Raw genomic sequence first — 72,089 nt, forward strand, 5'->3', positions numbered from 1 at the left:
AACCTATCATGCTTCTGTATAAAGTAAGATCAACAGTTGGTTTGCCTAAAGAAGGTGTTAGCCTTGTTCCACTAGCCATTGGTACTCGTAATTTCGTGCTATTTGTCAAGCCAAATTTTTCAAGAAGATTCTTTTCTATATTTTTATTGATTGATAAAGTTTCCTTCTCAGCTTTGACGAATATTCAATCCTAGAAAATTGTTTATTTTTTCCATCATGCTCATCTCGAATTGACTTTTCATCAGATTTTCGAAATCTCTAGACAAAGTCGGGTCAGTTGAGCAAAAAATAATATCATCAACATATATTTGAACAAGTATAAGATGATCCCCAACTTTCTTTCAAAATAGTGTGGGATCAACTGATCCTTGTTTAAATTTTGATTGTTTTAAAAATGAGGTAAGAGTTGCATACCATTCTCTTGGTGCTTGTTTTAACCGAGATACAACTTTATCTAAAATATAACAATGATTAGGAAAATTTTCATTTATGAAACCTGGAGGTTGTTCAACGTATACAGTTTCTTCAAGCTCTCCATTGAGAAAAGCACATTTGACATCCATCTGATAGACATCAAACTCCTTGTGTGCTACATAGGCCAAAAATATTCGAACAGCCTCGAGTCTTGCGACAGGGGCAAAGGTTTCCTCATAATCTATACCTTCTTGTTGTGAATAGCCATTAACTGCAAGCCTAGCCTTATTTTGAACAATATTACCATCTTTTTCTTTTTTATTTTTGAAAATCCATTTTAACCTAACTATCAAAACATCTTTTGCCGTAGGAACTAATCTCCAAACCTTGTTTCTTTCGAATTCAGACAATTCAGATTGCATTGCAACAACCCAATCTGAGTATTCCATTGTAGTATTAACTGATTTTGGTTCGATTTTCGAAATAAAGACATTAAGCATGAAAAACTCCTGATGAGCATTAAGAACCTCATTTTTTTCACGAAGTTGAGCTCTAGTTAACACACCATCTTGTCGATTTCCAAGCACTTGTTCTTTTGGGTGATTTCTTGTCCATTTCTCCAATGATGGATATGTTGGATCAAAATCCAATGGTGCATCTTTGAACATTTCTTCATTCTCTAAACATGCAATAGAATTATTGTCAATAAAATCATGAAAAGTTTCATATTGTTCATTATTCGACACATTTTGCTCCCCCTCAACAATATCATTTACAGTTTGCGCCCGCTCAACATCATCATCCATTCTCCTATTCTCCCCCTCAAAAGAATGCTCCCCCTCAACATGAGAAGTCGAATGCAAGTGCTCCCCCTCCACTTGATCATTTGGCATACTTTCTCTATTTCCAAGAGAAGGTGATGTCGAGTTTCATCAACTGTATCTTGAGTAAATTTCAAATATTCAGAATGCATTGAAGATTCCGAAAATTGATTATCTTGAGCATTGATTTCAGCATCCACAACTCTTTCTGGGACAACCAAAATTAAATCATAATAAAAATCAGATGAATTAAGACATTCGGATTCATCTTTTGATTCATTAAATATTGGTTTTTCTTCGAAACACTTTTCAATTGGTTTGATATAATAATCATCAAACGTAAGATTGAATGCTGCTTCAATTTTCCTTGTTTGTCTATTCAACACTCGATATGCAACCGAATTATGAGAATAACCCAAGAAAATTCCTTCGTCAGCTTTGGACTGGAATTTCGAAAGATTATCCTTTAGATTCATAATAAAACACCTGCAACCAAAAACATGAAAGAATTTGACATTAGGTATTCGGTTATTGATAATTTCATATGGAGTAATGTTGAATCTTTGATGAATGAACGATCTATTTTGTGTAAAACATGTAGTAGAAATTTCTTCAACCCAAAGATTTTGAGGTAGATTCGCATATGTGAGCATCTTTCTTGCAGCTTCTCAAAGAAACGATTTCGCCTTTCAACAACCCCATTTTGTTGAGGTATATAAGGTGAAGAAAAATTATGAGAAATTCCTTTGTCTATCAATAACGAATCAAGAACATTGTTCTTAAATTCGAAACCATTGTCACTCTTTATTTTTCAAACTTTCTTCTTCAAGCTTGTTTCCTTCTTTTTGATAAAATCAATCATTATTTGAGCTACTTCTGATTTTAACCTGAGAAAATAATTCCTATTAAATCGAGAAAAATCAACAACAATGACTAAAATGTACCATTTCTTATTAAGAGTTTCAACAGTTGATGGTCCACAATTATCAATATGAATAAGTTCCAATGGTTCATTGATTTTCAAATCGATGATAATGGGATGTCCTTGTCGATGTTGTTTACCCTGTTCACAAGCTGCACACAAAGTTTCATTGTCAAATTTTAAAATAGGTAAACCTTGAACAAGATCATTTACAACTAATCTATTAAGATTTCGAAAATTCAAATGAGAAAGGCGTCGATGCCAAAGCCAGCTAACATCTGATGAAACTTTCGAAAGTAAGCACACAGATCGAACACCACCAATTGGCTTTATGTCAAGGGTGAACATATCTCCCTTTCTTTTGGATTTGAGCAAAACTTCTTTCGTCTTGACATTCAAAATTATTCTTCCTTCTTCATTACACACCACTTGATTTCCAGTGCCAACAACAAGTTGCGAAACACTAATCATGTTATGTTGAAGACCTTCGACATATGCAACTCGATTTACAGTAAACTTCCCATTTGTGACTTTACCATATCCCTTGACTTGGCACTTTTGATTGTTACCAAACTTCACAACACCAACAGTTTCCAAACATCAATAATCACATAAATTGTCTTTCCTTTCAGTCATGTGACACGAGCAACCACTATTGATATACCATTTTTCATCATATTGATTGTCACATAAAACCTACAATCAATGGAAAAATTTAGGTACCCAAGGCTGTTTGGGTCCTTTGTGATTAGTTAGAAACACATTGTGAAATGAAGATCCTATAATCCTGAAGAGTTGAAAACTCTTTAGATCGATTAGATCTTTAACAGGTAAATCAATCGGAATAACACATACTGGAACACTTCAATGAATCAATCCGTATGTCGAATTATTAAAATATAGTCACACCTCAGAAGAGCTCGATTAAGAACTTCCACTGTAGAGGTGTGTTAGGGTTTACAGTACAATAAATACGATAATAATGAAAAGCGTTAATGACAAGGATGCATGCATGCACCTTATATACTAAACCCTAGAAAGGCAAACACAGTTGGATAGGCCCAAACCGAGATTACATAATAGACTTAATAAAATAGGCCTAATAACGGAGCACTAATATCTTCAACAATCTCTCCCTTTGCGTTAAGTGAAACCATGGTCATATTAATTCAAGATTCGCTTCTGCACTTCGTAGACTTTAGGAATGAAAATCAGCAGCAGCTTGCGAACATGAATGTACTAAGTGATCACATCAGTGAAACACTTCACATCATCTTTGTTGTTGCTCTTATACTTCGCAGCAATTTCCAAAATGAACTCCAGACAAAAAGTAGGAAACAAGTGCTTTTCTTCAAGATGAAAGTATAACTTGTGTCGATCTGCACCTGGACGATCTATAGCTGTGTACACCACAAACCATTCTTCCTTGTAAATCTTTCCTGGCTTGAGCTTCAGGATGTCTTTCGGAGCTCCTTTAGGAACAACACTTGGTTTTTGCCTTAGAACAACGGCAATTTCCACATCCATTGACCCAACTTCCTAAATGTAAGACTTGATCATGATCTGAAGATTAGCTAACACCGGTTCCTACTTCTCCATTTCTCACAACAGAATATTGAATATCACCATCCAGTCATGGGGGTTCAAGCATGGCAGATCTGCGAGAGTAAATTTGTAGGCTAGCTTGTTGTGCAGATCATCTCGCAACTTTAAAATTCGCATTAATGAAGCTTTTAGTCTCGATCGGCCTAGTAACCTTCATAGCTACAGTTTTGCTCGCACTCCATGTCTCGAACTAGGGCTTCATATTCTTCAAGTAGAAGGCAAACATCAGTTGATCACCAGTACTATCCGAGAAAGGAACATTGGCAACCTTTATAAAGGAACGAAACCTGAACGCCTTTGGTGTGATGGGAAGGTCAAACTGCAAATCCTGTGAATTTTGAACATCAAAGGAAGCGATAGGATCCAACAAATACTGACTTGGCATATCCACAGCTTGGTTCTGCATGTGCTTCAGGGTCCACTTCGGAAATAATAGCATTTTGCTTTTAAGGGTGGCCTGAGCTTCCTTTTCAGCTTTTTCTTTTTCTTTAGCCTCTCTGACGATGTGAGCATGTTCATCAATCTCTGTCTCTCGAGCCTTCCACCTTTTAAGCTCAACTTCATCAGGCTCTTCATCTTCACTATCATCAATGATGGGTTCATTGCTAAATAATGTTTCCTTGTCTTTTGGATCTTGCTTGATGACAGGAGGTTTAACTTAAACTTTGCGTTTGACATCATCCGAATGAACTTTAGAACTCCCTTCTCCCCTTTGTTTCGAAAACGACATTGGCGTTGAAACAGCCTCTAAACGGTGCAACATTGAGACCACTGATCTAAGCTTTTCAGGTAGATGCTTTCGTACTGTGATGTAAATCATGGGATCACGAGTCTCAATGATATTAGATAGCCGTCCATTAACATCAGAAATACAACTTTGTGTGATTGATTTCTCTGTTAGCAAATCATCGACCTGCTTTTCAGTGTAAATGAAGCTTGGTTTCCAACACCTTACACTTTTCCTCTTTGACTGCGAGAGCATCAATGACCTTATTCTCCATTGCCAAGTCAGTGTAAAGCTTTGTGAGTTTCGTATCAATGGAGGCCTGGAATGCTTCATGATCAAACTTAAACTCGGTGCGAAGTTCAGCAAAGCTCGCCTTTTCTGCTTTGAACATGGCACCAACATTTTGAATAACCTTGTTCGTTGTTGAGGAGTTTTTGTTGTAGGTAACCTAGTATTCGTCCATGAATTCCCCTGTATCAGTGATAACTTTATCGACTTTTTCGGTCATTTCCTTGCAAACAATAGCAGAGTCAGAAACTGCCTTGGAGAAAGTAGAAGTGTTGGCAGTATGTTCTTTTGTGACTCTCTCAAGGATTTCTTCAACCGCAACTTTCAAATAAGCTTCAGAAGTGGAAAAACTTGATGCATGAAGCAACTGATCAAGCTTCTCATGTATAGATTTGAACTCCGACTTTGAAGTAGAGACATCTTCTTCATTATCAACCCTTATTTGAAAAGAACTGAAAGAGAAAGCTTCCAAATCAACATCGTCATCATCTCCGAAAAGCATTTCCGGATCATCTATGCGAATGGGAAAGATGGATGGGGTAACATGGGTTGAAAAACCTGAAGTGTTAGCCTCCGTATCAGATACGTTGACTGAACATTCAGGTGTAGTAGAGATTATGGGTGGAAGTGTGGAATCTGTGAAAATAGGATTGGAAACTGGAATCGTTGTAGGTGATTGAGATGATACAGTTGTGAGAGGAGCAATGGTGATTGGTATGGAAGTAGTTGTTTTTGGTAAGGGAGGGGGATAAGGAACATAATCATTAATGGGTGGATTTACCTCACGATCAGTGCGAACTTGTTCTTCTTCCTCAGTGCGAACGTGTTCCTATTCTTCAGTGTGAATGGGTGAAGCTTCCTCATTGCGGACAGGGGATCCTCCTCAATGCAAATATCCAACTCGGTCTTAGAATCCGAACCTTCGTCTTCACTCTGAGAAGGAGTTGGTGTATGATACTTTTGCCTTCTTGCGGGTTTCTTCCTTCGCTTAGGTGTTGTAGTAGAAGTTGTAGGAGCCTTTTGCTTCTAAGATGGAAGTTTCGGAGCCACAGAAGTTCCTTCTTTCACAGAATCTTTCGTGATATGTCTATTGGACCCTTTTCCCCCTTTCTTGGGTTTATCAGCCTCCACCAAAATGGCTTGGAATTCATCAGTTAGAGGACAAGGTCCTGAAGGAGTAAGAGCACGATTATCCTTTCTAGAATTTTACTTGAGGGAGGAACATCCAGAAACATTGCTTTCGGAATCGAACCAATGAAATCAAACATGGACCTATCTACCATGATAATACCTGTAGTATGGAATGTTGCAATGGAATCCATCAGTTCATCAGTCATCACTGTAATCTAGAGCTCTTTAATAACCCTATTGACAACAATGGTCCAAAATCTCGCACAGGAGATCTCACTGTGAGGAGTAACAGAGTGAGTGCTCTGGATGAATTGAGATCAGAGGATAGAACGGTAGTCAATGTTTTCACTAGTGTATAGGCCATACATCAGCCCCATGGAGAGTTTGCTTGCACAGTCGTTGCATGTGACCCTTTCAAAAAAAGATTTGAACAAGATGGTGAAAAGGGCATTCCAAGTTAGTGGAAGACTAGGTTTGTAGAACTTGGATACAGCAGTGAGTGTCTCCTTGTATCCCATTTGATAGAACCTTTCCAAGATTGCTGCGTTGGAGATGGTTTATGGATTTATCAGATTCTCAGATTTTGGGAGCCCAAGCAGATTACATAAACGGGTCTTGGAAATCGATGTGGTGTGATTATGGATATCGAAATAAATCCTTCGCTCGTCCTTGACATAGTTGGCAGTGTTATATGCTTTGGAGAGAATCGGGAGTGGGACATTCTGAAGTTGAGTCATTGTAATCATAAGAGGAGATTATTTCAAGCACTCGATCAAGGGTAGAAGAAAAGCATCACAGTTTACCGGATTCAAATCGATGATGACCATCTAATGTTGCTTCACTAAAAGAAGTGTGGAATGAGTGGATTGATCTTGAACAGACTGATTCTCAGATGAAGCCGCCATTGATGAAGCCTTGAAGAAGATGAACAGTAGAGAGCCTTTGAATCGCCAAAAATATTTGAGAGAATTTTGAAAGTGGTAAGGAAATAATGAACCGTCAAAATTCTTTTATATGATTTGATTTGATGAAAGAAATCCAGAGAGAACTTCGAGAACTGAAGTGTCACCTAAAAAAGCGCGATTTGACAACTATGACAAGTCAGAGGCATGCGTCATGTGGCATAAGAATAGCTGTCAGTTCAACTTTTCACGCGCCCGTTTGAATTATGATCCTTTTAGAATTTTCTGTATTAGCCTATCTTCTTTCGCAGTAAGAAAATTACGTTGAATGCCTACGAATGCGAACCTAAAAGTTAAATGTAAGCATAAACAAGACTTTTGAAAATCACATGGATCTTCGTGCAAGAGTGTCAAAGAAAAAGAAATAAAAAAAAAAGTTTATATGTGTGATGATGTGATGTCATATGTGTGACATAAAACTGTTGATCCCATGCAAAGATCTCTTTGTTCATAGTCAAGAGAGAATGAAGTGTCTGTTTGGTTTCCTATTGAATACGACCAGTAGCTTGATGAGAAACATTGAAAGGCATCTTTTATTTTAGGCTGGTAAAGGGTAGTTTATCCGTTAACTAAACTACGAACTTGACATACGTAAGAAAGTTGGAAAAGGTACTTGTGTGACCAGTGTAGTAAGTTGAACGAGCACGTTGGGATATTATCACTGACTTGGAATAAGATAGAAATCTCAAAAAAAAATTAACTGGATCTTTTGGCTAGAAAAGTCTTGGTGATAGACAATTTCATAAAGATCACGCAAAAAAAAATCATGGTACCTCCCACGAAAGTGGTTTCATTAATTCTTGGGTGAAAACTAGAACATGTGATTGTTCATTGTGGGTATTGAATTTTGGGTTGCACTCAGTTTGTGGTAGAACAAAACTAAGATCATTAACACAGATGTTTGCATAACCATAAACCTCAGTGGTAATAGCTGAGAGTCTCAAGGGTTATATTGATGAATGTGAAAGTGATGGAGAAGAGAGTAGATGGTTACAAGAAAGCGAAAGTTCCTTTGAAATGAAAATGTGACCATGCAAATGACTCTTAACTCAATGCAAGAAGAGTAAGGTAGCTCATGACTAATGGAATTCGCAGCCTGGTTGGGAAGAATTTATTGGTGATATCAATTCATTAAGGATCCGCAGTCGAATCGTTCAGGCTTAGGTCAACATACAACAGCATGCTTCTAGGGACACTTACCTAATACATCAGTAACAAGAGTCATACCTGCCCCATCACACAAGTAAATAGACATTGTGAGCATCTTCGTTTATGATCTTGGTGTGCTAAGAAAGTGAGCAAAAGATAAAAATATTTTTGTGATTTTGATGTTTTTGAAAAGCAGTAAAATAAAGAAAATAAATTATTTTTAGTTTTTGAAGTTTTTCTAAAAACAAGAAAAAAAACACACTGGTAATGAACAGTGGACTGTGAAAGGCGGCGAACATTCGCACCGATTCGCAGTGATAACACGAGTAATGAACAGTTGACTGCGAAAGGCTGCGAACGTTCGCACTGATTCGCAGTGATAAATAATTCTGAAAACAAAGATAAGATAAGGAAATTGAACAAAGAGATAAGCAAAGATGCAGAAAATATACAAAAGGATATGTGAAATACCAAACCACAAATGAACAGTACTTTGCGAACTACTGCGAACGTTGGCATTCATAAAACATATTGTTAGTGAAAAGTGGACTGCGAAAGCCTATGAACGTTCCCACTAATTCGTAGTGAAGATTTTATGAATGCGATAGTGGATTTGGTACAGAATCAGCTTCCATCATTCCCATTAAATGTGGCTTCAGGTAGGGCCTTGGTGAATATGTCAGCCAATTGATCAGCGGATCTTACAAAATGAATCTCAACATTTCCATATTCCACATGATGCTTGATAAAGTGATACCTTAGTGCCATGTTTTTTGTTTTTGAGTGGTTCAATGGGTTGTGACATATGCGAATGGCACTTTCGGAGTCACAATAGAGTGCAATTCTAATCAAATTTAAGCCATAGTCGTGAAGTTGGCTTTGAATCCAAATGACTTGAGATGTGCATGAAGTTGCAGCAATATATTCAGTCTCAGTTGTTGACAACGAGACGCATGATTGTTTCTTTGATTGCCAACTAACCAGCTTGCCATCGAGAAATTGGCAACCACCAGTTTTGCTTTTTCTGTCTAAACTGCAACCTCCTAAATCAGCATCTAAAAATGCTTGTACGAAGAATCCTAATTTCGTCGGGTATCATAAACCGAGATACGAGGTTCGCTTCAGATATCAGAAAATATTCTTCACATTCAACATGTGAGGTTCGCGTGGATTAGTGTGAAACCAAGCACAATAATAGACAGAAAACATTATGTCTGGTCGACTAGCTGTTAGATACATTAAAGACCCTATCATTTGGCGATAGAGGGTCATGTTTTTGGATAAGGTGTCTAAGTCCATAACAATATTTGAGATGCACTTGACTCGACCCGACCCGGCATTGTCCATTTGGGTTGCACTTCACCTGAACAATTTGTATCGGTAATCTTTTGAGAATAATATGTTTATGATTTGTTAATATATTATAAGTTATAATATATTAATATGAAATCATATTATTTAATTAGTATTGATCATAAATTAATTTAGAATTAATTTGGTGATGAAAAAGGTGACTAATTAAATATGGGATCTTGTATTTTATGTAATGTGGGCTAATACTCATTTGGAATGGGCTTGGCTTACATGGGAGTCCATGGATAGTCCATGGAGCTTTTAACCCATGGATCCTTGGAAAGGAAGAGTCATGGGTATAAGAGTTTACATGGATGTAACCCTAATCCTCCACACTATATAAAGGAGTATTTGACACTTGATTTGGCACTAGTTGTGTGTGTACAAGAGTGGTGGCCAATTCATGAGTGTGCATTATTTTCTCAAGAGTTTTCCAATGTTTGTGGCGATTTGTGATTTGCATTTGAGGCATCAACACTATTGGTGCTAGGCTCTCAAACTCCAAGCAATCAACCACTACTAAAAGGTATGTCATTCTACTAGTAATTTTATGATTCAAGTTCCCCATGCCATGTTAGTTAGGATGTAAACCTTGGAAATTTTTATTTGCATGTATTTTAGAGAGAACATAGATCAAGGGTTTATAGGGTTGCATGTACACCATAGGAGTGTTAGAATGCTCAAAACCCAATAGTCGTATCAAAGCCTAGCCTTGTTTTCTTGAATAATTGATGCAAGTTGTCGAAAAAAATCAAAAAACTTGTTGTCTGCATAGTGAACTCGCAAATCCATGGGGGACTCGACGAGTCCATGTTCATCTTCATCCTACTCGTTGAGTATGTTCATGCACTCGACGAGTAGGAGGCCCAGAGTGCAGTTTTTCGAGTTTTTAAAGTGGAATTGGACTAGAATCATTAGACTAAACTGTTTTGGACTTATAAAATATGATTTTAATATTGTAATGATTATGCTAATCCAATTTCAATGGCTATTATCAAAATTTTACGTTTTGTATGTTTTCATATGATTCTTAAAATTGTTGATATGGATGTTCATGAACTTATGAGTTTTGTTAGATCAGTGGAATTATTTGCAAATTGTTTGTTAGTTAATTCTCAATCTTGAAGTGTTTTAACGGAATCCATAATTTGTCCTCAAGTTATGGATTACCAAAAGTCTTTTCGTTAAAGTCCATTTAAAAACCATAGGTTACATAAGTTGAAGAGTCTTTTTCATCATAAATAGTTTTATGGACTCCATAACTTGTCCTCAAGTTATGGATGTCCAAGAGTTTGTTCATTAAAAAGATTTTTTAAACCTTAATTAAACTCATAAGTTATGAAAATCCAAAAGTTCTTGAATTATTCAAAACTTGACCTCAAGTTTTGGAATTTGTAAAGTCTCACACACAATAGTTCCAACCCTTAGAGTTTTAAAAGTTAAAATTCAACCCTTATACTTTATAGTATTATAAGTTTATATATATATATATATATATATATATATATATATATATATATATATATGTATATATATATACATATATATATATATATATATATATATATATATATATATGAGCAAGTCAGTCTTACCGTTAGTAGGCCTCAGTCACGAAGCCGGTCTATAAGCGAGGTATAAGGTTGTTGCCTATAAAATGGCAGCTTAATGGGTGTCCACTCTCACAAACCGCTTCCTTGACTGGTGGAAGGTCGTTTGCCGAATGGGTAGGACAAGGACTATAATTCTCATTAAAAGTACAATGTTGAATATAAAGTAACGAAACCTCTTATAAATCCCAATCTTAGTTACTTTAGGAAAATGTGAATTTGGTGCTAACCCATGGAATTTACACTTTGTACCTTACCAAGTCATTGGTGGAGCGTGTGTGGTTAACCGACACACTAACTTGGACTAGTAAGAATGGAAAAGGGTGACTTAATGTTTATCATAGATCAGTGGAGCGTGTGTGGTTAACCCATACATCGATTAGCTGATAATATTAAGGGTACCAAGTGAATTTGCATGGTTATTTACACCTTGTTTTATGATCCTCGGCATCCTAGTCACAAAATCTGAAGGGAACAATCGAGATTGAAACATGCCATTGAAAAATTCAGTGAATCTTAAAAGATCTAGGAGTTTCAAACCATTTAAAACCTGATCTTATTTTGTTTTTCATGGTGGAAATTGGTGAATCATCATTCACTTACCTTCAAATATTCTATAGCTTGGATTACGACATCCCTCTTCCAAGTTATAAAATATTGTGTTGGGTCCTAGCCTTAATATTTTATATTGGGTGTTATATTAAGGATTTTAATCAACTAACTTGAATCTTTCCCATTGAAGATGTTTGGTTCAGACAAGTATGATCTTCCCAAATCTCTTGGAACAAGCTTTCCTCTTGAAGATGACGTCCCACAACATCATTCTTCACTTCCCTCCGCTTCCTCCAATTATTCTCCCTAACCCACATGTTCTTGAATAGTTCAAAGTCACTTAAGCCCTATTGGCAAGCAAGGTCTATTTGTTCTCACATATTGACAAGTTGGGAGAGTTGGGTGTCAAAGTCTTGAGAAAGTTGGTTGTTCAATCACTTTCTAAGTCACATAGTGAGTCCCTTTGGGACTACTATGTAACACACTACGACATGACCTTGATGATTTTATCTATCTTCTTGGTGCTACTGAATCAACAATGATTTGGAGCTCTAGTAAAGCAAATTTGATTAGTAGATCAACTTCCCAAACTACCATGGACAATGACAATTGGTGACATTGGATATCTAGCAAAGCTTATTCTTCTCAATGGAAAGGGATCTGCCATAGTCAAATCGGTTGACCAAATGGTAAAGAGAAATCCAAGTCTAAGATAGTCTAGTGTACCATTCCCACAAGGTTGATTTCATTCTATTGCCAAAAGAAGGGGTATTGGTTGCGAAGCTACCCTAACTACCTGAAAGATCTAAGTGAAGGTCAAGTCAAAAAGTTTGACTCTGCTTCATGTAAGTCCACTATCTAACTCTCTTAAGCTCCTATTTGAAGATTATTAAAAAAATTTGATGTATGGTAGGATCAAGCAAGGGAAGGAAGCTTAAAAGAATAGTACGATGAATCTGATCGCGAAGATGGATTTCAATCGCATGGTTTGAAGATCGGATTCTTGAGCTACTACTTAGAAGTTATGATAGATTGCAAGGAAATATGTAATAGCATAGTTTCCATTTAAAGTTGCATTGTAAGGGAAAAGCTTTTCCTCATTTATAAATAAATAAAAATTTTGATTTACTTTATTTTATATCTCCTTGCAATGGTATTTATGGAAAGTTAATGTTTATATGTTTCTAGCAATAATGAATTTGATTCTTTCATCGATGGTAGTGTCTAAATTTACCAAATAAGGAAAGATTCTCATTACCCAAGTTTCAATTGGACCAAAATTTGGAATCATGCAGGTTGTATTGCATGATGAATGAGAATGTTCATCTTTGCAAATTTAAGACTAATTCCTTGTTCACATGTATATGTGAGTCAAGTGAAGGACTAAGGGATCGAGTACTCATTCTTGTGCACTGGTCAAGTCCACCACAAAAGGATCGATAAGACTATTCGTCATGATTTACTAAAGTTTAGTAAATATGGTTATACTTACAAGTTTAAGTATAATTTTGAAGCATTGGAAAAGTTTCAATGTATGACAGAACAAATGGGAAGAATCAAATTTAGCAGAAAGAATAGTTTCTCAAATCTGAAAAGATGGGAGAGTACTTTAGTATCATGTTTGATGATCATCTTAATGATAGTGAGACCACATCACAATTCATCCTCTAGGGACATCTTAGTGCATTCTTATGGCTAAGAAGATGAGTCATTAATTATTGAAGTAGTTCAAATCGAGAAGATGAGTCATACTTCGTTCCAAAACAAGTCTTAGAGTCATACTCCAAGATTGTAACTTGAGTGACACATCTTAAAGAAGGTTTATAACCCTTTTAAAATGTAAGAGTAAAATGTTTTCTACTCTTGTACATTTGAAATTGGTAAGTTGTGATGTTTTGGATAAAACAAAGACCAACTAAGGTCAATTGTGTGAAGTGTTTATCTTGATAAGAATCCGCACTGACTCTTAATATTTGTTTGTTTGTCAAGGAATGGTTCTTGACAAAGAGAAACTTATATGTCAAGAGGACAGTGGGAGTCTTAAAGGTCTTGAATGTCTCAAGAACTAATCAAGGATAAAACCTATAGTTTATCACTAGCACACGACTTAAGGTTTGTAACTTTTCGTGTTGACATAATTCTTGTTTCTGTGCCTATTCCGGTAAAGTTAGCTATGTATGTGAGTTCTGTGAGTTCTCAATTGTATGCATAACAACTTGAAAGCAATGGTGGGCCTTGTGGTACCAAGAGGCAAGAAAGCAAGGTTGAACAAGTTTAATTCGTATGAGTTTGAGTTTATCATTAACCTTGTCTTGTGATTATGGTTTTGACAAATTCATATGGATAGGAACACATAGACCATAAAATCTAAGTGTCATAAGGTTTCTTTCCGATTCATGAAAATGATGGTGAGGAAACGCTTTCACTAAGTATATTTTAAGTAGATAGCAATTGTGATATTTTCATTCTCAAAGTCGTTAGTAGAGCGTGTGTGGTTAACCGACACAGTAACATGGACTTGCGAGAAATGGAAAGCAGGTCTAAGCATTACGATTATGGCATCCCCTTCATATTTGTTTAGACACACATGTGAGCTATCTAAGGAAAGATGTATGAGTTAGGGTAGCTTAGACAAAGTTTTGTAGAAGCATCTCGTATCCGAAGTCTGAACTTTGGTGATGAAAGTCAATAAAGTATTGATTTCTAGAGGTCGATTTCTGAGTATATGTCAAAGCTAGTGGGAGCATAATTGTTATGCTAAATAATTATTATGCTAGTGGGGGAATAATCAATTATGATAAGTATTGTTTATTATAGAAAACAAAGTTTCGCTTGGAAAAAGGTTGTTTTGCTATAATTAAAGGAGAGGAGATTATACTTCATTTCAATCCTAAAAGTTTAGATTGAGATTTCAATCATCTTTAGTCAAGGATATATATATATATATATATATATATATATATATATATATATATATATATATATATATATATATATATATATATATATATATATGAATTTTATGTTGAAATGGTTCAACATAAGGGAATTCTATATGTATTGTGTTCTCAACAATTTGATTATGATTACGGCATCCCATTTCATAGTCGATTTTTGAAAATATGGCAAATAAAAATATTGTAGCAAAAGAATGATCTAGTATCATGTCTTTATGTGAGACATTATGAATCGTGTCCCATATGCTTCGGGTATAGGATCGATAACATGTGCTATAATATCTATCCGTTCTAAAATTTCAAAATGCCTAGAGCATTAAGAGTGAAAAGGAATAGAACCGGATATGACTGAAATGATTAAGCAATTGTCGAGAACAATTTGAGGTTCACCTAAGATTGGTTTCTCATGGACAGTTGGAATGGGAATATGGAAATGTTTTCCATATTGGGAGTTGGATTTTAAGAACCTATGAGAAAGTTAGAAACTTTTATGCAAGAAGGATATTCAAAGGAATGTACTTTGAATGTGAGACTTCATTTCCATGGAATTGATCTCCACTGGAATGCTTTGCAATGTCTGTTGCCAGGTCTTTGTGACTTTTGTGCATAGTCATTGCAAGAGGCTCAATGCATGTGAGTTTAAAATCTAACAGATTACAGTAAATGACAAGAATTTGATATTCTCACATTTACGATAAGGATTTGGGATTGTGAAATAAACATCATTGGAACCATGTTCAATTGATCTCTTCACAAAGTAAAGATCATCGACAAACATAGTTTGCATACTTGGAGTATGGCATAACTGTTGTTTAGAAAAACATAGTGTACATGCTTGGAGCATGGGACAACTATTGTTTTAATTCAAATGTTAAGTTGATCAATCGAAACAGAATAATGTGTAATCAATATGGTGATGTATAAATGGTGTTTTATTTATATTCATAAGTGCTGAGACCATATTGGATTCAATTATTCTTGTGTTTCACTTTGCATGTTTTGACTTCCATAATACCTAGGTTATTCTTTCCGAATGACTAAGTTATTCAAACTTCCAAATTCGGTCATACGTAGGAAGTAGGTATGAGTTAAGACTGTCATGAATTGGGCTTGTAGATGACTAAAGGTGTTTAGCCATAACAATGGTTGCTACAACATTCATGAGTGCTCATACGTTCTGAGTATTGGAGTAGACCTACTCTCACTTGTATCGCTTCATGTAATTTATCTCGAGTGAGTGTGAGACAGTAATATCATATAACTCTTCAAACCTAGAGATATGTTTTATTGCCTATGAGTTGGTTATGCATTGATTGCATGAAAACGCATCAGTAACTTGATGTTATAAAACGTGCCTTTCTGTATAATTCAACAAGTAGTAGAAAAAAGTATATGAGTCGAAGTTTATTTGTTCCTTTTAGTCCTTGGAGGATTAGAAGCGATATCTAGGCTCTTCGATGATTTTGTTTTCACCTATGTACTGGGCCCGGTCAGAACTAAGTTGATGTTCAATTAACTTCTATGTCAAACAAATCGGAAATCGAGAAACAAACTGTTGGACAATAAGTAAGACATTGTTCCATGTATTTGTCTGGACAATATCTAGAACAGATGATTTTAGGATCACTTATCTAAAATAGCGCTTCATAGTTCAACAAAGTTTTGAGAGCTACGATTGTCGGTTGGTTCCTAAAGTCATATCTGCAAATATAGTTATTAGACTTATCCAAGTGGGAGATTGTTGGATATGGTGTGAAAGTCCATAACAATATTTGAGATGCACTTGACCTGACCCGGCATGGTCCATTTGGGTTGCACTTCACCCGAACAATTTGTATGGATAATATTTTGAGAATAATATGTTTATGATTTGTTAATATATTATAAGTTATAATATATTAATATGAAATAATATTATTTAATTAGTACTGATCATAAATTAATTTAGAATTAATTTAGTGATCAAAAAGGTGACTAATTAAATATGGGCTCTTGTATTTTATGTAGTGTGGGCTAATAATCATTTGGAATGGGCTTGGCTTGCATGGGAGTCCATCGATAGTCGATGGAGCTTTTAACCCATGGATCCTTGGAAAGGAAGTGTCATGGCTATTAGGGTTTACATGGATGTAACCCTAATCCTCCACACTATATAAAGGAGTCTTTGGCACTTGATTTGGCACTGCTTGTGTGTGTACAAGAGTGGTGTCCAATACATGAATATGCATTATTCTCTCAAGATTTTTCCAAAGTTTGTGATGATTTGTGATTTGTGATTTCCATTTGAGGCTTACACACTACTGGTGCTAGGCTCTCAAACTCCAAGCAATCAACCACTACTAAAAGGTATGTCATTCTACTAGTAATTTTATGATTCAAGTTCCCCATGCCATGCTAGTTAGGATGTAAACCATGGAAATTCTTATTTGCATGTATTTTAGAGAAAACATAGATCCAAGGTTTATAGGGTTGCATGTACACCATAGGAGTGTTAGAATGCTCAAAACCGAACACATGTCAGCAGCTAGTTTTTCCAAAGAAGGTGTTAACTTAGTGCCAAACAGCATAGGTACCTTCACTTTTGATTCCCCCATCATTTCAAACCTTGCAAGTAGAGTTTTCGTGTAAGCCTCCTAATTAATGAAAATGCCTTTTTGTCCCTATCTAATGTTTAATCCAAGAAAAAAGTTGATTGGACCCAGTGAGATCATCTCAAATTTAGTTTCCATCAACTTTCGGAACTTAGATGTTTGGCTGGTATTAGTAGATCCGAAGATGATGTCATCAACATAAATTTGTGCGATCATCAAGTGGTCACCCTTTTTCTTGGAAAAGAAGGTTGGGTCAATTAAACCTGTCTTGAATTTGGACATTTTAAGAAAACGAGTAAGAGTTTCATACCAGGCTCTTGGAGCTTGCTTTAGACCAAAAACCGCTTTATCAACAATATAACAGTGATTGGGATATTTTTCATTTATAAACCCAGGCGGTTGCTCCACATAAACACTCTCTTCCAATTCGCCATTTAAGAATTCACACTTCACATCCATTTGAAAAACTTCAAAGTTTTTGTGTGCTACATATGCTAAGAAGATGCGAACGGATTCTAATCTAGCAACAGGTGTGAAAGTCTCTTTGTAGTCAATCCCTTCTTCCTGGCAATAACCTTTGACCACCAGTCTAGCTTTATTTCGAATCACGTTCCCTTCTTTGTCCATCTTGTTTCTGAAAACCCACTTCAATCCAACCAAATATGCATCCTTTGGAGTAGGAATCAGTCTCCATCCCTTGTTTCGCTCAAATTCGTTGAGTTCGTCTTGCATTGCCTGTACCCAATGAGAGTGATCGAGTGTAGTTTTAACAGTCTTTGGTTCAACTTTGGAGACAAACGAATTAAACATGCCAAATTCCACTTGAGAGAATAGTGCAGTTTGTTTCGCTTTCAGTTTAGAACGTGTTAGAACTCTTTCTGATGATTCACCAATGATTTGGGTTTTCTGGATGATCTTTTGTCCATTTGGTGAGGGGAGGGTAATTTGGATCATTGGAGGGATCTAGTTCAATAATTACTTCTTCTTTAAATTTTGACTGTGTATCATCATCTTCAGCATTTGTATTGGCATTCTCCCTTCGAATGATGAAACAGTTTCGGCTTCAGGCTCAAAATTCTCCCCCTCGATTGGACGTTCATTATGTATGGTGGTTGATGAATTCTCCCCCTGGATAGTAGAATGGTAAGATTCACTTGGCTTTTGAGATGTGGCAGATTCTTGAGATCCACTTGAATTTGGAGGTTCGCTTTCCATGACTTTAGCAGCTTCGTCAATTACCTTCTTTAGATTATCTACTTCGTTGTTAGGTACTTTCGCTTCCGAGAGAATAGCAGTCTCTGGTTCATCAAAGAGCTTCACATATTCTTCAAATAAGTTGGAAATCGGAATCAAGACTTGACCGGTTTGAGGAAAGATTTCATATATTGGTTCATTGTTGGATGTGAGTTTCTTCACGTACTTATCATCAAAGGACACGTAATACATTTCTTTGATTTTCTTGGAGCGTTTACTCAGAACCCTGTATGCTTTTGAAGTAAGGGAATACCCAAGAAAGATTCCTTTGTCTGCCTTCACATCAAACTTGTTCCGGTTCTCTTTAGAATTGAAGATGAAGCATCATGAACCGAACACATGGAAAAACTTGACGTTAGGCTTGTGGTTGTTTAGAATTGCATAAGGAGTTATTGTGAATCTCTTGTTGAGTAAAGACCGGTTCTGGTGTAGCAAGCAGTGGAAATAGCATGCGGCACACAAGTGTTCCTTGTCAAACTTGAGAAGTGGATGTCCTCGCACATGATCACTAAGAACTAGTTTGTTGATGTCTTTGAGGTTGAGGTGCGAGAGCCTTCGGTGCCATAGCCAACTTTCGTCAGAATGTGCTTTCATTCGTAGGCATACAGATGGCTTCCCTCGTATTTGATTAAGGTTCAATGGATACATTACACCTTTTTTTTGAGACTTCAACAGAATATTTTTGGTCTTCTATTCTATTATTTCTGATCCTTCATCATCGAACGAAACCTTAATTCCTGTTCCCACCACTAGTTGTGAGACACTTATGAGATTTTGTTGTAATCCTTCTACATATGCCACCTTTCTGATCAAGAAATCTCCATTTGTGATCATTCCTTAGCCTTTTATTGTGCCACAAGAATTGTTTCCATTCTTGAAACATCCAACATCCTTCAGAGCACAAAACTCCCGTAGGTCTTTGATGGGTTTTAGCCATAAGAACTTTCCTATGTGCGCATGCAAAACCCTAATGCTTGGATCTAGGCTTTCTAATAAACATGATTTGAATCCAATTCTTCTAATGACTAATTAGGTTAAATAACAACATTGAAATAGATCTAGAATCATACCTTTCAGTTCCTTGTTGATCTTGAGGTCTTGGAGCTTCTAGAGTCACAAATGTCACTCCTCTAATGGCTTACAAACACCAAAGCAAGAAGAATGATTTAGGAGAGAGGAGAGGGGAGGAATTTCGACCAGAGGTTCCTTACTTTAGGTCAAGTCTCGAATTCCATCAGCCATGGGGTCTATTTATACTTGTAGACTCCTTAAGGGTTACAACCTAAACCCTAATTAGATAATCTTCTCTTAAGGCTATCCAAATCCATTCCATAGATAAGCCTTTGGACGATTTTGGCTATCCTAACACTCTTAGAATTCGTCCAAAGCATATCCCAATGGATTTACAGTCTAAAGCTTAACTATCAAACAATTGACAGTTTATACCCCTTTATTTAATTAATCTCTTTAAGTCACCAAATTAATTCTAATTAATTCTATGACTTATATTAATCAAATAGCAAATATATTATTCACTATATTATTCCCATAATATATTAATAATATTTACTCTCTCTTATTAAGTCATCCTATCAAGTTGCTATGGTGAAGGCAACCCAAAAGGACCATGCACAACCGGATCAAATACTTGCCTAATATAGTTGCAGACTTAGACACTATTCCAACAGTCTTCCCTTCTACCTGTCATGTGACATGAGTAGCCACTGTCAATATACCATTCATCATCGAACTGCTCGTCACGAATAACCTGCAAGAATTAAGCAGATTTAGGAACCTACAGTTTCTTGGGTCCTTGTGAGCCTTTTACAAAACAGGGAATAGTAAGAGAAGAATCAACAAAAAAAAGTTCGTTTTATTAATGTGGTTTCATCTTTTCTTTTAATTGTGAAAACTTTGATTTTCTTAGATTTTGATTCTTTAACTTCAGACTTTGGAATTGTGTTCTCATTGTTCACAAACTTTTGGTTCTGTTTCCTAGAGTTAGCAGACATTTTCTTTGTCCTCTTTTCATCTTCTGAGACTAGCTTCCCTTTTCCCTATATATCCACTGTTGGATTTTGATTTGAGTGAGAGGGATGAGTTTTAGGAGCAAAACCTAGCTTTCGGCTCTTTCCGTCTGAAGATGGAGAACCGAAACCACTTATTTGGTTTCATTTGCTTTCATTTTGGGAGCCGAAACTACTCTTTCGGTTTGCTTGACTGCAAGAATGGCATTGATTGCAAGGAGTATAGTTACGCTTTGATTTTGCGTCTTCTGCAGAGAGTGAAGATTTGTCTGAATAAATATAATTAGGGTTTTGGGATTTCCAAAACTGCTTCCTTTCAGAGATATTCTTCTTATATCTCCTATTATGTTGATGTTTCTACTCTGACCACTGCCTTCGAGTTTTATGGATATTAGATTTGGGATTTAGTCTTTCATCATGAGTTTTGCTCTTTAGCGAGGAGGTTTCGCTTATAGCCTTGACCGGTTCTCTTGGTACCTTTTTGGTATCAATTGTGCTTGGCACATCAAAATGCGTAGGCTTGTTGAGTGGTTCTGCCACATATTTGCCTTTGAACCTCCATGATGTTTTCTCAAACAAACCTACTGTTTCATCAGCATTATCGATTGGAGCTGACCAGAAATGCTCCTCACAACCGTCAGCATTGTCATCGTTCACTATTGCTGTCAGCTCGGTTGTTTGCTGTTGTGTAACTCCTGTAACTACATAAACCTGATTTGGTGTGGTTTGAACCTTTTGATATACCACATCCTTTTCTTTTAGAATTTTAGATTTAGTTTGGGACAAACGGGCGAACTCAACAGAATTTTCAGAAATTCAGAACGTCCACCTCATCCTCTACGGATATTTCACTCATATCATCATCCTCATTAAATTCAAAAGTATTTTCAACATCAACTTTGTTTTTCGAACTTAGCGTGGCATTCAACGAGTCAAAGTTCTTCAAGGTTTTGGTTTTATATTTTAATTTGTCATTTTCGTCCAAAAGGTTCTTAAGCATGTCCTTATGGTCTTTGGACTTGATGAAGGACTCTATTTTTTCAAGACCAATTCAGTATGTTGGAGAAATTTCATCAGAAGATACAATGGCTTCACAGTTATATACATCAACATCAATTTCATCCACCTTAAATTCAAGGAAGGGCAGAATCATATATGAAATTTCTTTCCTATATCACCATTCAGATGCAATTGGGTAATATTCGAATATAAACATTTAGCAATTAAACAAAAAAACATTTCTCTGTTTTTAAAAGCTTTAAATTATCCCTTTGCAAATAAATTATCTCATCCTTAATCCTAACTAACTGGTTCTCCTTTTGCTCTATCCAGATCCGCCTCTCTTCACTCTTTGAAGACACCCTGCTGAGTAGATCAGTTAGGTTAGAGTTCGTTAGGTGATTTTGTGTTAAACTACCACTTAAACTAGAAAATTTAGATTTTAATGCGTTCAGTTCTTTTTCATAGTTTGTGACAGGGATTTTTAATGATTCGAGAATTGGTTGTACCTTTTTGATCAACTGGTCGCCTTCGTTGATCTGCTCGCCAATTGGTTTCGCAGTGAAGCACCTATCTTCTCGCTCCCTTGCTTCATCACAACCCCCGTTAGTAGTGTAGCCTCGCATCTATGATACTCTGGCAGTCACCATCAAGCACTTCCCTGTACCTTCAGTTTCAGCTTCTTTCGCCACGAAAGCCCTGCCATGTGTGGGCTTACGAACTTCTTCATCCTCAAAGTCTGTAGACCAAACTTCCACACAACCAAACTCATCATCCACAAGATTTTCTTGCACAATTAAAGCATTCATAGTGTAGTTAGCAGCAACTTTCTTCTTCTTTATTTCTTCTAGCTTTCGCAGGTAGTAGGCTTCATCATCTTCATTCTCATTCTTTTCCGACATCTTTCTCAAGACACAATCCTTGGCAAAGTGATTTTTTCCTTTACATAAGTGACAATCAAATCAAGAGTCACCAACAAGCTTACTATCCTTCTTCGGTTCTTCATGCCAAGGAGGGTTCTTCGATTCCTCCTTTGCTTTATCCGAACTGTAGCTTCCTTGCCCGTTTTAGTTCTTGGAGTTGGGAAACTTTCTACGCATGAACTTCTATGGATTAGAGACCATCAAAGCATATTCTTCATTGGTTAGATCAAATTCTAACAAATCTAAATCTTCTTCTTTAGCCATGTTCTTTCCTTTTGTTATGAGAGCTAAAGATCCCATTCTTGAAATCACATTCGTTTCTTTGGTCATAGCACTTTCGTGTGATTTTAGAATCTCCACTAGCTTTGCCAAGGAGTAAGTTTTGATTTCTTCATGAGCTTGTACTATATAGACAACCGCCATCCATTCAGTTCGTAGGCCATTGATGAAAGTGACCTTTTGCTCAATTACCTTCCTTTCTATGGCATGCTTTATCATTTTGCTAACAAGATTATTGAAACGATCAAAGGCTTGAATGAGCTTCTCTTCTGATTTTTGCTTGAAGTCTCCAAACTCTGAAAGCAGTAAAGTTTTGGATCGAATACTCAAGATCCTCATCGGTGGAATATAACTCTTTCAATCTATCCCATATCTCTTTTTCCGTCGTGCATGAACTGACCAATCGGAATGTGTCAGATTGTAGGGCGAATCTAATCATTCTCAGTGCTTTAATGTTGCTTACAAGCTTTTCCTTTTCATCTTGAGGAACATCCTTTACATCAACCATGAGTTGGTTGTACTCCTTTTGCATCTTGATTGTTCTGTTTGTGCCAGAGTGAACAAACGGACCTAAACTAATTGCTTCCCAGATTAAGTATCCATTATTTTCTAAACCAATCACATAGTCTTCAAAGTGATGCGTCCAAAGTTCATAATCTTGAGTATATAGGATAGGAATCCTAGTGGTTGATCTGATACTGTTGGAGATGTTGATTGGGTTTGTTTGTGAATCGTTAAGACACATGATGATTTGTTTTGAAACTTGTTCAAGATCATACTAGTAAACAAAGTTAAGGTATGATCGAAGGCTAAGAACTACGTCAATGATGAATGAAGGTTCTAGCAGGAAACGATAATAGCGGAAAACCCTAAAACCTTATTCAATAGAAGAGATGCGTATGGATTACACAGTCTCCTGCTTTGATACCAATTGAAGAGTTGAAAACTCTTTAGATCGATTAGATCTTTAACAGGTAAATCAATAGGAATAACAAATACTGGAACACTTCAATGAATCAATCCATATGTCGAATGATTAAAATATAGTCACACCTCAGAAGAGCTCGATTAAGAACTTCCACGGTAGAGGTTTGCTAAGGTTTACAGTACAATAAATACGATAATAATGAAAAGCGTTAATGACAAGGATGCATGCATGCACCTTATATACTAAACCCTAGAAAGACAAACACGGTTGGACAGGCCCAAACCCAGAGTACATAATAGACTAAATAACATAGGCCTAACAACACGACACTAATATCTTCAAAAAATCCAATTATGAACTTTAGTATTAACACTATCAATTAAGTCCACTTCATCTGGTAAAGGCTAAAATATATAATATTCAAAATTTTAGAATTTTCACTGACTTTCACCTTTGCCTTCTCAGTTTGTGGCTTTGTTGTCTTTTCTTTCGAAACAGGGCGCCCAGCCAATGATCGATATTTTGCACATCGGATCTACCCTTGGTATATGAAACTTTAAAAGCTTGTTTCACTGGGAGATTGGAAAATTTTGGTTGTTATGGAGTGAATTTGACATTTTGTTTTGAATGAACTTGATCAAACCTTTGTGTTGCAACCTTTGACTCAAAACACTGTTGAGACATCTTCAATGAAAATGAATTGGTTTTCAATGGAAATGATTTTGAAGAACCATTATTGAAAAACCTTGTTTGATTATTAAAATGTGGTTCCTTCAAAGATGATGAATTTGCTGAATTTGAAAATTTCTTTTCATGAGATGTCTTACTTTGAGTTTGTGACAAAATGGGCGTTAATTCAACTGTTTGGTTTTTCTTCAGTCCTTTAGATGTAAAAATTTGGTTAGGAAGAGTTTGAACTTTTGGAAAAACAGTTGCTTTAGCTTTTAAAACTTTAGATTTGTTCTCAGAAACACGTGTGAACTCAACTGAATTTTCAGAAATTAGGACTTTCGCAGGTATAGGTTCGTTTTTGACAAACTCATAGCAATCAACCTCATCCTCCATAGAGATTTCACTCATATCACTTTCATCTTCGAATTCAAAAACGTTTTCAACATCGAGTTTATTTTCTAAATTTAACTTGGTGCTTAATGACTCAAACTTCTATACAGTTTCAAATTTAATTTGCTCTTTGTCTTTTTCATCTAAAAGCTGTTTGAGCATGTTTTTTTGATCTTTGGACTTTATGAAAGACTCAATTTTGTCCAGTCCAACTCTGTATGCATCTGAGGCTTCGTCTGATGATTCGATGGATTCGCACATGCAACACTATGCGTCGATTTCATCCTCTTTCAACTCAAGAAAGGGCAAAATCGTCTTGTGAATTTTCTTTCCAATCTCACAATTTAAATGCAACTGAGTATTATTAAAATAAAGTCTTTTGGCAATCAAACAGAAGACATTATGCTGTTTTAAAAGACCTAAATTATCTCTCTGCAAATAAATTGACTCATCCCTACACTTAGACAAAACCAGACTCCAACTTTTCAATCCACATGCATCTCTCTTCTGTAACAACCCGATATTTCAACTCTTTCTAATGACCCAAAAAGTCAAGTATTGTAACCACCTTGGAGTTTATAAAATTAACTTTGATAATAAAATGCCCAAAAATTATCTATTTAAATTCCTACTATGTTTAATATCATTAAACCGGGATCGTACGTAAAATGGATGCCCAAATCCGGCTTCGTTTATTGAAGTTACGATTTTTCCAAGTTCGGCTTAGCAGCAGACGGCTAAAAACTCGAATCGGAGATCGAGCGACTTTTGGCCGGAATGACCTAAACGAGAATCGAAGGTCTCAACAATGGTATTTCAGTGGTAAAAAGTCTGGCAAAAACCGACGTCAGATAAAGAAGTTATGAATTTTTAAAGAAATTTCTTAATCACGTCATTATAATAAATAAATAATAAAAAAAATTTCATAATTTGCCAACGGAGTCTAAACGAAAGTTGTAGAGCATAGTCTCACCTACGCGTGGATATAAAGACCATCGAAAATGGAGTTTGTATGAAGAAGATATGATTTTTTGAAGTTTATTAAATAAATTGTAAATAAATTTAAATCAAAATTCTAGTAATATCCGAAGGAGGAGTCAGCATCCTCATCCGGGTTACGCGCTGTGTAGCCTCGTACGCCCCGCGTACGCGAGGGCCTTGGTCTCGGTCCGTCCACGTCGCCCCTATGCGAGCCTATGCGAATCCGTCCCATCCGAGCTCCGGGGCAGTCGAGGACTCGCTCATGCATGACGCACGGGTACGCGCTGCGTACGCCCGTACGCCCCACGTACCGAGGCCTCTCAGCCCCTATAAATAGAAATGTGAGGGTTCCGGAAAATTCACCCAATTTCTCTCATTTCTCTCACGATATTGCCTCGATTTCCGTGCCCGCACTACCCCGAAGCCCTGATCATTTTGCTGAAGTCTCGAAAGTCGATTTTTCTCCCGAGATTCCCGAGAATCCCGAGAAAAATCTGTTTCCCGAGACGAAAGTCTGCCCGGTTTTCCATCTCGCTATCTTCAAACTTCAAAGTGAGTTCATACCCCCTTCAAACACACTTTAAATATATTTTAAATGCTTTTATACTCTTTTAGGGGGGATGTAACGCCCGTAGATCAGGGCTAGTCAATTTAGAGACAATAAGAGTCAAAAATGACTTTTTGATAGAAGATTATTTAGGATGAATAATCCTAACTAAGTTCTGGTATATGTTACAAGGTTTACGTACATATAAAGAACGCCAAAATCCGAGTTATAACGAAGAAGTTATGACCTGTCGAAGTTTCGCGACAGAACCGGCACGACACAGCGCGACGTAAAAAGTGAATTTACGTTAGAGCGATATTTAGCCTTAGCAATCTAAACGAGAATCGAAGATCTCGTTGTTGGTATCGAAGCGATAAAAAGTTAGGCGAGAACGGACGTTAAACGAAGAAGTTATGAATTTATAACGAAGTTTTCTGTCGCGGCCTATTAAAAATAAATAATAAAAATAAAAGTCAAAATTAGCCGACGGAGTCTAAACGAAAGTTGTAGAGCGTAGTCTCACCTTCGCGTGGATATAAAGAACATCGAAAACGGAGTTCGTATGAAGAAGATATGAATTTCTGAAGTTTATTAATCAATTTGTATTTAAATTTAAAAGGAAATTCGGAAGCATTATCCGAAGGAGTCACCGGTTTGATCCGAGGTACGCCCCGCGTACTCCGAAGTGTCGACATTCGCAGAAAGTGGCTTCGGATGACGCACGCAGTGACGTTTTTCGGACCAATACGCCCCGCGTACTGGCGTACGCCCCGCGTACTCCGAGGCTCCAGCCTCCTATAAATAGGATGCGAGGGCAGCCGACCCAATTGCCAATTTCTTCTCTTCTCTCTCCCGTTTTGCATCGTTTTGTGTGCCAGAAATACCCCGAAGCCCTGGTATTATTCTCTAGCCCCGAGGCAAGTCCCGAGATCCCGAAGATCCCGAGAAGTGCGGTTCCCGAGCCGAAGCTCTGCCCGCGAGAAGTTCGATTTTTGTGGAGATCTTCCAGATCTGCTGTGGATTACTACTTCTGCAAGTCGTAGTACTGTCCGATCATCTTCTGATCAAGTGAGTGTATACTACCTTTCATAAACACGATAATAATACAAGTATGGTTTGAGTGTATTAAGTATATTGTTGTTTATATGTGTGGGTGTGTAGTTGCTTTCTTCTAACACATCAATATGAAGTATTTGTTATGAAATACGTGCTATGTGTTTATATGTTATTTGTCTATTTGAGATGGACATGGAAATTGGAGTTTTATACAGGTGTTAAATGATTTAAACTGTGTAAGTATTTATATCTACAAAATTGTTGGGTAGAACAAGGGTAGATGGGATAGTTGGTGACTATGGAGTTAGCGCCTGCTGTTAGATAAACCTTGGTGACTATGGAGTTAGCGCCTGCTGTTAGATAAACCTTGGTGACTATGGAGTTAGCGCCTACTGTTAGATAAACCTTGGTGACTATGGAGTTAGCGCCTATTATTAGATAAACCTTGGTGACTATGGAGTTAGCGCCTATTGTATAACCTTGGCGACGATGTGACTTCGTGCCTATTTGATGAACCTTGGCGACTATGGAGTTAGCGCTTGTTAAGTAAACCTTGGCGACTATGGAGTTAGCGCTTGTTAAGCGAACCTTGGTGACTATGGAGTTAGCGCCGCTTGAGTAAACCCCGACGACTATGGAGTTAGCGTCTGATAACTATGGATTTAGTACTCGATAGATAAACTTTGGCAGCAATGGATTTCGTGCCGATTCCTTAGGAATAAGTGAATGAAGGATAGTTGGTTCTTAGGGTGAAACCTTAAGAAGATAATGGGGATGGGTATTTGGGTTGATTGTTTGATAATTGAATATAACAAATGTATTATTGTGGGTTGAAAACCCTATATGCTCACCAGGCTCCCAAGCCTGACCCACTCAGTTTTCTTTTCATTACAGGTAATGACACAAGAGTATAAGTCGGGGGACTTGACGAGAGATTTTGGATTGTATATTAGTAGTTGAATAACTATTGTAAGGTCTATTTTACATTGTTTATGCTTTTGGTCGGTAACGAACATGACATCCCGAGGTTTTATTATTTAATAAAAATACATTCTCTTTGAAAAACGATTTGATAAATTTTATCATATTTTATTTTGGGAACAAATTCCGCAACTCTTTTAACCAAAAGATTACTCTGATTTTATAAAAACAAAGCATAAACAAATCGGTCTTTTCTGGCCGTGAAATTGGGGATGTCACAGTTGGTATCAGAGCATTAGTTTAAGCGAACTAGGAATGTGGATTTATTTCTAGACTTAAACTTAGAATGCTAAGCAATGATTGCGAGTTGAGTGTGTCCATTATATTTCAGGTAGTACACCTAAATTGACACAGGCACTATTTTATTTTTGGAAAATTGCCTGAAATGCTATTATGTGCTAATTGTTATATGTTTGTCGTATATGACATTATTTGTTCGGATCTATGGTCTGTTGCCGAGCGGATCTGGAAACCTTATGTGTATAGGATTCTAAGCGTACGTCTACGATATTAGAACTAGCATATAAACGTTTCGGAGTGATAAGGATGATTTCAATATCTATCGTGATTAAGGATCTAATTTCACCATATTCGGTGTATAGATCAAAAATGGTGAGAACGAGGAGTGGAGTTGGAAATGCTGATGAGAACAGGAATCAAGTACCAGTAATCGAACAAATACCTGTTGTGGCAGCAGCGCCTGAACCAATGACAATGGCCGGAGTTCAAGTGATGATCCAGGCAATGTTGAATAATCAGATGGAAGAAACTAGACGTCTGATCAGACAAAATCGCGAGGAATTGTCAATTCGAGTAGAAGAGCCCGAAGTAAATGGAGGGCATTCTGAAGGAGGAAACTATAGTGGGACCGTTGGTCAAGCCAACCCACCAATAGTTCGCCAAAACAACCAGGATAGAGGAAATGATGGACGTGGATGCAAGTACAAGGATTTCATGGCATCCAAACCACCGTGTTTTTCTGGGAGCCCGACACCGGTGCAAGTCATGGACTGGATCTCCGAAATGGAGACAATGTTTGAAAGTTGCGAGTGTAGCAACAGACAGAAGACCGCTCTTGCAATCCCTCTGTTAAAATCTGGAGTATTGAGCTGGTGGAAGTTACTGGCTGGTTCAATGCCCAAGGGGGAAGCTAGCAAGATGTCTTGGGAAGAGTTTGTGGAGCAAATGAAAATGCAATACTGCTCTGAGCAGGATCTTCTGGAAATCAACAATGAGTTCCAGAATCTAAAGAAAGGAAAATTGAGCGTTACTGAATACGCTACGAGCTTTACGGAGAAGATGAAGCTTATTCCGTACCTAATTCCGACTGAACTTTCCAAGGTCAACAAGTTTGCTAATGGATTACCAGCGGACTTTGGTCCGATAGTCAAACAAGCAACCACTCTGAAAGCCGCCATCTGGGCAGCAAAAAATGTTGAGACCAAAATAAAAGAAAAGGGTCTGGAAAGGGCTGAAGTTGGAGAGAAAAGGAAGCGTGAAGGATCTTCAATAATCGACAAAGAAAGTAAATTCTCGAAATCTGGGGGAAGAGATGAGGCTAAGTGGTGTGAGAAGTGTAAGAAGAAACACTTCGGGAAATGTAGCGAGGAGATGACTTGCTACAAATGTGGGAAGACAGGGCACTATGCCAACAAGTGCGCACCTAACAAGAAGATGTGCTATAGGTGTAATAAAGAAGGTCTTATTTCTAAAGATTGCCCACAGAAAAACACACCTCCACAGCCAAGGGCATTCAACATGTTCCTCAACGAAGCAGAAAGGGATGGGAGGGTTAAAGGATGAAGACTTCATATTAATATATAAAGTCGGTAAAGTCTGTATTAGGAAGCATAGCCTGTTAGAGGCATAGTATAGGGTGAACTTGAACTTTTGCGTAATAGTTTCAAGAATTAATATAAATCCTAGTTTTGTTATCTGATGTGTTGAATGATTATATGATTTATGTATGGTGACTTGGTTAACTGCGAGACAATACTTGGGACGAGTATGAGTAGGTGTGAATGGTAGTAGAGATCTATACTACCGGAAGCACAGGACTCACGCTTGGATCAGGGGAAGTCACAAGGTTATCAAGAAGCTAGTAATTGATTCCGTTTTATTCAAGGATGTCATTACCATTGTTTCGGTAATGTCTAGAAAGATAGTTGTTATTCCGACCCTAGGGGTCATATCAATTGAGTCCAACTATGATGAGAGGTCATCGGGACACGACCCATCAGGGTTATTACTTAGAATGGAGAGATAACTTATGGAGTCAGTATGCGAATCCTATTTCATTGATGATTCCGGGACGTAATCATCCTAAGGGGAGATAATTGTAACGCCCGTAGATCAGGGCTAGTCAATTTAGAGACAATAAGAGTCAAAAATGACTTTTTGATAGAAGATTATTTAGGATGAATAATCCTAACTAAGTTGTGGTATATGTTACAAGGTTTCCGTACATATAAAGAACGCCAAAATCCGAGTTATAACGAAGAAGTTATGACCTGTCGAAGTTTCGCGACAGAACCGGCACGACACAGCGCGACGTAAAAAGTGAATTTACGTTAGAGCGATATTTAGCCTTAGCAATCTAAACGAGAATCGAAGATCTCGTTGTTGGTATCGAAGCGATAAAAATTTAGGCGAGAACGGACGTCAAACGAAGAAGTTATGAATTTATAACGAAGTTTTCTGTCGCGGCCTATTAAAAATAAATAATAAAAATAAAAGTCAAAATTAGCCGACGGAGTCTAAACGAAAGTTGTAGAGCGTAGTCTCACCTTCGCGTGGATATAAAGAACATCGAAAACGGAGTTCGTATGAAGAAGATATGAATTTCCGAAGTTTATTAATCAATTTGTATTTAAATTTAAAAGGAAATTCGGAAGCATTATCCGAAGGAGTCACCGGTTTGATCCGAGGTACGCCCCGCGTACTCCGAAGTGTCGACATTCGCAGCAAGTGGCTTCGGATGACGCACGCAGTGACGTTTTTCGGACCAGTACGCCCCGCGTACTGGCGTACGCCCCGCGTACTCCGAGGCTCCAGCCTCCTATAAATAGGATGCGAGGGCAGCCGACCCAATTGCCAATTTCTTCTCTTCTCTCTCCCGTTTTGCATCGTTTTGCGTGCCAGAAATACCCCGAAGCCCCGGTATTATTCTCTAGCCCCGAGGCAAGTCCCGAGATCCCGAAGATCCCGAGAAGTGCGGTTCCCGAGCCGAAGCTCTGCCCGCGAGAAGTTCGATTTTTGTGGAGATCTTCCAGATCTGCTGTGGATTACTACTTCTGCAAGTCGTAGTACTGTCCGATCATCTTCTGATCAAGTGAGTGTATACTACCTTTCATAAACACGATAATAATACAAGTATGGTTTGAGTGTATTAAGTATATTGTTGTTTATATGTGTGGGTGTGTAGTTGCTTTCTTCTAACACATCAATATGAAGTATTTGTTATGAAATACGTGCTATGTGTTTATATGTTATTTGTCTATTTGAGATGGACATGGAAATTGGAGTTTTATACAGGTGTTAAATGATTTAAACTGTGTAAGTATTTATATCTACAAAATTGTTGGGTAGAACAAGGGTAGATGGGATAGTTGGTGACTATGGAGTTAGCGCCTGCTGTTAGATAAACCTTGGTGACTATGGAGTTAGCGCCTGCTGTTAGATAAACCTTGGTGACTATGGAGTTAGCGCCTACTGTTAGATAAACCTTGGTGACTATGGAGTTAGCGCCTATTATTAGATAAACCTTGGTGACTATGGAGTTAGCGCCAATTGTATAACCTTGGCGACGATGTGACTTCGTGCCTATTTGATGAACCTTGGCGACTATGGAGTTAGCGCTTGTTAAGTAAACCTTGGCGACTATGGAGTTAGCGCTTGTTAAGCGAACCTTGGTGACTATGGAGTTAGCGCCGCTTGAGTAAACCCCGACGACTATGGAGTTAGCGTCTGATAACTATGGATTTAGTACTCGATAGAAAAACTTTGGCAGCAATGGATTTCGTGCCGATTCCTTAGGAATAAGTGAATGAAGGATAGTTGGTTCTTAGGGTGAAACCTTAAGAAGATAATGGGGATGGGTATTTGGGTTGATTGTTTGATAATTGAATATAACAAATGTATTATTGTGGGTTGAAAACCCTATATGCTCACCAGGCTCCCAAGCCTGACCCACTCAGTTTTCTTTTCATTACAGGTAATGACACAAGAGTATAAGTCAGCGGACTTGACGAGAGATTTCGGATTGTATATTAGTAGTTGAATAACTATTGTAAGGTCTATTTTACATTGTTTATGCTTTTGGTCTGTAACGAACATGACATCCCGAGGTTTTATTATTTAATAAAAATACATTCTCTTTGAAAAACGATTTGATAAATTTTATCATATTTTATTTTGGGAACAAATTCCGCAACTCTTTTAACCAAAAGATTACTCTGATTTTATAAAAACAAAGCATAAACAAATCGGTCTTTTCTGGCCGTGAAATTGGGGATGTCACAGGGGATACAAGTAAACATACGTTTATTATCGTGTATTTCATAAAATTTCACTTACTCGTTTTTATCAAATGAATCACTTGTGATTTAGTACTACTATGTGAAAACTCTTGTCATACTTTGCATGCACCAGATTAATACAAAGTATTTAGTAATTCCAAAGTATCCTTCATTGCTAAACCGTTTTATACATTCTAAAAACTTATGATTTATGCTTTGTCAAACATTGTGAAAAAGGGTAAACTTTGCACACAAAACTATTACTTTGATACAGACTTAGTTGAGAATCCATAAGACATGTACATCTTCAAATACTGCCTTTTTATTAGAAGGTATCGCTACAAGTCCTATCTATAACCAGAGTCTCCCGTTCGAAGAACGTGTCAAATGTGTATAGATCTATACGGGAAGTCATGATCCCGCGCCCTGACTGTTAGCTACAGCCCGTCCTTTGGGGTGACAGTTTGTCATAACGCTACGACACCTGAAGAACGTCGCTACAGGCATATTATGTTTAGTATGGTTATAAAACTCATCGGATACACAACTATTATAGTACTTCTGATTGATGAACGAGTAGCTATTGAAACTATTCTTTATCTAACAAACTGAAATCTTCTAATAGGTTTATTATATAAATCTATGTTTAAAATCTTCTAAAGCATGTGGATTGCTTCCAATTTTTAGTCTTGGACATTAAACAAACTATTACTTTAGGAAAATATGGGATTTTCTTGTATACAAACCAAACAACTATTAGGAAAATAAGGGATTTTCTTGGTTCAACTAGCTACATTTTTCAACACAAATACTCTCATGCATTTCATACTTTTATAAGAAAATAAGGGATTTTCTTGGAAAATATACACTCATTTTGGAATGGCAATCAATGTTTCTAAATCACTTATGAACTCACCAACTTAATTGTTGACACTTTTTCTTTGAAATAACTTGTATTCTCAGGGAACCGTTAAACAGGTTTGGAAATCAACTTTTGGGGATTAACGCGCTGGCGTTAATTATTTCTTTTGAAAGATGTTTATGCATTTATCTTTTGAGCATGTAATGAATACAATGATGTAAACATTTTTAAAATCGTTATATATGTATGGTGGTGTGTACTTTCCTTTCTGTGAACTGTTATGATACTGAATATGACGTCCTCCGCCACCAAACGTTTCTGCCGTTCTGGTTTGGGGGTGTGACAGATTGGTATCAGAGCTTAGTTTATAGGGAATTAAGTATATCAAAACCATTTCTTTTTGGTATACAACTATAAACTCAACTAGGCAAAAACACTCTGAGAAGGATCATACTTTTTAAATTGAATTTAATTAGTTTTTAAAGTAGGCATGCACTCATTTCATACTAATCACATTTTCATATTGGATAAATTTAGAAGTATTATAAATAAGTTGTGCTTTACAGGTACGCCTTGGGACATGTAATCGGAACTGAGAAGAATATAGCCTGATCAACTATATTTGTCCGAGAGTCGACTAACATGTGCCAAGGAGTGTCTTTTGTGGACAACAATTTTAAAACTTACCAAAAGCACATCATTACATAATACTAAGGGAGTTTTTGTGTTGTCGTCAACCATTAAACTTAAGGGTAAATTTCATGTACTCTAGCTTATAGTAAATTCTTAACCCTATTCTCGTACAGACTCAATGGCTGGATTCCACCACCCCAATGACCCCTACTACCCCAACCAAGGTAATGGAGGATGGGACGAAGAAGATCCCGAAGAAGACGAAGAGCCAATAGAATTGGATGAGGGAGATAACTCTGGTACAGATTCAGAACCAGAGCTTATCAATCCACCGGCCCCACAACCTCCTGTCCATGTGAGGAACTTCCAAGGACCCACTCCTGTGTGGGGAAGTCACCTCCACCATTGGAACCGACAACAAAGCTTACGCCCTAGCTACGGCATGTGCCGAGACTTTTTTGATGTCAGAGGCGGGGGATCGGCAGACCGAGCACTTCCGGTCATGGTTGGCAAACTAGCCAACCAATGCTATCAATCCAGAGTTCAAGCCAACCGGATCCGCGAGATCAACGTAGAATTACAGGTTCACACTTCTGACATCCGTAGGCTGGATGGGATTCAGGACCATGCCCAACTCCAAACTGAGGCATTTCAGGCACAAATGATTGCAGCCCTAGACGAGTTAAGGGAGCAACAAGCTGCTTTTGATAGGCGTCTAATGGAATTGAAGCAATCAGATGCGGAGTCAAGCTCCAAGCGCAACTTACGTCGCAAATTTTGTTATATATTAGGACTTGAGATAAGAATATAATTTTCTTTAAAACTTTCTGTAATCGGAGACCTTTAGAAAGGTCCAAAAGTTTTGTCTAAACTCGGATGTAACACAACTATATGTTTAATATATATAGGGCATATATCTTTCTTGTTTTAGTTATGTGTAGACCATTCAATTCATCAGTACATCTATTCAAACGCTATTTATGAATCAAGCTCAAAACCCTGTGTTGGCTAAACCAAATTCTTAAACTATTAAAGGAAGTTAACTCAATATCATTCAACTCGCAACCACCAAAACTTATAATCTCGCATTTTTTTCTTTTTGGCAGCGCGATGCCTCCTCGCCCAAACCTAAGGCCCAGACCGGGAACGGCACCACCTCCACCACCAACTTATGATCCAGCCATGGTCCAGACTGCTATCACAGCAGCAGTAACTGCAACCCTCTCGCAAATAAACTCCAACGGAAATGGAGGGGCAGGAAGCAGCACGAATCATTCCAATCAAGGCACTGGTCGTGGTCAAGTAAGAGAATGTACTTACAAGGAGTTCTCTAACGCTAAGCCAAAAACTTTTAATGGAACTGGGGGAGTCATTGCACTAATGCAATGGTTCAAAAAGACCGAAACGGTCTTCGAGATCTGCTCATGCCAAGAAACAAGCAAAGTCAAGTTTCCTGCTTGCACCTTCATTGACCGAGCCCTCACCTGGTGGAAAAGCCATGTCAATTATGTGAATCTCACTGTCGCCAACGCCATGAGTTGGGAAGATCTGAAGGTTCTACTATAGGAAGAATACTGCCCAAGAGGCGAAGTGCAAAAGCTTGAGCAAGAGCTCTGGAATCTGAAAATGACTGGGTCTGATCTAGTCGCCTACACAGCTAGGTTCAACGACCTCGCTGCTTTGTACCTTACCATGGTCAAGCCAGAATCAAAGAAGGTCGAAAGGTACATTTGGGGGTTGTCACCCCAGATTCAAGGGCATGTCCTAGCTTCCAACCCTATTACCTACAACAGCGCTAAACGCCTGGCTCAGCGACTTATCGACCACGGAGTAAAACAGGGTACCATTGCAGCAACCGAAATCCACCTAAGGAGGCTCAGGGCCAGAGTAGACCTTGGAACAAGAGGAGGGGTCAAGCCCTCCAGGAGAACCTCAAGAAACAACAAGTGGTAGCGACCCACGCTATTACTATACCTACCACCACTGCCCCCACAAGCTCATACAATGGGAAACTTCCAAAGTGCAACCAATGCAACTTCCACCACCACGGTCTCTGCCGTGACCTTCAATGCACCAGGTGCAAAAAGAAGGGTCATACAAACCGCTATTGCAAAGAGCCAACCCAACAATCTGCCCCCACTGCTAATACCGGAGTAAGCCGCGCCTGCTTTGAGTGCGGAGACACGGGGCACTACCGCAGGCACTGCCCGAAGGCAAACAACAGGAATACCGGCGGAAGGGGCCGAGTTTTCGCAATGGGGCAAGATGAAGCCGTTGCGGACCCTACTGTTGTTACGGGTACGTTTCTTCTCGATAACTCGTATGCATGCATTTTGTTTGATAGTGGAGCGGAAAGGAGTTTTGTGAGTCACGACTTTAAAGGCATGCTACAACCAATACCACAATCATTAAGTGAACCGTTCATAGTAGAAATGGCCAACGGGAAAACCGAAGGCACTAAGGAGATATATTTAAACTGCACCCTAACTCTAAATGATAATCCCTTTCCAATCAACCTCATGCCAGTCTCGATTAAGAGTTTCGATGTCATCATCGGCATGGATTGGCTGAGTTCACATCATGCGGACATTCTATGTTACGATAAGGTCGTTCGCCTTAATCTGCCAACCGGCGAAACTTTCATTGTCTTGGGCGACAAACCCAGTACCACTCTTCGTATCATCTCAAGTATCCAAGCACAGAAGTGCCTACGCAAGGAGTGTCACGCTTTTCTGGCACATGTTGTAGATGTGAAACGCGAAGTCCAGGACGTTAAGGATGTGCCCGACATATGCGATTTTCCCGACATTTTTCCCGAGGATCTTCCAGGAATACCACCCGCAAGACAAGTCGAGTTCAGAATCGATCTGGTTCCCGGAGCTACCCCAGTAGCCAAAGCACCCTATCGATTATCCCCGGCAGAGATACAGGAGCTATCCAGCCAACTGAATGAATTACTTGGAAAAGGATTCATCAGGCCGAGCTTCTCGCCATGGGGAGCAACCGTGTTGTTCGTGAAAAAGAAGGATGGATCGTTCAGGATGTGCATCGACTACCGAGAACTCAACAAACTTACCATCAAGAATCGATACCCCCTACCCCGAATCGACGACTTATTCGATCAACTCCAAGGAGCCAACTACTTCTCCAAGATCGATCTGAGGTCGGGATATCACCAGCTGCGATTCCTAGAGAGTGATGTTCCCAAGACGGCCTTCCGAACGAGATACGGACATTACGAGTTCTTAGTGATGCCGTTCGGACTAACCAATGCCCCGGCCGTATTCATGGATCTAATGAATCGGGTATGTCGTCCATTCTTGGATAAATTTGTGATAGTATTCATAGACGACATACTCATTTATTCAAAGAATAAAGAAGAACATAGTCAACACCTGAGACAAGTCTTAGAGACGTTACGGACTGAGAGACTTTATGCAAAATTCTCAAAATGTGAGTTTTGGATTAGAAAGGTGGACTTCCTCGGTCACGTGGTCAGCAAAGCAGGAATCCACGTGGACCCCTCAAAAATCAAGGTTATCGAAAACTGGTCTGCACCAACTACACCATCCGAAATTCACCAGTTTCTAGGTCTTGCTGGTTATTATCGAAGGTTCATCCAAAATTTCTCCAGCATCGCAAAGCCTCTTACCGCTTTAACCCAGAAAGGTGTGACCTACAACTGGGGAGAAAAGCAAGATGCTGCATTTCAGAGTTTGAAACAAGCCCTTTGCAGTGCACCTATCCTTTCTCTTCCGGAGGGGACCGAATATTTTGTGGTGTATTGCGACGCTTCGAAGCAAGGGCTGGGCTATGTGCTAATGCAGAGGGGAAAGGTTATTGCATATGCCTCACGACAACTGAAAACGCATGAGGTCAATTAAACCACTCATGACTTAGAACTTGGAGCGGTGGTCTTCGCTCTTAAAATCTGGAGGCACTACCTATACGGTACCAAGTGCACTATCTTTACAGACCACAAGAGCCTCCAACACATCTTCGACCAGAAGGAGTTAAACATGAGACAACGACGTTGGGTTGAATTACTCAACGACTACGAATGTGAGATTCGCTATCATCCGGGAAAGGCAAACGTCGTGGCCGATTCCCTTAGTCGAAAAGAGTACTCTGGCCGAAGAGTGATGTCATTAGCCATGTCGATCCATTCGCACCTGTCAGCGCAAGTCAAGGAAGCTCAAATAGAGGCCTTGAAACCCGAAAACGTGACAGGTGAGGCCCTTAGTGGAATGGACAAGAACTTAGAAATCAAGAGTGACGGAGCACGCTACCTCATGAACCGGATCTGGACACCCAAGTTTGGTGGATTCAGAGAGGTAGTTATGAGCGAAGCACACAGGAATCCATACTCCATACACCCAGGGTCAGACAAGATGTATCTAGATCTCAAGCAACTCTACTGGTGGCCAAACATGAAAGCGGAGATTGCTACCTATGTGAGCAAGTGTTTGACTTGCGCCAAAATAAAAATAGAACACCAGAAACCCTCAGGTCTACTCCAACAACCTGAAATACCTGAGTGGAAATGGGAGCAGATTTCTATGGACTTTATAATGAAACTGCTCAAAACTCAGGGTGCCCAAGATACTATTTGGGTGATCGTCGACAGAATAACCAAGTCCGCTCATTTCTTACCGATCAAGGAAACTGATAGGATGGAAAAACTATCAAGAACCTACATCCGGGAGATCTTACGACTTCACGGAGTACCGATGTCCATCATCTCAGATAGAGATAGCAGATTCACTTCCAGATTCTGGCAATCACTGCAAAAATCCATGGGAACAAGGTTGGATATGAGTACAGCATACCACCCACAAACTGACGGACAGAGTGAGAGGACGATCCAAACCTTGGAAGACATGTTGCGAGCATGTGTAATCTACTTTGGTAAGGCATGGGATGTTCACTTACCTTTGGTCGAGTTCTCTTATAACAATAGTTATCATACTAGTATCAAGACTGCTGCATTTGAAGCCCTTTACGGCCGTAAGTGCAGATCACCCCTGTGCTGGACGGAAGTGGGCGACACGCAATTGGCAAAAGGGCTAGTCCCTAATAGCACCCTCACTGGTCCAGAGATCATCAGAGAAACGACTGAAAAGATCGTGCAAATACGAGAACGACTGAAGTCCTCAAGAGATAGGAAAAAGAGCTATGCCGACAAAAGACGTAAGCCCTTGGAATTCCAGATTGGCGACCGTGTACTACTGAAGGTCTCACCCTGGAAGGGCATGATACGTTTTGGAAAGCGGGGAAAGCTAAATCCTAGGTACATTGGACCCTTCGAAATCATTTCAAGAGTTGGTCCAGTGGCCTATAAACTCCGACTTCCAATCGAGCTTAACAAAGTACATCCAGTATTCCATGTATCGAACCTGAAAAAGTGTTTGTCCGACGAAACACTTGTAATTCCACTCGATGAAATTGAACTAAATGAAAATCTTAACTTTGTGGAAGAACCCGTCGATGGAATGCTAAGAGAGGACCCGAGTTCACATTCCAATAGTTAAGGTTCGATGGAATGCTAAGAGAGGACCCGAGTTCACATGGGAACGGGAAGACCAAATGCAACAGAAGTATCCGCACCTCTTCCTCGGCCCCTAAGACTTCTCTTTTGTATTAAAATTTCGGGACGAAATTCCCTCTAACGGGGGGATGATGTAACAACCCGATATTTCAACTCTTTGTAATGACCCAAAAAGTCAAGTATTGTAACCACCTTGGAGTTTATAAAATTAATTTTGATAATAAAATGCCCAAAAATTATCTATTTAAATTCCTACTATGTTTAATATCATTAAACCGGGATCGTAAGTAAAATGGATGCCCAAATCCGACTTCGTTTATTGAAGTTATGATTTTTCCAAGTTCGGCTTAGTAGCAGACGGCTAAAAACTCGAATCGGAGATCGAGCAACTTTTGGCCGGAATGACCTAAACGAGAATCGAAGGTCTCAACAATGGTATTTCAGCGGTAAAAAGTCTGGCAAAAACCGACGTCAGATAAAGAAGTTATGAATTTTTAAAGAAATTTCTTAATCATGTCATTATAATAAATAAATAATAAAAAAAATTTCATAATTTGCCAACGGAGTCTAAACGAAAGTTGTAGAGCATAGTCTCACCTATGCGTGGATATAAAGACCATCGAAAACGGAGTTCGTATGAAAAAGATATGATTTTTTGAAGTTTATTAAATCAATTATAAATAAATTTAAATCAAAATTCTAGTAATATCCGAAGGAGGAGTCAGCATCCTCATCCGGGTTACGCGCTGCGTAGCCTCGTACGCGAGGGCCTTGGTCTCGGTCCGTCCACGTCGCCCCTATGCGAGCCTATGCGAATCCGTCCCATCCGAGTTCCGGGGCAGTCGAGGACTCGCTCATGCATGACGCACGGGTACGCGCTGCGTACGCCCGTACGCCCCACGTACCGAGGCCTCTCAGCCCCTATAAATAGAAATGCGAGGGTTCCGGAAAATTGACCCTATTTCTCTCATTTCTCTCACGATATTGCCTCAATTTCCGTGCCCGCTCTACCCCGAAGCCCTGATCATTTTGCTCAAGTCTCGAAGGTCAATTTTTTTTCCCGAGAATCCCGAGAAAAATCCGTTTCCCGAGACGAAACTCTGTCCGGTTTTCCATCTCGCTATGTTCAAACTTCCAAGTGAGTTCATACCCCCTTCAAACACACTTTAAATATATTTTAAATGCTTTTATACTCTTTTAGGGGGGATACAAGTTAACATACGGTTATTATCGTGCATTTCATAAAATTTCACTTACTCGTTTTTATCAAATGAATCACTTGTGATTTAGTACTACTATTTGAAAACTCTTGTCATACTTTGCATGCACTAGATTTATACAAAGTATTTAGTAATTCCAAAGTATCCTTCGTTGCTAAACCGTTTTATACATTCTAAAAACTTATGATTTATGCTTTGTCAAACATTGTGAAAAAGGGTAAACTTTGCACACAAAACTATTACTTTGATACAGACTTAGCTGATAATCCATGAGACATGTACATCTTCAAATACTGCCTTTTTATTAGAAGGTATCGCTACAAGTCCTGTCTATAACCAGAGTCTCCCGTTCGGAGAACGTGTCAAATGTGTATAGATCTATATGGGAAGTCATGATCCCGCGCCCTGACTGTTAGCTACAGTCCGTCCTTTGGGGTGACAGTTTGTCATAACGCTACGACGCCTGAAGAACGTCGCTACAGGCATATTATGTTTAGTATGCTTATAAAACTCATCGGATACACAACTATTATAGAACTTGTGATTGATGAACGAGTAGCTATTAAAACTATTATTTATCTAACAAACTGAAATCTTCTGATAGGTTTATTATATAAATCTATGTTTAAAATCTTCTAAAGCATGTGGATTGCTTCCAATTTTTAGTCTTGGTCATTAAACAAACAATTACTTTAGGAAAATATGGGATTTTCCTGTATACAAACCAAACAACTATTAGGAAAATAAGGGATTTTCTTGGTTCAACTAGCTACATTTTTCAACACAAATACTCTCATGCATTTCATACTTTTATAAGGAAATAAGGGATTTTCTTGGAAAGTATACACTCATTTTGGAATGGCATTCAATGTTTCTAAATCACTTATGAACTCACCAACTTAATTGTTGACACTTTTTCTTTGAAATAACTTGTATTCTCAGGGAATCGTTAAGCAGGTTTGGAAATCAACTTTTGGGGATTAACGCGCTGGCGTTAATTATTTCTTTTGAAAGATGTTTATGCATTTATCTTTTGAGCATGTAATGAATACAATGATGTAAACATTTTTAAAACCGTTATATATGTATGGTGGTGTGTACTTTCCTTTCTATGAACTGTTATGATACTGAATATGACATCCTCCGCCCCCGAACATTTCGGCCGTTCTGGTTTGGGGGTGTGACAGCTTCACTTTTTGACGAAACCTTGCCGAGTTGATCGGTTGGGTTAGAGTTTGTTAATCTAGTTTGCTTTAAACAATCACTAAAACTTGAAAATGTGTATTTTAAGTTGTTCAATTCAGTTTTATATCTAGACACGGGTATATTCAAAGATTCAAGAATGGAGTTTACCTTGTTAATCATCTACCCGCACTATCTTATCTGCTTAAGAATTTGTTTCGAAGCGAAACAGCTATTGGCGCCTCGTCCACCATTATTTGCATAGCCTCTCATCTCTAATACTTCACTCATAACCATCAAATATCTTCCATTGAACTACGAAACTTCATCCTTCGCTACAAAGTTTCTTCCATGCATAAATTTACGAACCTCTTCATCTTCCAATTCAGTCGACCATACCTCGACTCTACCAAATTCATCTTCAGCTTCATTTTCTTGCATAATTAAAGCAGGAATAGTGTTATCATAGTTCTTCTCCTATTTGATATCCTCTATCTTTCGGAGATAGTATGCTTCATCATCCTTTCCTTCCTTCTTCTAGTTTAATCTTCTCAACTTGCATTCCTTGGACAAATGGTTTTTACCATCATAATAATTACAATCATATTCGGAGCCTCCCATAAGCTTTTTATCCTTCTTCGCTTCTTCTTTAGAGCTATAACTGCCCTACCAGTTTCGGTTCTTGTTGCGACAAAAGTTCTTCTTTGCAAACTTCCTTGGATTAGACACCATTAATGCATATTCTTCCTTGGAAAGTTCACAATCGGAGAGATCAGACTCCGAACCATCATCTTCTACATCCTTTTTACCCTTCGCGACAACGACTAGTCATCTCATCACAGAAATAATCTTACCTTCTTTCGTCACTTCATCTTCATGTGACTTTAGGATTCCAACCAGTTGTGCGAACGTGTAGTTCTTGAAGTGTTCATGCGCTTTTATAGTAGAAACAACAGCCTTCCACTCAGATCTCAGCCCGTTCATGAACGTGACTTTTGCTCAATCAGTTAACGTCCAATCTTATGCTTCATCATCCTACTGAGAAGATGATTATAGCAATTGAAGGTTTGATCAAGACTCTCTTCAGGCTTCTATACAAATGTTCCAAACTCTGAAAGCAGTAGAGTTTGAGTTGAATGCTCAAGATTAGCATCGGTTGAATATAGTGTCTTAAGCCTATCTCAAATGGCCTTTGCTCTGTCACATGCACTAACAAAACAAAAAGTGCCTGGTGGCAAACCATATCTGACGATCCTCATCGCTTTAATGTTGTTTATCAGCCTGTCCTTCTCATCTTGTGATACGTCTTTTACATCGACAAGAGGTTTGTTGTAGTCTTGTTGAGTTTTAATTTATCTTCTTGTTCCTGTATGAGTAAACTTCTAGACAATAATGGCTTCCCACATCAAATAGCCATGGTCCTCAAGCCCGAGGACGTAGTCTTCAAAATGCAACGCCCACACTTCATAATCTTTGGGGAAAAGAATAAGGATTTTGGTTGTGGATCCAATGTTGCTTGAAAGATTTATGGATTTAACTTGAGAATTGTCTACATGTTTCAAGATCAATTATAACCTGTATGAATTAGATGTGTAAACTAAAATGGTTTTCCGGTAATATAAAGATCAAAGATCAGCATCGATAACAATGATGATGACTGAACCAGATCCAATAAAAGCGGAAACCCTAAAAACTCTTTCAACATAAGAGATGTGTATAGATTACACAGTCTCCCACTGTGATACCAATAGATCATATAAAAACTCTAAAGATCGTTTAGATTCAAACAGATAATAACAATCAAGCACAGAACTACTACTGGATAAAGAAGTACTACTGTATAGGTGTGTAGGGTTTACAATGACACCATTAACAAATACACCGTGCATGCATGCACCTTAAATAGTAAAACCCTAATCATTATTCACGGGTGGACAAGCCCAACCCGGATACACAAAAGACTATTACAAAAGCCCATAAAGATGCAACACAAAATACCCAATAGGCTCCAAACACCAACAACTATAACCACCAATGATCCACTTCAATGAATTCCCAAATTACCAAAATACCCTCAAAAGTCCAATTGGTCAACCCTTAGTCAAAGTCAAAGTCAACAGTCAAGGTCAACGGTCCATGTTGACCCAACTCGTCGCGTATAACTCACTGACTCGTCGAGTTCTTTAGAACTCAAGAAGTCGTGAAAACCTAGTCAACTCGCAAAGTTTCCAGACAAATCGTCGGGTCCATGCAGTGTCTAGAATGTCAGGAAAACCCTAACCAACTCGTCGAGTCATCTCACAAACTCGAGTCCATGCAAAACCAAAAACAGGCAATCTTCATCTGACTTGTCGAGTTGACCGTGCAACTCGTCGAGTCTCTTTAATCCTTTTCATATTCAAACATTTTTAAGCAAGTCCAAGGCTCCAAATTGTACATCTAGCCTCTTAGGGCATCTTTACCACGTAAAGTTGCAAACGTTACTTCCAAGCAAGGTCTTAAATGCCAAAACCAAGCTAAGGAAGAGGTTTAAGCCAAATAGAAGGGCCAAAGCGTGATAAATTCAATAACTTTATGACTATGAGAACTTTGAGGAGTCTAGATATGAAGTTACAACTTTAGATCATGCCCAATACCTGAAATAACCCACAAATATGCTAAAAATAGCCTTAACCCATGAATTAGGAGATCTAACACTAGAATGATCAAGGTAACAACTTGTTACCTTCAAATGGAAGCCAAAACGATGTAGATGTTGGATCTACAAGCTGCTTCCCATTCCAAGTTTCTCAACCTTCAAGCTCCTTCAAAAAATACACCAAAAACACTCTTTTAGCCTCACAAACACTCAAAACGAGGTTAGATCGCTTAGGGTTTTCTTCTGGATGTGAAAGGGTGGTAAGGAGGCTGGGAGGAAGGACTTATGGTCCTTTAAATAGGGTAAAAACCCTAAAAATTAGGGTTTCATATTCTAGCTCCAACTCGTCGAGTTGGATCCTCCAACTCGTCGAGTAGGTCCCTTAAGTCACGCGGGCATATCCGTTTCTACACGAAAAATTGGGGTATCCAACTCGTTGAGTAGGCCTATAAATGTGAATATAAAGCTATAAAATTTATACCTGGGAATCGGGGTGTTACATCCAAACCAAAATTCCTTCGAACCGATTCATCGTTTTCCACAATACCTTTTGGCAACACTTACAACCGACTCTATTTTTCCCAAACACTATTTAGAGACTTCGATTGTGTATGACCTAACACAATCTGCCCCAGGCTCGGATGAGCAGCCCTCGGATGCGAACAAACCAGTTTCCACTAGTGGCCAAAACAAAAAGATAGTGAAACGAAAAGCATCACCCACTAAAGCTCCAGCCAAAAAGAGAACCAAAATCATTCGTTCCTCTCAAAAGGAATCACATGTTGACATTTCGTCTGAATCTGGACATCCGTTAACCCCTCCCCGTCCACTCTTCTGAAGTACCCTTCTTAGTCTCCAAAACACAAGCACACACTCAAGGGGAGTTTGTACATAATCCACCCCCATCTTCCCAAAAAGATGGTGTTGGTGTTGAACAAGAGCTCAAGTGGAGTACACTCTTATCTCCATGCGTCATAAGGCCATCCAAAGCAATATGCCATTCTCTACTCCAACTGATGAAGAAACAAATCAAGAGTTTATCTCTTCCAATCCAGCCCAGACTTCAGCTACAGGAGAAGTTCACAATTCAACAATCATTTTGGATGATCCTTGTCCAAAGTCTCCATTTGAAAAAGCTTTGAAGCCTTCCTCCGATGAAGAACATTCCACTGAGTTCCTGTTTGATGATGATAGTGTTTAGGTTGGTTCTCTTCAAATATTTACGACATTCAAGTCTTTGCAAAAACCATCCTCTTTCAAGTTTGTTTATAATTTTGGCCTTTCCTCATCCTCCTTGGAACAAGAAGAATAAGAAATAGAAGTCGATGCAAATGCTTAATGCATTCAATGTAATGAAGTTGAAGTGAATCCCTATCAAGGCAACAAAACTAAGACAAATCCCTCTGCTTCTGAAACACATGATGTCAAAGATGGCGATAATAATGATCATAAGTTTGAGACTTCTACCTCGTACCCCAGATCCTATGACGAAAACATCATGGATCCATTTGCCCTGCTAGAACTCCGAGATAATGTGGCAAGTGTTGTCTCCAAAGTCGATTCTCTTGACAAGATTGTAGCTAAACTCGACTCGAATCTCAATCAGAAGGTCACCAGCCTCGACTCTAAACTTGAAATTATTATTAAATCTCTCTCTGAGATCAAAGAAGACGATCCCCAGAAGTCGAAAGAGCAATCTATTTGATAAACTTATCTCTCTCTGATTCAAGCAAACCTTAGAGGAAGTCGAACAAAATTACAATGATAACCTTGATCACCACATCTCCACAACCATTACGATGCTTAAGATTCACGACAACATGATCTATTTAACAAACGAATTGATTAAACAAACTCATGTGCATCATGAAAAAAATCCAAAGGTTGGAGAAGGAGATTAAGAAGAAGGATGAAATGAATTTAATAATGAAACAGGTCCAAATAAAGTTGCTCTGAGCATGTTGGAACATCTTCTATGTTCTGAACAATAAATTTTATGAAATGCTCTCAATTGTGAGCTCACTATTTGATCACCTCAAAGCCCAAGCCCCAACTTCCGAAGCATACAATGCTCTCTCTAAAGAAGTCAACATGAGTTTTCAAAGATTATTCGAAAGATTAACAGAGTTTCAAGCCACTACCAGACTTGCATCGGATGTCGGGCCTTCTGACGCTAGAGGGGGAGAAGGACCAAGTCGCAGGGGTAGAACAATCCAATAGAAGCTTGCCTTGGAATTCACTCAACGATATGAAACTGATAAAGATGACTTAATCCAGGTTAAATCCATATAACCTCCTGCAATAGATGATGAATAAGATGAAGAAGATGAAGATCAAATCAAAAATGTTATTGTTGGACTTCAAGCCTCCAAGGAATATCTAGCGAAGGTTCTCTCAGAAGAAGAAAAGGGGATATGGTATGTTGTTTCTTTGTCATCATCTTCAGCAGATGTGCTCCAAATAAGTAGCAAAATGGCAAATATAAAGACAAAACTCACTGTTGACGCCTTCCGAGCAACACAATCTATGCTTCCACCAATTATGTCACACCCCTAAACCGGAACGGCAGAGATGTCAAGCCCCCACAGATTTCGAAGACCGACTCTGTTTTCTCGAACCATTGCAGGAGGGCAATGACTCCTTTAGTCCCTTTAAAGGACAGTGGTTGACATCTGGTGAAGTCCTTGTAGGAGAACTCTCCCTGGCGCACAGGGACCTCACCTTGAGTAGAATCGGTAGGCGCTTCGCCTCCACCTGTATTGGTGGAGTGATATTGTGCCATGGCTGTTGCCACAGCCTCGGCCACTACAACGTTCAAAGTTGTTGCATCGATTTGTGGAGAAGGTATGGGAGTTATCGGAGTAGCGTGTCTGGGTGATCTGTGAGGAGGCATCTTTGCTAAAAGAAAACAAAGATGAGACGGAATAAGTCTATAGCAATGGACACAAGCCGAAAGCCGAAAAGACAAGGTTATCCTAGTTCTGGATGTATCGGGTCCTGACTTCCACAGGGTTCTAGAAATAATTCATAAATGAGTCTATACCAAATAAACTCTATGAATTTGAAATAACTATCCTCGAATGAATATCTGTTTCCTGAATAACTGTTACCAGCTGCATGTATGAAAATAATTCTAACACATGTAATGTGAGCAGTGTTTCCACTCGCTCGCTAAATTAACCTAGTTAATATTTATTAGTGTGATGCGTAAGACGTTTTTGGTTACTTCGGCTGATCTTTCCTTGAAATCTTCTCATTGGTTTGTCCTTGTTCCTCCTGAACTCTTCTGTTGTTTACTATGAGGAAGTGGTTACGTTTATCTGGGCGTGTCGTGCAAGAATGAAAGTGACTAAAGAACCTATGAGCTTTAAGGTAACTTTATGGGATGATCCTTACGGAATCTTCCTATAATTATACTAGGTATACCAGTTGGTATTGTATATAATTGAAGATCAAATAGACCTTCGAACAATTGATCCCACCTCAACACTACTTCCTTAAAAGGAATGGATAGCGAAGCGTCGGTCACAGATTCTATGTCTATAAGGTCTTGATTATATATAAAACTTTATGAATATACCCTGTAAGACTATAGACCTATCCGCAAGGGTCTTTTCAGTTATCACATAAGTTATGTATCTATACTAAATTACTCCTATAGTATCCTAACGTAATGTACTTGTTATGTTCTAGACTTGTTATCGCGCTATAGTATCATAGAATACTCCCATAGTACTCTAACTCTAACTGTACTTGTTCTGGCGTTCTCTTGACTGGTGTTCTGGTAAGTTTTAACCCTGTTGCAACACCACATCATTCCCAAACACATGTTGGTCACATCTCGAATGAATATAGTTGATCAGGCTATATTGATCCTAGCTATGATTAAATAACTGTTCAGGTGGACAACAGTGTCCAACCTCTAAATACTTTTAGTTCTATTCTCCTTGTGATCCTAGTTCTATTATGTACATGTATGAGCAAGTAGGTATATTTTTATAACTTGAAGTTATAATCTAAAATATATCATTATCCAGAGCACTTAAGCCCCATTGTATTTATAGACGTGTATCTATTATCAGTGGATATACTTAGTTCACTATAAACAATGCTCTGATACCAATCTGTCACATCCCAAAACCAGAACGGCGGAAATGTTCGGGGGTGGAGGACGTCATGTCAAGTATCACGAGATATGTATATGGTAAGCAAGTAATGAACAACCATTTCATTTAGAAAGAAAGTGTTTACAATGTATGTGTTCACAAAACATTGAAGTCATAAACAAATAACAAAACAAGGCTTGAAGCTATAATGCTCCATCTTCTGAAGTCCCAGCACGAGCACCTGTCTAATAGTCTCTTGAGAATACAAGTTATTTGAAAGAGTTGATCAGCAATTAAGCTGGTGAGTTCATAAGATTTTAGTGATGTGAGTAAGCTGTAAAAATGTGGTTGAAAATGTATATGTAAAGTACTGTAAGCTGTAAGGTGTTGTTTTGTAAAGTTTGCCTGTTCCTCTAGAAAATCAAATATTTCCTACTTAAAATGGGAGTTGAGTAAAATGACACTACAAGCCTTTCTATGCGTAATAAGCGGGTACAAGTTATATATACTTGGAGTAAACAAACAATTGATTATGCACATCTGCCCTCAACCTACAACCCGACGGGGTACAGTAAGTAAGGCGGATAGCACATATTCCATTGGTTGTTAGATCGTTGTCATATATAACCTTGGTGTACTCACTTGTTACTCATGGAGTTATTTGTAATGGTTCCTTTATATCTAATGGAGAGTTCCTTTTAAGAAAACCTATATTTCTTATAATAAAATATTGACTATGGTGATTACTTTTATAATAGCTTTGTTTATACTGCTATATATAATTTGATATCGGGTAGATAGTAGATTGGGTGACCTCGGTGTAAGCCTACATCCAACGGGAACAGGATGTACAGCGAAGAGCACACATCTTCCTAGCTGTTGGATACTAGTTTTATATATAAACATGGTTAATAAACTAAGGTATTATAGAGTTAACTCACTTAAAGTCATTAAAACTGTACCGGCTTAATAAAATGGATTAAGCCCTTAACTGGGAAATCGCTAGTTTTGTATATCAAAAGTACTGACTTTGAAATGAAAGTTTTGTACTAGAAAAAACTGTGCATTGACTCTGTGTCCTATGACCTGATCCATACCTGGTACCCTTATGATGACTTAATGTATACTAAGCATAAATATATATAGATTCGGGTAGATAATAGATTGGGTGACCTCGGTGTAAGCCCACATCCAACGGGAACAGGATGTACATCGAAGAACACACATCCTATTAGCTGTCGGAATCTACTTAGCATATATGTATCCTATAGTGTATACATTACGGAATCATAAGGTTAGCATCATGGTCCTAATCTTTTAAAGTAGCCTTCTACCAAGACTCGATTGTTTTGAAAGCAGTCTTCTACCAAGACCCTACTGTTTTCAAAGTAGTCTTCTACCAAGACTCTACTGTTATGAAAGCAGTCTTCTACCAAGACTCTATTGTTCCTTTGTCAACTGAAAAGTACATTCTCACTAGTTTATAACCTATCTCGAATAGAGAATAGATTAACCTTCAAGTGTTACTGACACTTTATGAAAGTAATGGGAGAAATAAGTACCCTGATGTCGTTTATAATGACATACGGAGGTACTATCAACCTAAAAACATATGTGTGTTTTATTACAGTCATAATGTGAAAGCTGGAACCCCTACTAACCCGCTCTCATGTATGGAGATTGAGGGAACCATACGCGACCCGAGCAAATCCATGCAAGCCGTGTATTTCACATTAAAGTTAGATCCTGTCTGTGTGTTATCATGCTATAGCAAATTTACTTGTTTGTTATGTTCTGTTCTGGTATTGTTTGATTCTCTTTACTGTTTGTTCTATTCTATTCTATGTGTGCTTCATTGTACTAGAAGTAATGAATAGCATTCTCTTAAACTATACCTATAATAGTTTATTAATGCTCTAACTGGACTGTTACAGAAAACACTCATTTATCTACAAAGTTATGCTTATACTTTAAAAATGGAGTTTTGTATAACTATAAAGTAACATAACCTTTAAAAGAGTTTTGAAATGTTTTAACAACTTATAAATAACATAAGTAACATTTTGAAAGATGTTTATAACAAACATTTACACAATTATCATTGTGTTCAACTCGTATTCCCCCTTTTAAAACAATTAAAATAGTTAAAAGATTCATTACGGGGTATGAACTCACCTGATATGGGTGCTTCAAACGGGTATGCGTGTAAGGATGAGAAGTTCCACGAATGAAGTCCCGAGACACAATAAGTCCTAAATGATATTTAAGGACACATAATGACATGAATATAGTGTTTATAAACAACTATATGAAAGATAACACCTTTCGGGACTAGGAAACACCTTGGCTAGGTGTTGGAATCACATGTGATTCAACATAGGAACACACATATGAGTTTACTACCATGAGTTCACGGCCCAAGGGAGTTTACAGCCGTAAACTCATGGTTACTCATGTGTTAGTGCAAGTTTGAAAGCTAGGGAATGTTTTAGGGACATTAGCTCTACCCTAGGATGAGAAAGACCACTTCTTTTGGCACTTTTGGGGTGTTCACGGCCCAAATGAGTTTACTATCGTAAACTCATGGCGAAATATACTTATGAGGGTCCTAAAGGTCATAAAGAAGCATTCTAAATTCATGCCTAAGCCCTTGGAAGTGTTTGTGGCATCAAAACACCTCTATCTTGAGTTTACGGCCCATGGACCATTTGGTCATGTGTTTGCGGCCATAAACACTTATGGGTGATGATATTTTGGTTGTTTTGGGTCCTAGACACATCATGGTAAAGTTCTATGCTTGCCTCTTGGCTTATGGAAGGCATTTAGGGCATTTTGGCACCCTAAAACGGAGTTCACGGCCCTAGAACTTCCTTGGCTGTGAACTCACTTCTTGCCTTGTTTCTTAATGTTTTGGGGGTCTAAAACAAGTAATGGTAGTCCCTAGATTTACTCCCAATGCTTGGAGGGACACTGGGCACACTTTGGCCCTTATAAAGGAGTTTACTCTCCCATATGTTCTTGGGCGGTAAACTTCCAAATCTTGTTGTTTTGGCTTGATTTTCATGTTATGAAGGCATATAACACACTTATATGCACTCTAGGTTGAAGTACTCATAGTTGGGGGTGATCGGGTGAAGATCCTTGAGAGAGAAAATCGACTTTTCTCTAGCTAGAAATGTAACAAATGAATCCAAAATGGCTAAATTTTCTTTATATAGCCTTGAGGGTTTTTGGTCCGAATACCATTTTTGGACTGTAATATTCCAAACTCTTGAAGGTTTGGGCACTTATTGCAACATATTAAACCCTAGTGTATCCCCTCTCTTGATATCCTCCCGAGCACTAACCTTAAAACACTCAAACTTATCCCAAAAGTTTGATAGTTAGTTGATACAGATTTGACTTCAATTGTAGTGGATGGTTTTACCGAATGGAAATTTTTGGGTTGTCACAAAAATCAAAACACATATATAATCAAGTTATTTCCCTTATATTAAATCAAATAGTTTTATTTCTTTGACTTTGTTTTCACTTTCCTTGTTTTTTATTGACTTGTGTATTAAGTTATATATGCATAGTTTTTCAATATATAAGTGTTTATAACGTATATATAAGTATGATTATCAAAGTATGCAAATAAAATAACTTATATAAACATGCCTATACGATTGTAGTTTAGACTTTTATTCTAATAAGTTTGACTTACATTGACCTAAAATAACAGGTTGTTACATTATCCCCCTATTAGAGGGAATTTCATCCTGAAATTGTTTCTACAGTGATAATCATGATTTAGGGAAAAGATGTGGATACTTTTTTTTTCATTTGATCTTCCCATTCCCAAGTGAATTCGCGTCCCCGCTTGGCATTCCAATGAACCTTCACTATTGATATACAACAATGTTTTGTTCTTTTGATTCTCCATATCCATGATTTCCATTGGTTCTTCTATGAAGTGTAGAATCTTGTTTAACTCGATTTCGTCGGGTGAGATAAAATGAGTCTCATCAGATAGACACTTCTTGAGATTAGATACATAAAAAGTGGGATGAATGTTACTTATTTCATGCGGTAGTTTAAGTTTATAAGCAACTGGGCCAATTCTAGCATGAATCTTGAGTGGTCCGATGTACCTTGGATTTATGTTTCCACGTTTACCGAAACGTATCATTCCTTTCCAGGGTGAGACTTTTAACAAGACGTGGTCACTAACCTGAAATTCCATTTGACGTTTGTCCGCATAACTCTTTTGCCTAGCTCTAGAAGCTTTCAGTCGTTCCTGGATTTGGACGGTCTTTTCTATGGTTTCTCGAATGAAATCAGGACCGGTTAGACTACTGTCGGGTACTTGATTCTTGGCTAGTTGCGTATCACCAACTTCAGCCTAGCATAGAGGAGATCTGCACTTGTAAGTCCCCAAAATGCCTGTATATCAATTAGATCCGTTTGATGGTGCGGAATCCCAATCAAACGGATGATGTCAGATCAAAATAGAAAAGAAGGAGAAGAAGAAGATGATGAATCTTGTATTATATGATTCGAATTAAATTTCTTACAATAGATTCACACACACAAAAATCCTCTCTTCCTCTCTCTAGTTTTTCTCTTCTCATGTTCATCAATCTCTACTCCTCACCCCTAACACCTATATATATACAAGGGTAACATGGGCCGGAGAACATGGGTCGTAAATGGGTTTACGGCCGTAAACACAATCGTAAACACGTATACGGCCATAAACACCAAGCAATTTACGGTCCAAGACACAAAAATACATTTTTCTAGAAAAGTAAAGTATAAACCATATTTTTGACCCAACAATCTCCCCCTTGGTTTATAACTTTATTTTCTAAATGACCCAAAAAGCTCCCCCTAAAAAGTAATTGGCTTTTCTTGTTAATCTTCAGTTGGAGATTGGCTTCAGCGTTTATCTTCGATGACTTCACAGCTTCAAGATGAACTTCATGAATCTTCAATAAATGACTTCATCTTGAGTAGTTAGGCATTTCTTCAGAATTTGACATTTAACGCACATTGGGTGAGGAGGCTTCTTGTAGAGATTCTTAAAAAACTGTGCTTTCAGCATGAGAATCTTAAGAGAGAACTTCAGAGAGAGTTAATCTTCTGGATCACTTCAACAGGTTCATAGATAGCATCAGATTGATTGATGGGGATTCAATGCAATCCGTCACATAATCTTCAAGTGCAACTTCACCTTGCTTCTGGGGTTGAAAGATTGAATTTGAATGAAGAATCTTCATTTCTTGCTCCTTCGAATGAGAATTATTCGATGATCACAGATGAAGCTTTGGCTCAGAAATATTCGACACAAACTCCATGAGTTTCATCCATACCTGAAATCACTTTTCAAGACAAAACAAAACTAAAAGAAAACTTAAAACAAAAACAAAATAGAAATAACACTATTTTTGGATTTTTAATTTTCCGATTTTTGTTTGATTTTTGAAATTTTCTGATTTTTCTTTGATTTTAATTTTTTTTTAATTCTCCCCTTAAATTTGTGCATAGAGAAAACTATGAACAAATTTAACAAAAAGAAAAATATTTGGGATCAAAGTTGTGAGACAGCCTGAACTTGTTTATCAGTACCTTCACTTTCATGAATAGATCTGGTCAATTGCCGGTATTGTGGTCCACTTAAACACGAAGAGTATCGACAAACTTTTCTAAATAAACCATTTAGCTGACGACAACCACAAATATTGTTGTCCACTTAAATCAAGCAGCGAGATCTATAGGCAACCTCTAAATGGTTTAATTTTAGTTGCACTAGAATGTGTTCCCCACTTCCCGATATACCCTGGTTATCAAGAACTTCCAAAGAACTCCTTACTTTAGGTGAGTAAACAATTATTAAGGAGGAAGTCATATTTAGAGATAGATGCATATGTTGTGTCCCAGGTCGGATCTATTTCAATCACGCAGAGGGGACAACATATGGCTAACTAGGATAGAGGGATTGATAAGTAGAATGTTGCATATGCTGTGTCCCAGGTCGGATCTTCCGATCACGCAGAGGGGACAACATATGGCTAACAGATAGAAATTGTTTCATAGATAACAAGGTGTGTAGAAATAGAGTTGCATATGATACAATACAGGTCGGATCTTCCGATCACGCAGAGGAAGCAACATGTGACTGACAGATAGAAAGCAAGAAAATAATTTCTATAGACCTACTTTATCAGAACCCTCCGGTCGCCCTATCAGAACCAGAATTAAGGACATAAGTCCGTACATCAAGGAAAATTCGAACCACTGTTCTAGATGCGTATTAATTTAGTGTATCATGTAAGTTCCCGTGTTTATCTCACTGCTCAATCTACCCGAGTGTCGTATGGTCAGTCCAAACAATCCTATCTAAATCCACACTTTCAAATCCTTCGTGCCTACTAGCACATTGAACACAGAGTCTAGACAATTCAGATTCAGTCCTTTACACATGTTTTAGACTGCCCGTTATCACGTTCTTGATATCACTTCCCAACAGACACCTACTAACGAAAAACTATAATAAGAAAAAAAATTGTCTTCAAAATGAATTAGTTTAAGATAAACTCAGGAGTATAGAGAAAAAAACGCAAACCATAATTCATCGATTGAATTTGCATCCAGAAGGTCTAAGAACAGCACGCATAATCTCATAACAGATCCGAAAATTCTTCATGTCATTAAGCACTAACCCCATTTGTGATCTCTTCCTTTCCTCCTTTCCCGCAAAAGGACACATCCTCTAAAACAAAGGTTTGAATGTAGTACAATTGAGAGATGTCCCCTATCATGTGCCTGGAACAGTCACTACCAACAAACCGAAGTCCGATGATATGCCTCCATAGCTGCTCCGACACAGAACGGGATCAGTTGGTCTTTGGAACCCAGTCCATTTTGAAACTGGGTCGACCTTTTTCATCAACACATGATACTTTCTCCCATCACATGTCCTGTTTATCACAAACAGAAGATGTAGAAATATTAGAATCATTAGCAGATTTAGGAGATTGAGCCTTTGGTACCCATTGGTAGTTGGGTTTAACCCATTTCTATTTCGATCTGATGGACGGCTCAGTAGTTACTTTTGAACTTGATGTCGGCCGTTGAGATGACTTTGACCTAGCCGGTCTTTGTTTCATTGGAGCATCTCTTGGATTGGGCTTCTTGGCTGACATTTCCTTCTTGCCCATGGGATTCATATTCTTTGCCTTGTGGGTTTGATTCTTGGCCTTCTGCGCGTTCCAATCATCATTGTCTGAACGTGATCTGGAAGGGTTTCTTTTGAAGTATCTCCCACTTGGCGCGTTTTTCCATCCTTGTGCGTAGTAGGGAACGTATGCGCGATTTGGACAATTTTGGGCAATATGTGCAGGTGGTCCACAGTGAAAACATGTCTTTTTTCTTCACTATGAAGTTGTTTCTTCCTACCCCAGGTGGCGTATCCTTGCCTCGTTTCTTATTGATCCCACATGCACACTTGCAACAAGCACTCTATTTCACTGGAATTGGTGGCCTGTATTTCTCAACAGCAGGTTGATCAGAAGCAGTTGAGCTCGAAGCAACAGATTCAGAGTTCAAGGAGATGTTGGTTTGTTTAATGGTGTTCTCCTTGTTCTCATCCTCTGGTACTTTACCTGCACATGAAGTAGAAACATTAGAATCTTCAACCTGAATACCTCCTGACACAAATCCAAATGGTTTTCCATATTGAAGATGTGCCTCCCTGTCAATTTCTTCCTGTGTCATAGAGATGGATGTGTAGTTATTATTGAAAGGTGGAGGAACATTATCATACCTTAGACCCTTGTTTTGATTATCTTTGAATTTTAATTGGGTTTCAAATAAGAACACGACTGTCTGACTTGACACGGTATAATTTTTGAAACTAACATCTGTTTTTCCACACTTAATTTTCAAAGTGTCAAGCTCTTCAGTTACATCAGCAAGTTATCTTTTAATATAGTCATAATTTTCACACTTGTTGTTATACTCTTCCTGAAGCTTTCTAAAGTCTTTGGTTTTTGCTTCTCATTCAGCCTCCAGGGGTTTCTGTCCTTTCCTAAGTTGATATCCTTCGTATTTTAGGTCCTGGACTTCCCTTTTTAGCAAATCATTATGTTCACAAAGAATTTTAATCATATCTTTACAAGATGGAGTACATGAAACTTCATTGACCGGGATGTTTGTGGAACTCATTGTTTTTCCACATTTCAAAGCATCAAGCTCTTCAATTACATCTGCAATACTAAGATGATTGAGATCTTTTGTCTTCTTGATGACAGCTACGTTCATATCCCAAGATTTCGGAAGTGAATTCAGTAGCTTTTTGTTTATCTCAGATTTGTTCAAGAAGATCCCAGCTATATTCATCTTAGTAGTGAGTGTGGTAAAGCGTTGCAGCTGAGCCTCCATGGTTTCTCCGGGAATGTATTTGAAGGTGTTGAAATTTTGTCTTAACATATCCTGACAATTCTCTTTCATGTCTTCAATTCCCTTGTTGACCTCAAAAGTCATTAAAAGCACAACTCGAAGCTAAAATAAAACTTAAACGTCAAACTAAAATTAAAAAAAAATGCCCTTTGACTATAAACCTCAAAAGTCAACCTTAAAAGTCAAACTTAAAAAGTCAAACTCAAAAGTCAAACCGAAAAGCTAAATTTGAAAATTTAAAAATTAAACCAAAAAGTCAATGTTTAAAGTCAAGGGTCAAACTTGAAAGTCAAAGTCAAAAATTTTGAAGACAAAAGTCAAAAATTAAAAACTATTACTTTTTTTTTAATTTTTATTTTATTTTTTTAGTATTATTATTATTATTATTATTATTATTATTATTATTATTATTATTATTATAGTTTGGATGAAAAAGGAATTTAAAATTAAAAGAAATTGAATTTTGGGGTTAAAAGTGTAAAAATGCGAAATACGGTGCGAATAGGAATGTATTTGAATTAAAATCGGAAGGGATAAACCAAGATGCAGCCTAGAAGACTTGGTGAGACGCATGGACTAGTAGGGAGGGGACCCGAGTTCAATCCCCGGCACCTACACCTTCGCTTCCTTTTTATTTGACGCTGCTGTGTTGCGAGGAAGCTCCTCCTACGAAGTTCAGACGAAGACCGAGACCGAAGCGAAGACCGAGACTGTTGGACCGCAAACTCCGAGGACTGCAAGCTCGAACCGTAAACCCAAGGGCCAGAATCTCGGACCGCAAGCTCCGAGGACCGCAAACTCGGGTAGTAAACTCCGAAAACCCTAGCTGTTGGCTGCAAACTCCGCCACCCCCTCGTAGGTTACGACCAAAAACAACGATTTTTGCCCTTTTTTCACTAAAACTCGATCAAAAACTCATTTTTATGAAAAACGCGAAGAACAAACACCCCCCCCCCCCCTTAATTTTCATAGATCTATCCAAAAATGCAAAAATATTTCCAAAATAAGATTAAATAAGCTCTAGATCTAACAAAATTGACTGATACAACCTTGCTCTGATACCAATTGTAAGTCCCCAAAATGCCTGTGTATCAATTAGATCCGTTTGATGGTGCGGAATCCCAATCAAACGGATGATGCCAGATCAAAATAGAAAAGAAGGAGAAGAAGAAGATGATGAATCTTGTATTATATGATTAGAATTAAGTTCCTTACAATAGATTCACACACACAAAAATGCTCTCTTCTTTTCTCTATTTTCTCTCTTCTCATGTTCATCAATCTCTACTCCTCACCCCTAACACCTCTATATATACAAGGGTAACATGGGCCGGAGAACATGGGTTGTAAATGGGTTTACGGCCGTAAACACAACCGTAAACACGTATACAACCGTAAACACCAAGCAGTTTACGGTCGAAGACACAAAAGTAAATTTTTCTAGAAAAGTAAAGTATAAACCATATTTTTGACCCAACAACACTTACGGCCATAGAGGGCTTCAAAGGGAGCAACTTTGATGCTAGTGTGATAGTTATGGTTGTACGAGAATTAGACGAGTGGTATATGGGTATCCCAAGCTTTACTAAAATATATCACACAAGCCCTCAACATGTCTTCCAACGTTTGTATGGTTCTCTTGCATTGCCCATTTGTCTGAGGATGGTACGATGTACTCATGTCAAGATTGGTTCCCAAGGACTTTTGCAGTGATTGCCAAAACCACGAGGTAAATCTACTATCTTGGTCAGAGATAATGGATATTGTCACACCATGCAATCGTATTATCTATTTAATGTACGTCCTTGTTAACTTCTCCATTTTGTTAAATTATTTTATTGGCAGGAAGTGTGCGGATTTGGTTAATCTATCAACGATCACCCAAATGGTTTCATCACCACCTATTGTACTGGCTAACGTGGTTTTGAAATCTATAGTTATCCGCTCCCACGTCCATTCGGGTACTTCTGGTTATTGTAGTAAACCTGGAGGCTTATGATATTCTACCTTGACTTTGGCACAAGTTAGACACTTACCCACATAGGTAGCAACTTCAACTTTCATGTTCGGCTACCAATAGAGTTTCTTAAGGTCCAGATACATCTTGTCTGAACCTAGATGAACATAGTATCGAGTTTTACGGGCTTCATTGATGACAACATCTCTGTATCCACCAAACTTAGGTGTCCAGATCCGATTCATGAGATAACGAACTCCGTCACCCTTAATATCCATGTTCTTTTCCATTCCTCTTAAGCTTCACCTGACACGTTTTTGGGTTTCAAGGCTTCCAGTTGAGCCTCTTTGATCTGAGCAGAAAGGTGTGAATGGATTGTCATAGTTAGAGACTTTACTCGGCGGCCCGAGTACTCTTTCCGACTAAGGGCATCTGCTACTATATTGGCTTTACCGGGATGATAATGAATTTCACATTTGTAATCATTGAGTAGTTCTACCCATCGTCATTGTCTCATGTTTAGTTCTTTTTTATCGAAGATGTGTTAGAGATTTTTGTGATCTGTGCAGGATTTTCATTTCGTACCATAAAGGTAATGCCTCCAGATCTTCAGAGCAAAAAACACTGCTCCCAGTTCAAGGTCGTGTGTGGTATAGTTGACCTCTTGGTTCTTAAGTTGTCTCCAGGCGTGGGATATGAACTTTCCTCACTGTATAAGAATGCAGCCTAGCCCTTGCTTGGACGCGTCGCAGTAAACTACAAAATCTTATGTTCCTTCTGGGAGGTACAAGATCGGGGCGCTGCAGAGGGCTCGCTTTACTGTCTGGAAAGAGATTTCTTGTTTCTCTTCCTAGGTAAAGGTTAGACCCTTCTGAGTCAGTGTAGTGAGGAGTTTTGCGATTTTGGAAATGTTTCCGATGAACCTTTGGTAATAGCCAGCAAGACCTAGAAATTGACGAATCTATGTCGGGGTTCGTAGGGTCGCCCAGTTTTCGATAGCTTTGATCTTAGAGGGATCAACGTGTATCCCTTCCTTACTGACTACATGACCTAGGAAGTCCACCTTTCGAATCCAAAACTTGCACTTCGAGAACTCCGCATACAATTTCTCTGCCCTTAAAGTTTCCAAGACTTATCGTAAGCGTTGGTTGTGTTCTTCCTTACTTCAGGAATAGACTAGTATATCACCGACGAAAACTATAACGAACTTGTCTAAGTAAGGTCAACACACATGGTTCATTAGTTCCATAAACACTACGGGTGCATTCGTTAGACCAAAGAGCATCACTACATATTCATAGTGACCGTAGCGACTTCTTAAAGCAGTCTTTGGAATATCATCCTCCTAGACTCGTAGCTGATGTAATCCAGATCTCAGGTCAATCTTGGAGAACAAATTTGCCCCTTGAAGTTGATCAAAGAGGTCTTCTACTCGTGGTAGAGGGTATCGGTTCTTGATGGTGAGTTTATTTAATTCTCGGTAGTCTGTGCACATTCATAATGATCCATCCTTCTTTTTCACGAACATGACTGGTGCTCCCCAGGGTGAGAAACTCGGTCTTATGAATCCTTTGCTTAGAAGTTCATTCAATTGACTGGATAGTTCCTGCATCTCTGACGGTGCTAAACGGTACGAGGATTTAGCTATGGGGGTAGCTCTGGTAATCAAGTCGATTCGGAATTCGACTTGGCATTCAGGAGGAACTCCTGGGAGATCATCGGGGAAACATCGGGAAAATCACAAACTTCGGGGATACCCTTGATGTTTTTCACTTCTTCTTTCTTATCTACCACGTGAGCTAAGAAGGCACAGTAATCTTTGCGAAGATACTTCTGGGCCTTGACACAAGAAATGGTTTGAAGATTCATATCGGGTTTGTCGTCGTAGATAACGAGAGATTCATTACTTAGCAGATTAAGACGAATGGATTTTTTCATAACATAGGATATCAACACGGTGAAGACTTAACCAATCCATGCCGATGATAATGTCGAAGCTTTTAATTGAGACCGACATTAGGTTAATTTGGAAGTAATAGATGTTTAGAGTAAGTATGCATCCTATGTATATGTCATTTCTACTCTCGGTCTTTCTGTTTGCCATCTCTATGGTTAATGTGTCTGTTAATGATTTGGGATTTTGTTTTAGTAGATGTTTGAATTTATGGCTCACGAAGCTTTTCTCCGCACCACTATCGAAAAGAATGCATGCGTAAGAATTATTGAGAAGAAACATACCAGTAACCATGGTAGGTTCTGCTATCGCCTCTTCATCACCATTTATTAACACTCTCCCTATACCGCCAACATTCTTTGTCTTTGGGTATTCTCTCTTGAAGTGCCCGGTTTCACCACACCCATAATAGGCTTGACTTACTTCCACGTCGGGGACTTAGGAGATGGGTTGTGTTGGCGCATAACAGAAATGGGCAGTGTCACCCTTCCTATTGCAGTTTTTGCAGTGCATTTCCCTACAAACTCCCATGTAATGGAAGTTGCACTTATTTCACTTTAGCAAAGTTCCATCATATCGACTCAGGGGTGCTGGAGGAGCAAAAAACGTGGTAGAGATAAAAGCAGGAACAACAGCGGGAACAATAGCAGTGTGTACCGCCATAGTTTGTTGCTTTTTAGAAGGCTCTTGCGACGATTTCCCCTTTCATTTGTTCCAGAACTTCTTTTTGCTGCCTCCTTCTTTAGGTAGTTCAGAAACGGCTGGAATGGAGCCATGACGGTCTCCATGATCTACGAGTGTCTATGCCAGATGCTTGGCACTATTGAAAGTAAGTGAATTGGCAGCTATAATGTTTCCTTGAGTCGGGGGAGTTAATCCCCAGATATACCTTTCCACATTCTTACTCTCCGGGGTGACCATCCCAGGACACAGAAGAGTTCGGTCACTGAATTTGGCACTATAAGCAGCAATATCGGTTGTCCTTCATCGTCAGACCCAAAAGTGCCTGGTCTCACTTTTGTATTTCACCTCTAGGAAAATATTCTGCCAACATCAAAACTTTTAAGTCTTCCCAGCTCATGGTATTGGCTACTGGGAGAGATAACGACTTGACATAGCCATTCCACCAAGAGAGGGCTCTATCCAAGAAAGTGATGTTGCAAACTTCACATTGTTAGCTTCATGGCATGCAAAGATTTCAAACACAAATTTGGTTTTCTCGAACCAGTGTGTTAGAGCAATGACACCTCCGGTGCCATCAAAGGATTTGGGTTTAGCATTCGTGAAGTCTTTATAAGAACACTCTCTTGGGTGTCTAAGACTTTCCCCAGGATTAGAGTTGTAAGCACCACTACCGACACCACTAGTACCATTTCCATTAATTTGCGTCATGGAAGCAGCCACGACGACTATTATTGTTGCTTGGAAGACAGCAGGGTCATACTGTGGAGGTGGTGGCGGTGGTGGGATTGGTGGATTTATTGTTGAAACACCTATTTGATATACGTGGCGGCATCTTTGTCTATAAGATTTAGAGAGGAAATGATGATAATTCCTCTATAGTAGTTACGTGTCAGTTGATACTTAACAAGATATATCTTAGCTCTAAACGTATCATATACTGACTTTCAAAGTGTTCTACGACTTACAATAGAAGTTTACTAATATAAGTAAACAATCGCAATTTCAATTTACGAAATTAATAGCAACACTTCTAAGGAATTTGTATAGTATAACTCATACTAGGTCCCCTATAATCACATAGTGCATACAAATTATAGATAACTAAAGCTAAATAGACCTTCGAATAAGTGATTCTACTCTAAGTCCACAATCAAACAAGGAACAGGAAGTAAAGCTATATCAACAATTTTAAGTCTATACAATCTTAATTATACATAACTCTTATGTATACACTTTGTAATTATATATATACCAATAAGAGTTCTTCGTTTTCACATGATTGATTGTAGTAAGAAACACCTTATTGAATATTGTTGTTCTAGTGTTATAGTGACATAAAATACTCCTATAGTATTTTAAATTTATGTTTGATTCTAGAGTTCTTCTGGTATATAGATTTGGTAAGTTTTAGACTTGTTGCAACACCACTAACACTCCCAAACACATGTTGGTCGTATCAAAAATAATTATAGTTGATCAGGCTATATTTATCCCAAATATGATTACATAACTGTCTAGGTTTAACTACAGTGTTCAAAATCAAAATACTTTTATGTAGTTCTCATTGTGATATGGTTTCTTGTATGTATGCATGTTAGTATACTTCTTAAAAAATACTTCGATTTTAAAAGTATACTTTTAGTCAAAGTGTTTAAACCCCATTGTATTTATATTTATATATCTTTTGTGGTTTGATATACTTAGTTCACTCTAAACAATGCTCTAATACAAATTTGTCACACCCCCAAACAGGAACGGCGGAAACGTTTGGGGGCAGATGACATCATGTACTGTATCACAACAATTGCATAATAGTAATCAAAGCATAACAACCATTACATTGATAATGTATAGTTTTACATTCGTGTTCAAATCAATGTATACTTGACACCAAAACGTATAGAAAAAAACTAAAATACATGAGTATATGAAGCTCCGTCTTCTCAAAACCTGAAGATACCTGTTTATTGATTTCCTAAAAATACAAGTAGTTTTGAAAAGAGTGTAAACAATTAAGTTGGTGAGTTTATAAGCATATTTGTAACTGAAATCTATTATTTGTTCCTCAAAAATGTAAGTATGTTTTCCCAGAAAATCCTATATTTTTTGTTGTAATGTGTTGTAGTCTAAATACCCTAAGACCTAAATGTGTACATGTTATAGTACTCTGAAATAGTATAAGGTAGCTTTAGTTCACATAAAACCATGAAAAATATGTTTTCCCAGAAAATCCTATATTTTCGTTTTGTTAAATACCAAATTGTGAGTTATCATAACCATGCTTGATGACCTAAGATGACCAAAACACGACATTCTTCAGGTGTCACAATCGTTATGACATTAGTCACCCTACGCCTGCCGGCCTAACTGTAGCGAACAGTTAAGTTGCGGGATTGTCAGTCCCGTATAGATCTATATACAAGTGTCACGCTCTCCCTCCAAGAGACTTTGGTTATAATTTCAGGACTTGGTTGGTACTTAGATAAGTACGTGAAGTGTGTCTCACAAATGCTATATTGATGGTTACGTGTAGAATAATAAAAAGTTACTTTCTAATGGATAAACTGTAAGTATATCTCATAAACTATATTAATTATAGTTTATATGTTTGTTTTCCATAATGTATTCTGAATCTATAAAGTAGTGCATATTGTAACACATGTTTAATTGTTAAATAAATAAGTAATATAATGAATGAATAGTGGCCCTAAAATTAATACTTATATACCAAGGTGTTGGTTTTGGGAAGCGAAATGCCTTAAGTTGGATATTTTGGGTGCTAAAGTATAAGCTGGATATTTTGGTAAGTATTAGACTTAATATGTAAAGGATTTCACGAGGCAAGGTTAAAAAGGTAATTGCTGGATTTGCTTCATAAAAGATTCTCAAGTGGGGGGCTATTTGGTAAGTTTTGGATCTAAAATGAAAGGAAATTATGGTATTAGGGGCTAAAGGGTGAATGTTGGATTTAATTTGAAGAAAATTATGTGGATGAGGGACTGAACGCGGACAAAAGGATTTAAGTTTGAGATGGGACGGTGGCTTATAACCCGTCACCATGCTCATAACCCTAAGGAACTGGTATCCAGCCGTCACTCCCTTACCCCTCTCCCTTATGCCTCCCACCGGCCGCCACTTGCTTCTTCACTTCCGGTATCGCACCTTCACCACCGTGGAGATTGGAACCGTCGATCGACCGCCTTCTTCTATAACAACAGCAAAATTTAGGTCAAAATTTAAACTTTTATAAAACCGTAACTGAGTATACTAAGTGGTAAATATCGTAACAAGGTTTTCATACATATAAAGAACACAAAAATCCGAGTTATAACGAGGAAGTTATAACCATTCTAAAATTCCCGACAAAACCGGTAACACTGATTAAACGAAAAACGTGAAGTTTCAATACAATATTTAAGAGCCTTAAGTATCTAAATAAAAGTTATAGATAACATCAAACCGTGAGCGTACATAAAAAGAACGTCCAAATCTGACTTCGTATGAGGAAGTTATGATTTTTCCAAGGTTCGGGTATAGCAGTAGACAGCTAAAAACTCGAAATAGAGCTCGAGATACTTTTGACCAAAACCACCTAAATGAGAATCGAAGGTCTCAACATTAGTAGCGCAACGGCGAAAAGTCTGACGAAAACGAACATCGGATGAAGAAGTTATGGAATTTTAACGGACTTTTCGTGTCCCGACCCATTAAAAATAAATAATTAAAAATAAAGTCAAAATTTGCCGATAAAGTCTAAACGAGAGTTGTAGATCATATTTTTAGCTACGCGTGCATATAAAGAACGTCGAAAACGGAGCTCGTATGCGAAAGTTATGGATTTTACAAGTTCGGGGTCCAAAATCTGAGGCTGTCAGGCCCCACGACGTGGCACAAGCTTGCCGCGACCCGGCAAGTGACTGAGGGCGTCCAATCAATGGAAGAGGATAGGTTTGACTCCCCACAACGTGGCCATCACTTGCCACGATGTGGCACACCCCAAAAATGCCCCTATAAATAGATTTCAAGGGCTCCGAGTTCCATTGCTCAGTCCCTTTCTTTCTCGCGCCGAAACTCTGCGTTTAAGCCCCCGAGAGCCTCCCAAAGCCCCGGTTTTCACCTTCAAGTCCCGAAGGAAGGTTTTGTGTTCTCTAGATTCCCGAGATTCCCGAGAATCCCGATATTTTCCCGCGTTTTCAACTCTTCCTGTCGAAGTTCTGCTCGATTCTCCTCTCGACTACTTCAAATCAACCACTTCAATCAAGTGAGTTCATACCCCTACAACCACACTTTAAATGCTTTTTAAATGCTTTTGAAACACTTTTCAGGGGGGAATACAATTAAACACACAACTAAAATCGTGTGAAACATCGATCTTTTTATATACTTTTCATACTGTTGTTTTAAACTATCTTATGAAGTTATTATCATGCAAAACACCTCACAACACAACTTTACCCTCTTGGGATACAATATGTTTTATAAATAGAAATAGGTTTTATTTATATGATTGCATAGTACATCATATCAAGAGTAACCATTTCAAATATAACATGATGCTTTTACAAGAAAACTTAACTCATCATCACGTTTTTGTAACAAGGTAGAAAACGAAATCATTTCATACGAACGATTTTCATCATATTACTCGTGAACTTGTTGTTAGCAATCATGTGATGGAATATGACTTTGTTTGTACCAAACGAAAGTCCTCACCTATAACCAGAGTCTCCTGGAGGGAGAGCGTGACAAGTGTGTATAGATCTATACGGGGCTGACAACTCCGCACCCTGACTGTTAGCTACAGTCCGTCATTTGGGGTGACAAACGTCAACATTAGGTACTGCGTCTAGTATGGTTATGAGGAACTCACAACACGCGGAAACAATGACTCATGCACGTAGTAATACTTAACTCAATCATGCTCGAGGGGTAATAACTATATTCTAGGGTATTATCGGCATGATCAAAACTCAGGTTAAAACACTTCCACAACTAGTTTTACTTAACAATAAGACTGCACCTCACTTTTAGGAAAATAAGGGATTTTCCTGGTTCAAATACATTCATTTTGTACAATAACGATTTACAACATCATTCTTTTGAGCATGTCATAGTTTCTTATAGCTTACAATCTTGGTCATTTGAGACTGCATTTCACTTTTAGGAAAATAAGGGATTTTCCTGGTTCAAATACATTCATTTTGTACAATAACAAATTACAACATCATTCTTTTGAGCATCTCATAGTTTCTTATAGCTTACAGTCTTGGTCATTTGAGACTGCATTTCACTTTTAGGAAAATAAGGGATTTTCCTGGTTCAAATACATATAGTACATACAACAATCTTTCAAACTCATTTCATACATCTAATAGAAAATAAGGGATTTTCTGGAAAACATACAAGCACTTTCGAATGGCATACATTTTCTCAAAACACCACTTATGAACTCACCAACTTAAATGTTGACACTTTTTCTTTGAAATAACTTGTATTCTCAGGAAACCGCTAGACCAGGTAGCAACTACTTTTGAAGACTAACGTGCTGGCGTTAGTAACATATTTTGGATCACCATATTGTATTTGATTTCTTTTGCAAACATGTAACATATAAAATCATGTAAACTTTTCAAATATATTTATATTATGGTGGTGTGTACTTTCTTTACTATTCAATTGTTATGATATTTGACATGACGTCCTCCGCCCACGAACGTTTCCGCCGTTCTGGTTTGGGGATGTGACATCTTCTCCTTCTCTTATTCCAGCCGCTATGTTAGAGCCTCCCGCTGCCCTGTCGAGACTTATCACCACCCCTAACGCCGTTGTTTCGCCATCACAGTGCTCGTGGCCGCTCGTGACGCCGGTTCTATGGGTCTCATGACCGTTGAGCGCCGCTGTTTCTGTCAGATGCGATGAACTGCGAGTAGCCGCCACTCCGTCGATGCTGCGACTACCGCAACCCTCCTCCATCTCATGTTGCTGCTGCCGCCAACCGCCTCAGGAGGGTGTTGGGTTTATTAGTCCGAGCCAAAGGATGTGTTTGTTATTTATGCTGCTGTTCTGAATCTCGAACAAGGGCTTGATGTGCATGTTGATTGACGGGAAACCAAATGGGACCACCGCCACCACCACGAGGTGGTGGCTACCATCGTGAAGCAGCCTTTGCCGCCACCAGGAGGGTGGCTGGATGTTTGCAAACAGAAGTTTGGGTGGGTGTGTTTCTGTTTTCTTTGGTGTGTTTGTGTGTATAGTCCAGATCAGCAAGAAAATCCGCTGCCACCATCTACCACCACTGGCCACCATAGGGTGGCTGTGTGTGTGTTTATGTTGTTTAGTGTAGGTGTTTATTTTGAGCTTCAACATTGTAAAGTGTAAATTACATCTTTGAGTGATAAAAGAAATTGAAAACCACCACCTTAGGGTGGTGGCTGTTGCCACCGGCCGCCGAGTCAGGTGGCGATGTGCTTGTCCTATGAGTGACTCGGTTGGGGATGCTTGAAACCCTAATGGGCCTTGTTAGCCTAATGGGCCCTATGAAGCCAAATGGGCTTAGTGAAATTCCTAATGAGTCTAATGGACTCTAATTGGCCCAATAAAGCCCTAAATAACCTAAAAGTCCAACAAATTAATAAATGGCTAGTATTTGGGGTTGGAAACCCTAATGCAATCAAAACCCTAATTTTGGGAAATTAATCGGGACACGGGAATTATTTAACAACTTGGAATATTAAATAATAATTATTAGCGGAAATTAATCTAAGCAATATTGGACTTAATGGATTAAGTCCTAAATGGATTAAGTCCTCAATGGGTTAAGTAGGAAACTTAACCCTAATCATCATTTTATGTGAAACCCTAATTTCACTTGGGTTTATTGTTGGACCTTTCTCTTGGGCCTTGATGATTAGGTTATTAAATGGACTATCCAAGATCAAGCAAATGGTCTAGAGTAATTTAATGGGCCTAGGGTAAGGCCCGTGTAAGGGGCTTAGGCCCAATTTGGAAAATTGGGCCATAGATGGGCCATAGTTTGGGCCTTAATGAGTATATGATGTTGGTCATCAAAATGAGACCATGTATAGGCCTTGGCCCAATTTGGAAAATTGGGCCATATGTTGGGCTTTGATTCCTAATTAACTTTGGGCCTATGGATTGGGCCTTGGGCTTGAATAAGTCAAGCTAGTGGCAATGTAGTAATTACCCAAAGAATGTACTTATGGTTATATATCGGGACCCAATTATTAATTGGGTGTTATTTTGGTGTTGACAGTTCGGGAATACGTCAGCCAGCAGCTGGGGTCGAGTATGCAGGACTTCAGTAAGTGTGGGATTGTGTGTTTGGGACTTCAAAAGTGTAAGGTGAGTTACCTTCTAGTAGCGGTGGGTCTACGGCCACAATGCCGGCTCACGAATAGGAGTTGTATGATTAGATGATTGTCTTAGTGATATTCATCTAGGTTTGCTACTACCTGATATGTTTATGTGCTAGTATGATATGATGCTATGTGCTAGTGACAGTAGGGGAGATAGTCCCCTGATTACCGGTCGATAGGGCCGAAGGGGTAGTCATGCCCATCCATGCTAGATAGATTATCTGATATGTGTTATATGGTAGTAGTAGGGGGTGAAATAGTCCTCAGTATCCGGTCGAGAGGACCGAAGGGGAGACCAGTACCCAGATATGCTAGTCATTATCCGGTCGAGAGGACCGAAGGGGAGGCCAGCACCCAGATATGCTAGTCAGTATCCGGTCGACAGGACCGAATGGGAGGCCAACACCCATATATGCTAGCCAGTATCCGGTCGAGAGGACCGAAGGGGTAGGTCGGGCACCCAGATATGCCTGACAATATATGTATGATATGTGATTATATTGTATGAGGTATGATGTGGGAACTCACTAAGCTTCGTGCTTACGATTTTCAGTTCTGGTTTCAGGTACTTCGTGTTTAAAGGAAAGGAGCCGGCTAGATCGCAGCGCATCACACTATGGTTTTCCGTACATGAGATCTTTGGGATTACACTCTGATATTGTTTTATGATAACATGTTTGATTATTTCTACTTTGGTTTTGACATGACATGATATTACAAATGTTTTATTACACTGTTGGTTTTCTAATGATGTATTTAAAAATGAAATTTTTTGCCTGTATTTTTGGGATGTTACACATATGATCCATAAACTATATCTATTATAGTTTATTTGTTTATTTTCGGTATGGTATTACGAACGTCGAAAAGTAATATGTAAGTTCCACAAACTATACCTATTATAATTTATATGTATGTGTTCTACTGAAAAAAAACCTTTGTATTATTAAATAATTCGGCAAGTTTAAATTGTAAAATCTGTGATACGGTTGTTCCGTGAATTTCAACATTTATGTCCAAATAGTACTAAAATCGATTGTATAAATTATATTTTTATTTAACAGGTTTTAAATGGTTTTATACTTATATAAATATATTGTTTATATAATTATGATTAAATAGGCAGTCGAATAAAGAATTCTACCCTAAGCCCACTACCAAACATGGAACAGGAAATGGAGCAAAATTATCAATTCTAAGCATGTTGAACCTTGATTAAATAATTTCTCTCTCTCTCTCTATCTCTCTCTCTCTCTCTCTCTCTATATATATATATATATATATATATATATATATATGTTTTTAATAACGGCAACAATTGATAAAATATTGAAAACATTTAGATATAAACACAAAATTTCTTTTGTTACACTTGTATTTCCCCCTATAACAGTGAAAAATCATGAAAACGTAAGGGTATGAACCCACCTTGTATGTTGTCGCGGTTACTTAATATGATAGTAACGGTGACTTCGGGATAGAACACGGGAAGTTAATCTTGTCCTAATTTTTTAAACATAGAATTATATGTGATTAATATTATACAAGTAATATAAGTGTTGTATAACACAAGTTTTTATGAATAAACTTACCAAAATCCTAGGAATATATCTTTGAAATTGGCTTCTTGGATGTGTTTGCTTTTGAATTTAAAAGAAAATGACGTTTGATATTTAAGAGAGAATTGAGAGTATATTTGTTACTATAGGTTTGAGAATAAAAGTGATTTTCGTTATGCGAATTAAATATGAAGTAAAAGGTATGTGGTTTGAAGCTAAATATCTAGATATTATGGGGTTTTCGGCCATAAATTAGACAATTTCGGTGAATGTTCTCGGTCCAAGGTTTGCGGTGTGAAATGGAATTTGTGGTCAAGCTGTTTTCGGTCTAAACATTTTTGCGGTCTGAAGAAAAGCCATCTTCGCATGTTTGCAGTCTTAACCGCAAACTTGATTTCGGTCCGAGGGGGAGGATTGGGTCTTGCGAAGGTTCTCAGTCACAAAGGTGTTTTCGATCTTCGCATATGATTCATTTTTGGGTGACTAAATACTAAAAATCAAAACACATATATTATAAAGTTATTTCCCTTATATTAAATCAAATATTTTTATTTATTTGACTTTGTTTTGACTTTCCTTATCTTTTATTGACTTGTGTATTAAGTTATATATGCATACCTTTTCAATATATAAGTGTTTATAACTTATATATAAGTATGATTATCAAAGTATCCAAATAAAATAACTTATATGAACATGCCCTTAAGGCATTTAAGTTCTTATTGTATTAATGCTATGACATAGATTTATTTGTATACTATTGTCGTTTAGACTTTTATTCGAATAAGTTTGACTTACATTGACCTGAAATAACGTGTTGTTACAAATTCCACCTCCGAGAATTATTCCAATCAATGAAGGTTCTCCTACTCCGAAACCGGATGATCTCCCAGAGGATCCCCTGATTACTCCTCCTCCAGAATCCATCATCTCTAAAACAGTACAACAAGTCCTCGCCGACTTAAACAAGCCATCACAAGACAAAGGAAAGAAAAATGCTTCTTTACCGAACAGCCCTGAAAGGAAGTTCAGAAGGTTTTAAGGCTGGTCCCAAGAGCAGATAGATCAAGCACTGGAAGAGAGCACCTAGATTCCATCCTTGAAAGACAATCTGAATCCGTTGCTAGGAGTATCTGCTCTCTTCCGAGAAGGGAGCATTCACAACCTCGACATTGTCCGTTTCATGTACTTCGATCTTCCTACACAAGAATCCGGCCAAATCGATCTTCAAGTCTCTCCACATGGAAAATTCTACAATCAATTCGCTCTTCTTCATATAAATGATGATCCAT

Source organism: Lactuca serriola, chromosome 4 (assembly GCF_051521515.1).
Source record: "Lactuca serriola cultivar US96UC23 chromosome 4, Lser_US96UC23_V15, whole genome shotgun sequence".
NCBI classification, from domain to species: Eukaryota; Viridiplantae; Streptophyta; class Magnoliopsida; order Asterales; family Asteraceae; genus Lactuca; species Lactuca serriola.